Source organism: Sphaerodactylus townsendi, linkage group LG03 (genome assembly GCF_021028975.2).
Source record: "Sphaerodactylus townsendi isolate TG3544 linkage group LG03, MPM_Stown_v2.3, whole genome shotgun sequence".
In the NCBI taxonomy this organism is placed as follows: domain Eukaryota; kingdom Metazoa; phylum Chordata; class Lepidosauria; order Squamata; family Sphaerodactylidae; genus Sphaerodactylus; species Sphaerodactylus townsendi.
In genome coordinates this window covers 16,706,222-16,776,400 of record NC_059427.1, presented here as the reverse complement: position 1 = coordinate 16,776,400, position 70,179 = coordinate 16,706,222, and the positions used below count along the sequence as shown (strand labels likewise).

General features: G+C 45.3%; 5 protein-coding genes and 1 non-coding gene across 6 annotated transcripts in view; 1 reads left to right on the top strand and 5 right to left on the bottom strand.

Moving 5' to 3' along the window:
• LOC125430171 (zinc finger protein RFP-like) overlaps positions 1–10,368 on the bottom strand; it is a 14,787-nt gene extending 4,419 nt beyond the window's left edge. Inside the window, exons 1-4 of the mRNA XM_048491971.1 lie at positions 9,825–10,368; positions 7,092–7,187; positions 3,486–3,716; positions 2,698–2,720 (exon numbers count right to left, since the gene is read on the bottom strand). Coding sequence (XP_048347928.1) covers positions 2,698–2,720; positions 3,486–3,716; positions 7,092–7,187; positions 9,825–10,247 — 773 coding nt within the window. The 5' untranslated portion in view covers positions 10,248–10,368. The remainder of the gene's footprint in view (positions 1–2,697; positions 2,721–3,485; positions 3,717–7,091; positions 7,188–9,824) is intronic.
• A 9,739-nt stretch (positions 10,369–20,107) lies between these two features.
• On the bottom strand, positions 20,108–20,563 carry LOC125427712 (histone H2A-like). The gene has a single exon (XM_048487263.1). It carries the CDS (start codon positions 20,561–20,563, stop codon positions 20,108–20,110), a length of 456 nt encoding a protein of 151 aa, XP_048343220.1.
• A 6,917-nt stretch (positions 20,564–27,480) lies between these two features.
• Positions 27,481–38,101, top strand: LOC125427711 (histone H2A type 1-H-like). Its single transcript, XM_048487262.1, has 4 exons — positions 27,481–27,932; positions 32,459–32,511; positions 35,534–35,619; positions 37,952–38,101. Exons 1-4 carry the CDS (start codon positions 27,481–27,483, stop codon positions 38,099–38,101), a joined length of 741 nt encoding a protein of 246 aa, XP_048343219.1.
• Positions 37,076–42,861, bottom strand: LOC125430169 (protein ANTAGONIST OF LIKE HETEROCHROMATIN PROTEIN 1-like). The gene is made up of 3 exons (XM_048491970.1): positions 42,849–42,861; positions 41,346–41,459; positions 37,076–39,649 (listed from the first exon to the last, which is right to left on the bottom strand). Exons 2-3 carry the CDS (start codon positions 41,422–41,424, stop codon positions 38,277–38,279), a joined length of 1,452 nt encoding a protein of 483 aa, XP_048347927.1. The 5' UTR covers positions 41,425–41,459; positions 42,849–42,861; the 3' UTR covers positions 37,076–38,276.
• Positions 42,862–45,712: 2,851 nt separating this feature from the next.
• LOC125430178 lies at positions 45,713–60,567 on the bottom strand. Its single transcript, XM_048492001.1, has 6 exons — positions 60,398–60,567; positions 57,503–57,660; positions 57,268–57,381; positions 52,711–53,292; positions 47,742–47,822; positions 45,713–46,365 (listed from the first exon to the last, which is right to left on the bottom strand). Exons 2-6 carry the CDS (start codon positions 57,534–57,536, stop codon positions 45,923–45,925), a joined length of 1,254 nt encoding a protein of 417 aa, XP_048347958.1. The 5' UTR covers positions 57,537–57,660; positions 60,398–60,567; the 3' UTR covers positions 45,713–45,922.
• Positions 60,568–65,093: 4,526 nt separating this feature from the next.
• TRNAY-GUA lies at positions 65,094–65,181 on the bottom strand. The gene is given in 2 exon segments: positions 65,094–65,129; positions 65,145–65,181. It is a non-coding gene; the product is annotated as a tRNA-Tyr (tRNA).
• Positions 65,182–70,179: the final 4,998 nt, after the last annotated feature.

Below are 70,179 nucleotides of genomic sequence, written 5' to 3'. Positions count from 1 at the left end.
CCCCCATTCATGTCCGAAGCTCCACCCACCCGTTTGTGGGTTTTTAAAACTTTTTTAGTGTTTTTCGGTTTTTGGCCTGCAGGGGGCGCATTGTTTAGCAGCACCAAACTTTCAGGGATTGTTTTGGGGAATCTCCTGATGATATTACCCAGGTTTGGTGAGGCTTGGTTCAGGGGGTCCAAAGTTATGGACTCCCAAAGGGGGTGACTTATCCCTGAAATCAGGCTCCATCCCTGAAGACTGGAAGATGGCCAATGTCACACCAATCTTTAAGAAAGGATCTAGGGGGGACCCGGGAAATTACAGGCCAGTCAGTTTGACATCTGTTCCTGGTAAATTAGTAGAATCTATTATTAAAGATAAAATTATTAAACATGTTGAAAAGCAAGACCTGCTGAGAAAGAGTCAGCATGGCTTTTGCAGAGGCAAATCCTGTCTTACAAACTTACTAGAGTTCTTTGAAGGTACAAACAGGCATGTGGATAAGGGGGAACCAGTAGACATTGTCTACTTGAACTTCCAAAAGGCTTTTGACAAAGTTCCTCACCAGAGACTGTTGAGAAAACTCAGCAATCAAGGAATAAGAGGGGAAGTCCTCCTATGGATTAAAAACTGGTTGAGAAACAGGAAGCAAAGAGTAGGTGTAAATGGGAAATTCTCACAATGGAGAGATGTAGGGAGTGGTGTCCCCCAAGGATCCGTTTTGGGACCAGTGCTCTTTAACCTATTCATAAATGACCTGGAAGTAGGGGTTGGTAGCATGGTGGCCAAGTTTGCAGATGATACCAAATTATGTAGGGTGGTGAGAACAACAAAGAATTGCGAAGAGCTCCAAGCGGACCTTGATGAATTAGGTGAGTGGGCTAAGAAATGGCAAATGCAGTTCAATGTAGCAAAATGTAAAGTGATGCACATAGGGGCAAAAAATCCAAAGTTCACATACACGCTACAGGGGTCAGTGCTATCAGTCACAGACCAGGAAAGGGATTTAGGCGTCTTAGTTGATAGTTCCATGGGAATGTCAACTCAATGCATGGCAGCTGTGAAAAAGGCAAACTCTATGCTGGGGATCATTAGGCAAGGAATTGAGAATAAAACTGCAAGGATTGTCATGCCCTTATATAAAGCAGTGGTGCAACCGCACTTGGAGTACTGTGTCCAGTTCTGGTCACCGCATCTCAAAAAGGATATCGAGGAGATAGAAAAAGTGCAGAGAAGGGCAACGAGGATGATTGAGGGACTGGAGCACCTTCCCTATGAGGAGAGGCTGAAGCGTTTAGGACTCTTTAGTTTGGAGAGGAGACGCTGAGGGGGATATGATTGAAGTCTATAAAATTATGCATGAGGTAGAAAATGTTGACAGAGAGAAATTTTTTTCTCTTTCTCACAATACTAGAACCAGGGGGCATACATTGAAAACGCTGGGGGGAAGAATTAGGACTAATAAAAGGAAACACTTCTTCACGCAATGTATGATTGGTGTTTGGAATATGCTGCCACAGGAGGTGGTGATGGCCACTAACCTGGATAGCTTTCAAAGGGGCTTGGACAGATTTATGGAGAAGTTGATTTATGGCTACCAATCTTGAACTTTTTGATCTGAGATTGCAAATGCCTTAACAGACCAGGTGATCGGGAGCAATAGCAGCAGAAGGCTGTTGCTTTCACATCCTGCATGTGAGCTCCCAAAGGCACCTGGTGGGCCACTGCGAGTAGCAGAGAGCTGGACTAGATGGACTCTGGTCTGATCCAGCTGGCTTGTTCTTATGTTCTTATGTTCTTATGTGACCCCATCCTCCATTGTTTCCAATGGGAGCTAATAGAAGATGGGGGCTACACCTTTGAGGCTCCATAACTTTGGACACCCTGAACCAAACTTCACCAAACCTGGGTGGTATCATCAGGAGAGTCTCTTATTGATTCCACCCAGGTTTGGTTCAGGGGGTCCAAAGTTATGGACTCCCAAAAGGGGGTGACCCCATCCTCCATTGTTTCCAATGGAGCTAATAGAAGATGGGGCTACACCTTTGAGGGTCCATAACTTTGGACACCCTGAACCAAACTTCACCAAACCTGGGTGGTATCATCAGGAAAGTCTCTTATTGGTACCACCCAGGTTTTGTGAAGTTTGGTCCAGGGGGTACTCGTATATGTACTCGTGTATAAGCCGAGGTACCTAATTTTACTACTAAAACCTGGGAAAACATATTGACTCGCGAATAAGCCGAAGGTGGGAAGCCGGGAGGCAGAGGAAGTTCCTTATTTGGGCAGTGACTCCCCCTGATGTCATTGCCCAAATAAGGAGCTCCCTCCACCTCCGGGCTGGTTTTGAGGAAGCCTAGCCAGCCAGGGTTCCCCTTCACCCTCCGAGGAGGGCAGCAACAAGCGGCTTGTGCAGCCGCAGGGAGGTCGTCCCGGCCACACTCCCAGCCTCCGCAGACGTCTGAAGAGCCGGCTGGTAAGCAGTGACTCGTGTATAAGCCAAGGGGGCATTTTTCAGCCTTAAAACAGGACTGAAAAACTCGGCTTATACGTGAGTATATACGGTAAGTACTGTATTTTGAAGAGTGGAAACTCTGAAAATCTTTGGCAGAGCAAAGCAAAATTGTTGGTGTGGAAGTCGTTTGACAGATTTAAAGCGATTACCACCAAAGCCCCACAAACAAACAAACACACAATTCCCACCCCACCACATACCTGTTCAACACACTTCCAATATTCTAGAATGGAGAAAGAAAAGGTTTAGACAGGTTTCACATGGACTATTTAAAGTGATCCTGACCTTAAATTTCATACATATACAGCATACAGTATTTTTATTTATACTGAAATAAGAATCATAATTTTTGCAACAGGCATTGTCAGAGTTATAGCCAGGATGAGTTTATAGAACGTCTCCTTCTCACTCCTCTTTGTATATCTAGAACCCTCACAATTCTATCCTTGGCATCTCCGTTTAAAGCACAGGTGTCAAATCCGTGGCCCTCCAGATGTTATGGACTACAGTTCCCATCATTCCCTGCCAGCATCATGCTGGCAGGGGATGATGGGAACTGTAGTCCATAACATCTGGAGGGCCGCGAATTTGACACCTATGGTTTAAAGGGACTGAGGTAATAGATGTTGGGAAGACCTTTATCTCCTGGAGAGCTACAGCCAGTCGGCGGGAGCAATCCTGAACAATGGACTGGTTTTGAGGCTGTTTGACATGGTCACATACCTATTTTCTGATTGCAGAGAACTGTTAAAAGGAATCAGGCTAACGATGGCCCCTTCCGCACATGCAGAATAATGCACTTTCAATCCACTTTCACAACTGTTTGCAAGTGGATTTTGCTATTCCGCACAGTAAAATCCAGCTTCAAAGTGCATTGAAAGTGTATTATTCTACATGTGCAGAAGGGGCCAAAGAAAGCCTTTCTGACAAAATTAATTGTGTGTACAGCATATGTCTACAGACACATTGTACACATTATAGTTCTTACCTGCAGGAACTCATTCGCTGGTTGTTCATTCTTCTTTTCCAGTTCACCAATCAGATCAGTGAAGTAAGTTATTCCACGTTCAAACTTGCTGGCATAATCATCTCTTTTCCTCTCAATCTCCATTTCCAGGTCTCTGAGCTTGGACAACTGTAGCTGCTCTTGTACATTCAAAAACTGCCGCTGTTGTTGGAATTCAGACACAATCTCTTGCCTCTTGGCTTGGGTTTCCTTCTGTAATGGGTAGAAATGAAAAGCAACGGTTGGTTAAGGACATGCACAGCCAACATAGTGCTCTTTCTACAGCCCAGTTCCATCAAATACCTGACATGAAATTACCTTGAATTGATAAAGCTTACATCCAGGACATATGCCTGCAGGAGTCATAACAAAATCAGTCACCTGGAAGGGTCACATTGCAGCTGCAGGGGGTGAGATATCACTGTTATCAACTGGATCAGACAACACCATTTGTCTATCAAGTAGAATTTAGCCTACTGTGAGATGGTAAAATGGCTCTCCAAGAAGGAGAGGGAGTTGGAACACCAGCCCACTACTGTAAGACCTATAACGGAGCCTCTGTCCTGTTACTTTCTTACAGTAACCTTTGTAAACCTCAGCAAGTCAAAGGGCAAGAACCTGAAGGTTGTAGACTGGAGGTTGCAGGAAGATCTTTCCTGCGCTTGAAAGTCTCACTCCTCATCCCCTTATCCTGTTGGTTTATACTGTATTTTTGTATTGTAAGCTACTTTGCTTCCCAATGGGAAGAAAAGTAGCATACAAATGTTTAAATAAATAGAATAAATTTAAGGCAGTTCCTTAAGATCTTTTTTAAAAAGTGGGACATCATGACTTAGGCCTCTTCCGCACATGCAGAATAATGCGCTTTCAGTCCACTTTCAATGTACTTTGCAGCTGGATTTCACTGTGCTGAATAGCAAAATCCACTTGCAAACAATTGTGAAAGTGGATTGAAAGTGCATTATTCTGGATGTGCGGAAGGGGCTTTAGGAAACAACAGGGTTGGAGGGGTAGCAGCAACAACGCTTCTTGCTGCATCAGTACAATCAAAGATGGCCTTAAAAGAACGGGTATCTTTCCCTGTTCACGCCTTTTACACGTGCGTGTGATCCAAAACATGGATTTCAGGAGTCATCGCAACTTGATGAAAGAGAACATTTATCAGAATTGTTAAACGGAACAAAGGGGAAAGCTGAAAAGACAGTGTTGGTGGACAGAAAGGAATCGTCTCGTAGTTTGTGTTGCCCTTTCCTTGAGCCATCCATACCCTTCACTAAAAAGACTTTGAACCCTCTTGATGACTGCAATAAGAAAGTCTACAGAGAAGGACAAGGAATAAAGAAAATAAAGCAACACATGCAGATTTGATCCTTGCTGAAAGCTAGCATCCCGAATATTTTTTTACTGGAATCTGATATCAGGATGTAAGGCTGAAATTAAATGCATTTGAATTGCCCTTCCCCTGCTTGTTCCTTGTTCAACCACACAAATCTTTGTTCTCTGGTGCTATTTGGACATACAGTGGAACCTCGGTTTTCGTTGGTAATCCGTCCAAAAAGAATCGATGAAAACCGAAACCTATGAAAACTGAGGCAAACTTTTCCATAGGAATCAATGTAAATCCACTTAATCTGTTCTAGGCACTCCAAAAACATACCCAAAACACATTTTTTTTTGGTGAATAAACATAGTGTTTAATGCTGAAAACAGTAACAAACAATAACACTAGGACCAGCTTCAGAGCCAGTGGACCAATGTCGCACCAGAAAGCTGTCCAAAGAAATCTGTTTCTGACACCTCTTTAAGATTTGTCTGAAATGGGGCAAGACATTGTCATTAAACAAGTTGCAGACACGGCCCACAACAGCTTTGTCCGGTGATTTTTCTCCACAAACCCCTGCACCTTACTGCAAATCGATGAAAACCGAGACAAATTTTTCACTGAAAAAATTGATGAAAACCAAAACCGATGGCAATGAAAATCGAGGTTCCACTGTACAAACAATTTAACAATGGTCTGGTGCAAGTGCATATGTGGAAGCTGCTTCTTCCAAAATATAGCAACAAAACCGCTGACAGGCACGAACGCGTCTCACCGGTTCTGAAAGAGTGACATTCGCAGCCAAGCTGTTTCCAGGAACAATTTGAAATGCTAATTATTAACTTTAACAACCCAAGTCATCTGGGATCTGGATATTTAGAACTGCCAGTTGAAACCATCTGTCGAGATCTTCTGCAGAGGCCCCATTTGATGTTTGTCCAGGTGAGGCCGTCAGATCTCCCAGAATTACAATCCATCTCCAGATTACAGAGATCAGTTCTCCAGGAAAAAAATGGCTGCTGTGGAGGGTGGTCTTCACGGCATTATAGCCACCTGAGGTCCAACCCCCCCCCCCAACCCCACCCTCCCCAGTTCCACCCCTAGATTTCCAGGAATTTCCCAACTTGGAGGTTTTGTTAAAAAAATTAAATTAATTTTTCAAACAGAAAACCAGTAGTTAAAACAGGCAACCCCACCCCCCTTTAAAAATACACAGATAAAATATAACAAAAAAGTTGAATCGGATTATTGACAGAGGGCTTCATATTTAACACTTTTCCCATTTACCTTACAATTACAGATAAGAGGGGAATTCATTAAAGACATTGGAGATTTTGTAAAAAAAAGATATTTCTGATATATTTTGTACTTGATTCCTTTCCCATAATCTGAAAGGTTTAGATAAACGTTGAAGACTTATCTGATTCATGTATGAAATAAAATCATACCATAGATTTCATAGAAATGTGATATTTTAGTTGTCACAACTATTCGCCACAGTTCAGAATATCAAGATTAAAATGTTAAAGGTTCAATGGTTTTCCAAATTTTTCTGATACCCTGTGGGTTCCCATCAACATAAACACTATTAATCCCTTGGATGTCCCATTTTCATTTTGTTCTCGCCAGACTGTTAACAATGCTAGTGTAGAATGCATGATTTGATGCATAATATTTGTTATTTCAATAAATATTTTTCCTAAACTGTGACATTACAGGTCATGACCACCACATGTGGATATATTCGTCTTGCTGGTTGCAATTTCTACAACATCATGTATTATTTGCATTACTTATTCTAGTAAGATGCAAGTTTATTCCACATCTTTTGTTCTATTTTTATCCCAATATCATCTTCCCGTATTGTTTTCAATTCCATTTGACATCCTGTGTCTATTTCAATTAAATGAGAATATATTTTGGAAATTAATCCTTTTGTGCTATTCATTAAGATATGTTCAAATTTCATTATCTTTCTGGTCATACTCCCTTGCAGGAGTTGCAATTGTAGCCACAATCAGAAATAAATAGGGTAGACCTCAGTGGCAGACATTTCTGCCATGGCATTAGGAATTTGACAGCCCCCCCCCTTGCCCCCATTTGCCTACCACCTAATGTGCCTTAGCACCAGGTGCAAACTTCCTTTTTCTCACTCTTGTTCTCTGAGCACATAGTTGCTCCAATTCCAATACAGCTTTTACTGTCACTAGCCTAGGTTATTTGATGAAATTTTTTCTCTAAAAGATACCTTGGAAGCTTTTGCTTACCAACAACTCCTGGCTTGGCTGTTCTCCATATGATTTAACTGACTGAACCTTGCTTCTTTGTTTCTTCAGATTTTCTAGATGTCCCCGAAGCTTCTCCTAAGGAAAAAAAAATAACATATTATATTTTTATGTGTCTGCTTTCTTACGATTGGGGTCCTCATTCTTCTTAAATTTGCAGGCACGCTTAGATTTTGTTAGAAGGAAGATCCAAGTACATTGCAGGAAGGCTTCAAATTTTTCTCAATGAAACAAAGTATGCAAAGTTGTCTTAGGACAGCAGAGTTTGCTCCCTGCACAGAAAAGCTTGCCAAGTAGTGTTACCAACTCTGGGTTTGGACATTACAGGGGATTTAGGCAGTGGTGGGATTCAGCAGGTTCGCACCACTTTGGCAGAACTGGTTGTTAAAATGATGCTTGTAAACAACCAGTTGTTAAATTATTTGAATTTCACCACTGGATTTAGGGTGGGAGCCTAGGAAGTCAGAGTGTAATGCCATAGAGTTCATCCTCCAAAGCTGTCGTTTTGTCTAGGACAGTGGTTCTCAACCTTCCTAATGCCGCGACCCTTTAATACAGTTCCTCATGTTGTGGTGACCCCCAACCCTAACATTTATCCATTTTACAGATGGAGAACACTGATGCAGAGTCTTAGGCGACCCCTGTGAAAGGGTCATTCGACCCCCAAAGGGGTCCCAACCCTCAGGTTGAGAACCACTGGTCTAGGGGAACTAACTTCCGTAGCCTGGAGATCAGCTGTAATTCCAGGAGATCTTCAGAGGCAACGGTGTGGGTCCACAACTGTATGCACACCTGCCTGGGTGGGGCACAAGGCTCTGCCAATCAGTCATCTGGCAGGGAGGCCCTTGATAGCCCATTTTGTTGGGTTTCTCTTCCATTCGAGACTCTCTGAATTTTATTCACCAAGACTCAAGCAGCAAGCAGGTGCCAGGAAGCACATCCAAGGGTGCTGGGTGGTTGTAGACAGTGTGCCAGTTGCCACCTCCAGATTGACAGTGGAGTTATTTGGCATTTCAGCACAAATCCATACCCCAGAACCCCTAGGGAAAATAGCAGCCTGTATGGTCTCACATCTGGGCTGCTGAGCTCTCTCTCCTCCACCACCCTCCCCAGACACTGTCATCAAATCTCTAGGAATTTCCCATACCCCAGCTGGCAACCCTACCAATGGCAGCAGGCAAATGACAATGCTGGGGTGGGGTGGGGGGAGCAGCCCCTTTTCCAGTGCTGCTTTGGCCCCCAAAGGTTCCTCGCTACTCCGGTTTTGTTTTACAGAAATCAAGGCTTGGGAGGCTCAGCAACATGGCTGTGGTTTATAACAACCCAACCCCCCCCCCCCCCCCCCCCCAGGCATTGAGAATTCAGTAGGCATTCTTTCTTAAAGTTCCAGGAGCTGTTTCTATTATTTTGGAGAGTTTTAATCTCTTGATTTTTTTTTGCAAACTTGGGACTTTTACAGAATTGCAGAGACTTCACCCCATCTGTCCCTGGCTCCATTTCAAAGATCTAATGTTGATCCATAATCTATGACCTGGTTTGAAACTGGGTATATGACTGGGACAAATTCTAAGGAAATTGATTGAACACACAGCAACAACAAGAAAACTGAACATGAAAGGGATGGGCAACATCATATCTCAGTGGACAGCTCAACCACCTTGTGTTGGATGAAGACAGTTATAATCATCACGATCCAGTGGAGACATAATCTTTAAGATCGTCTATCCATAGTTCAAAAAATCTGCATTTGGAAATTGCTTAATTTGTTTCACAAGCTTTATTTCCTTGTACAAAACAAACAGTGGTGCTAAGTTAATGGGTAACTTTCAACAGAGGGCTAACGTTCCTAAATGCACAGTGGAAACATTTTAATTGCATGGCAATAATACATAACATACCATTAAGGCTCCATTAAAGGGCCAGGCCATGTTTTTCTCTGAGACTGCAGGTAGCCTTAAATGTCTGATACTGTTCATTTGTCACCTTTCACTTGAAACTAAAGTGGACTAGCATTAACCATGGTGAAGACTGTAGAGTTGCCAGGTCTGGGCTGAGAAACGTCTGGAGTTTGAGGGGTGAATTTCAAAGCGGGTGGGGTTTAGGATGGGAAGAGAATTCAGCAGGATATAATACTACACACAGTCCAGTCTCTAAAGCAACCCATTTATTCAGGAGAATTTATCTCTGCAGCCTGGAGATCAGTTGTAATTCTGAGAGCTCTCCAGGCTCTATTTGCATTATGGCAACCCTACAAGAAAAAATTCATTTTCCCTCGTTCTGAACAGAAAAGGGGGAACAAAACTGCAAATAAGATAAGAAGGATAGGTAGACTATCAGACACACTCACAGAACAGGGCTAAACACTGATCCCTAAGATTGCACCAGGTATGGAGAAAAGGTGTCCTCTTTTTAAAAACAAACACTTAATCGGATGAGATTATTTACCTCCATGCCATGAAAAGCTTCAGCTACACACTAAACCCATATCTGAAGGGGCAGGAAACGTGCCTTCAGCTTCAGGCCAGTTTGGGATTTAAGTTTGTTCAATGCATTTAGAAGGGGGTAACTCTCTCTCTCTGTAGTATGGCAGAGTCATAACTGCAGTTGGATGAGGAAAGTGAAAGTCTGCTTCCGTGTTGAACTCTTCAGGGCAGCAACATCGTCGACTGAAGTCCTACGTTCCAGGAGATACTGAATAGTAAAGTAAACCTTTACCTTGTACAGTGCAGCAGCAGCTTCTTTGAGAACAACTGTATGACTCCGGTGTGCTCTGGACCTCAGGCAAGTGGTGCAAATCAGGGTCTCGTCAGTTGTGCAGAAGTGAGTCAGTGGCTTCTGGTGCTCCTTGCACACGCTTTCCTGGGTTTCTGAGCCGATGTTCAGCTGCAAGCTGAGCTGTTTGGCTGTTTCTGCCATATTCCCCAGTTGTCGGTTCGGTTTGAGATTCTTCCAGGAAAACAAGTGCCTGCATTCCGGGCAGGAGGCACTGCAATCGGATCCTTTCCAGTGCTTGGTGATGCAGGCTCGGCAGAAATTGTGCCCGCATTCGATGATCATCACAGGATCCTGAAAGTAATCCAGACAGATGGAGCACGTAGCTTCATCCTGGAGACTCTTTGCTGGATTTGCAGCGGCCATGATGTTTGCTGTAGGAGGCTGGAGGTGAGATGAGTTTCACTTTCCTGTTTTCAGAAATGGGAGGTTCCTTTCTCCCCGCTCCCAGATGTCTAAGCAAAAGTGGCAATAACAAACATTACAAGGTCAGATAACAACCAAGGCTGAGATGATAATCGGGGAACTGCTGGAGAAATGGTTAGAGGCATGGAGTTGGAAGGTACCTCCATGGTCATCTAGTCCACCCCTCCAACGCAATGCAAGAAATTTACGACTACCCCCTCCCCACACACCTCCAGTGGCCCCCTACTCTATGCCCAGAATAACATTACCAGATCCAGATTGGGAAATACCAAGAGACTGAGGGGTGGGACCTGAGGACGGTGGGGTGCAGAACCGAAGCCTGGGTGGGGCAAAAGGGGGCAATGCCCCATCAATCATTTCTCATGCCTGTCCAGTCAGCATTAGGGGTTTGGTGTGAAAATCTGGCACAACGCTTTCAAGTGTAAATGCTCTGTGTAAAGGGAAAAGATTTGAGGCAAAAAAATGTGTGAATCCTGTCATAAATCTTTACAAGTGTGGTTCCACTGTCCTCTGTGTAATCATCACAACAACCCTGTGAAGTAGGTTAGGCTGTGTGTGTGTGTGTGTGTGTGTGTGACTGCATCGCTCGAGGTTACCAGGTGGATTCTACCCAGTGTTTGGAATTCAACTAATTTAACAACCGGTTCCTGTGGTGGGATTCAAATAATTTAATAACTGGTTGTTTACAAGCACCGTTTTATCAACCAGTTCTGCCGAAGTGGTGCAAACCTGCTGAATCCCACCACTGGTTCTACCCACAACAATTTTCATGCTCAGGTGGAAGATTCATTTTCTAAGGAGGCCCCAGAGCCACTGCTGAGTTGAGGAAGAGACACTGTTGAAGCCGTGACCCCGAAACCAACTCTGTAGAGATGATTGAAGCCATTGGCCGAGGAATTCAACATGGCGCCTGGGCAGAATGGTGAAGAGTGGTGCATGCTGGGCCAGTGTCCGTAGAGGCAAAAAGTGTCTTGTTCCTGGGCGGGGTGTCAAGAAGTTGAAGTGAGGCACAGGAGTCAGTTCCAGGTCCTACAGCTGTACCACTCTGAATGTGCTTGATTTGTCTGATCTCTGAAGCTTTGGATGGGAGACTGCCTGGGAATACCGGTTGCTGTAGGCTTTTTGGCCCTGCTGGAGTAGCTGTGGCGGCCCCTCACTCTCTTTTCCTCCTCCCTGCCACCATTGGCCAGTGTGCTGGAGCCCATCAGCCAGTAAGGCAGACTTTCCTCACGCAAACCATTCATTCACCTTTGGAACACACACAACATCAGACACCTAAAGCTACCCCTTTCCTACTTCTTTATTTCCTTTGAACCTTGCCCTGGTTCCACGGGGGAACGCCAGGCAGCTGACAGGGTCAGGCTGTCCTTGGTGTAATCTTTGCAACCCTGCGATGTAGGTTAAGCCGACTGTGTGAGAGACATAGAATCATAGAGTTGGATCCTGGCCCAATAATGGACTTAAGAAGTGACAGGTATAGTAAATCAGGTGCAAAATTTATTTGGCTGCAGCACCAGTTTCAAGAGGCAGAAGCAAAGAACACAAAAGGTTTTCAAGTTATGTAGTAGTTTACACAATCATAAATTCAGCAGCATCACAACATCATCAGTGAGGTCATATTCCCACATGTGAAGCCCAGTTCATACAATGCATGATCAAAAAGACGCACCTTGGTACTCCCCTGGGTGGAGATTTAATATTATAATGAAGCCTAGGTCAAGCCAAAGTGCTGTCAAGCTCAGTCTTATGCTGGGCTCGACCATAATTCTCCTGCCGGGAGATAGGTATGGTCATCTGTCTCTTCCCTGTCCCCCTTTCAAAGCTGATCTGGGAATCCCCATTCCATTGTTGCTAGGAGACACCTGGAGTTGTTTCCTGTGTTGGCTGAGATAGCAGAGCACAAGATAAGGAAGACCAGTCGCATTCCTTTCTAGCTGAGAGGGGGATTCCTCCAGGAAGGGGTGTCTGGCTTGGAGTGGGGTGGCTAGTCATCGCTTTCTGTATTTGAAGAAGGATTTTGGCGGGGTTTTTCGAGTTTTGTCAATAAACTACTGATATCTATTTTACCTTATAGAATCATAGAGTTGGAAGAGACCACAAGGGCCATCAAGTCTTAACCCCCTGCCATCCAGGAACAGACAATCAAAGCACACCTGACAGTTGGCCATCCAGCCTCTGTTTAAAAACCTCCAAAAAAGAAGACTCCACCACTCTCCAAGGCAGTGAATTGCACTGTCGAACAGGCCTGACAGTCGGAAAGTTCTTCCTAATGTTTAGGTGGAATCTCTTTTCCTGCACCTTGAATCCATTACCCCGTGTCCTAGTCTCTGAGGCAGCAGAAAACAAGCTTGCTCCCTCCTCAACATGACATCTCTTCAAATATTTAACATAGCTATCATGTCCCCCCTTAACCTTTGCTTCTCCAGACTAAACATCCCCAGCTCCCTAAGCCTCTCTTCATAGGGCATTGATTCCAGACCTTTTTTACCATTTTGGTTGCCCTCCAATGAAATGCTGTTTCTAAATAAAGATTTTTGCAAAACAGAAATGCTTTCTTGAACAATCCAGGGGTCCTGACAGGGCCAACGGCCCCATGTGATACGTTGTTTATTCAGGAATCCAAGGGATGTTTTGACAAAACAATATATGATTGACCACAGCCTTCTATGCCTGCTATGCCTTAGAGAGGCCTGTTATGCATAAGGCTTTAGGCACTGCCTAAAATTTACTCTACTGGTCAGGTGAAAGAAGGCAGCCTCACCTCCCTCTTCTCCTTTGGGAGTAAACATTTTAGACAAGAAAGAAGCAGAGGGCCCAGGTAGAAAGGGGTTTATCAAGAAGGAGTTAGGTGGCTCCATATCAGCTGTACTGCAGTCTCATTAACTGCAATCAGTTTTAGGCAATCTAGACAAAAATTGCTTGCACATTTTCATATAATGTCTCTGTAAGAAAGAACCGGACACAAAATAGGCAAGTGAGGGGATTCAGGCAGGGGTCTTGGGCCCATATTCTCCCCTGCAGTTATGTACCTGAGTGCCCCATATTCTCCAATATGGAGCCATGAATATCATTATTAGGTTTTAAGCGTGACAGGGTTAGCAACTCTGACAACAAAATAACCTTAGAAGCTCCATCCTAGGTTACGTAGTTCAAATGGTAGCTTCTCCCCCTAACAGAGTCTAGAAAAGGTTGTGCCCTTTGGTTGAATTACTGCTTCTCGGGACTTTTTTTTTGTACACATAGTGACTCCATTGTGGAGTCACTATGAAATTACTTTCATGTCACCAAATATGAGAGAAAAGCTAAAAGATGCTGACAGGTGCTAATCTAACTGTAAAACAAACATGCTTTATTCAGAAGTTGGAGCTCAATGCTAAGGTGAAAAAAAGACTGAAGACACTTCAAATCTGCTGAAATTGCAGTCCTGTTGTCCTGGGAATGTTTTTTTTTTATTCTCATGAGTGAAGCTGTATTCTACTGAGTTAGATTACAGGTCTGTTAAGGTCATAGTTTCTACTCTGACAGGAATGCTCTCCAGAGGTTCAGGTGGAGGTCTTTCACATTATCAACAGCCTGATCTCAGCAGCTGGAGATGCCAGAGATTGAACCTGGCACCTTCTGCATGCAAGACAGATTACCATCAAAGTGGGAATTACAAATGGATCCTTCCAAACACTGAACTATGTCTCTTCCTCTCTCGGGTGTGCTGTTATTAAACCACACAAAAAAAGAGAAACCTCTTTATTCTCCATCTGCTTTCCTCTTCTTGTTCTTCCAAGATCTTGAGACAAACAGGCTAGACGCAGGGGTCTGCAACCTATGGCTCTTCAGATGTTCATGGACTACAATTCCCATCAGCCCTGCTACTTGGCCATGCTGGTGGTGGCTGATTGGAATTGTAGTCCATGAACATCTGGACTACCATAGGTTGTAGACCCCTGAGCTAGAGAGAAGAGCCATAACTCAGCAGCCTGCTATGAGCTTTGTGTCTAAAAAGTGCCAGTAGTAGAGGGTCACAGTCCACATCAACGAAATGTAGCAGGTGTCTACATTTACTGCCCTGGCCCCAGCCTGGTGGAACACTCTTCCTCCACCTGTCCGGGCCCTGCGGGATCTTGGAGAGTTCCGCAGGGCCTGTAAGACCGAGTTGTTCCACCGGGCCTTTGGGGAAGCCAGCTGCTGATGGTGTGCGCCCTTTGTCTCTCCCTTTTTAACATTCTGGGAGCTTATGTCATCTAGATTTACCGTCCCACTCTCTGGTAGAGTTTTATTGATAGTTTTAATGTTTGACGCCAAGTAGTTTATGTAGAACGATGTGATTTTATGTTTTTATGTTTGATGATGTTATTTAATGATATACTATTTATTATTGCTATTGTTGCTATGTAACATTATCCTGTTGTTTACCGCCCAGAGCCCTTAGGGGATAGGGCGGTAAATGAATGAATGAATGAATGAATGAATGAATGAATGAATAAAAGACCCTGCTTGAACTCTGGAGAGCAGCTTCTACTTAGACAACACTGAGCTAGATTAGCCAATGATCCAACACTATATAAGCGAACTAGGTAAGAATGTTTCCTAAACTTCATCTAGGGAAACCCTGCGATATTACTTGGTTCAAAAGAAAGAAAGACACAACAAAACAAAAGAACCAGTAAGATCCCAATTTATTATATTCCTAAGAATTTGAGGATGTTTTTCTCCCAACGTTTTGCAAGTGACGTGAAATCTTTCTTCCTGCACCTCACATCCCATCTTGATCCACTGGGATGGAAAGTCGCTGGCTCATGAAAAAGATGTTCCTTGTAAAGTGAAAGATCTCTTCGCAACCTTAGGGCACCATCAGGACTATACTTCAGGTGGAAGCTTTGGTTTTTCTTTCGTTCTGTTTCCATGCCGGCTGGCTCATCCTTTCTCTCTCCCAACCTCATCCCCCTCTTTAGATCTCACATTGTGCCAACCTGAGGAGAATGGAGGGGATGCTGTTCTAACGGCAGCGATGGTATGACACCTTGCGGATGGTGCGGACCAACTTCATGGCCTGATCCTTGTGCATCACCCGCTTTAGGGCATTTTGAAGTTCCTTGAGGCCAATGATGGAAATGCGCTTGACTTTCTTGTTGTAGAACTTTCTGATGAAGGAGATCATCTTCCCCTTGGCCTTGCTTGATATGTGCAGCTTCTCCCGGTTCAGCTGACGCAGGATTTTAGATATAAACTCATCATAGGGACGCTTCAGAGCTTGTTTTGGAGGCGCATTATGATTCCCTCGTTTTAGCAGGGGCTTCCTTCGTTTTAGCAGTGGCTTCCTTCGTTTCAGCTGTGGCTTCCTTAGTTTTGGCAGGAGCTTCCTGCGCTGAGTCTTCTTGGCCACTGTCTGCTTCCTTCTCTTTGGAAGTTGGGCCTTTCTCCTTGTTCTGTGAGCAGCAACCATTGTCGTAAAAGTGTTCAAGACAATGCAGCCTTGTTTCCCACCTGAGAATACCACAGTTGCCCTGAGCTCTGCTTTGGCTGATGGTCTGATGAGGGATGAGCACGGCTGGGCTGACTGCATCAAGGTTCCCTGGTAGCAGCACTGGTAGCCAATCAAATGCTGACACCTCACAATGCCCACCTCTCACCTTTCCCTCTACCCCATTTGCTCACAAAGGAGACTGTGACACCCCTGCCACTCCTTGACTTAGGGGTTGGTTCAAGATCACATTTATACTGGTGCCATCACGTTTTTTGGAGCTCAAAAATGGGTGGCCATTATGCAGCAGCTTTCTGGTCAAACATCCTGCTTTACACTAGAGTTGAGTCCAGGAGCATCTTAGAGATCAAAAAGATTTTCAGTGTAATTTTTGTGAGTCAAAGTTCCCTCAGTCGAAGCTTTGACTCTTAAAAACTTACACTCTCAAAATCTTTTCAGTCTTTAAGGTGCTCCTGGACTCCAACCTAGCTGTTCTCCTGCAGACCAACATGCCCACCTTCCAACACTATCCTGGTTTATTTCATTGTCACCCTCTGCAAGAAGCAGGACATTGAAAGAATATGTCTAATTGCAAACAATAGCACAGAAAATAGAGGCCACCAGGTGGCAAGGTGACCCTATTGCTTGAAGTCTGTAAGACTCTGGTGTTTTTGTTTTGCTTTGTTTTAAAAATATAATCTTTGTAATGATTATCTGTCTCATCTTCCATTCTGTCAGCTACTGAAGAAAGGTCAGAAAGGAAAAAGGCAGAGATTATCCCCACTACATGGCAGACAGGCAGAAGTTCAACATTCAGCAGTGAATGGGGTTCTGTACTAACCACCTGGTCTGTCTCCCTCAGCTAGTGTAACCCCCATGCTCAGAATGGGTTGACCCAGAAAGGGGTGGAGCAGGAGGCTGCAGAGCTCATGTAGTTTGGAGGAGACAAGGCTACCAGACTCGGACCTTGATCGGTATAAGCCCTTAACACCTTGTTTAAGGTAACTGCAATGTTGTTGGGAACTACTGGGAAGGTAGTTGTTTATTTTTGCTATGTTGTAAATGTTGGAGTTTATTGTTTCAGGGCTTCTTTTTGTGTTTGTAATGGGTGAGAGTTCTCCTGGAAGCCTTCATCATGTTGAATCCCATTCATCCAGCCCTTGGAGTCTTCAGGAGCCAACCCACTGGCAAAGAAGAATTGGACTTGGCAGTATCAGTAGACTGTAACTAGAAGGACTTGAAAATGCAACCTGAACAGGACCTTGAAGTGTGATGTTAAATGTTGATGTTATATGTTATATGTTAAGAAAGTAAACCATTTTGTTTTTTAAAAATTGTTGTTGCAAACTCATTCCAAGTTGCAAACTCATTCCAGACTCATTCCAAGAACCCACAAGCTGAGGTTACACTAGCAGCGAATGAGACAGTGGCACTGTACACATGGGAAGTGGCATAACTTCCATGGGATGGAGCCTACAGAAAACACAAACATTTAATGGCCTGCCCCCAAGAAAAAGGTGCAAAAAATGAAGAGTATTTTAAAGAGCATTAGCTAAATTTCCCCTTTGGTACTGCATTATCTCAGTGCAGTATGAAACAAACAGTGTCCTTTTTAAAAAAAAGCAGCCGAAGAGTTTATGCCTTGGGCACACATCACTCTCACATGGACTCTTTTGCTGTTTTTTTGGCGGAACCAGTGGGTTCACCAGCTATCACCCCTTGCTGCGAGGAACAGCCACATGGGGTTTGAAGCACAGAAGGTGAGAATGCCACCCTCTCCATTTGTGTAGAATGCAAAAAGGCCAGCAGGAATCTGGGTGGCCCCTGGGCAGACTATGCGGGGAAAGCTTGCTTGACGCTTACTCAGACTGAAGGGAGAGAAATGAGGAGGGCCAGCCTGTTGCCACAAAGGTTCGTGGATCCATCAGTTCAAATCTGGGTTCATGGCAAAACAAAGGGCCCATTGGCTGCACTGGCTGTCTATCTCTTGTCAGCCCTGCTTTCTAATGTCTGTTAAACTCTTCCTGTACCTTCATAGAAAAGATCAGGATTTCTAGTTCAGAAAATAATGATGCGGGAGCTCTGGATTCATTAGAGACCCATTGAGTGCCTGACCATGATGGACCCAGGATCTGAGTCAGCACAAGGGAGGTTCATGTGTCATGCCATCCCCTTTGTGGTAAGATGCACTTATCTTTGGGACTTTTACCAACTCTACCATACTTGGCAGGTCCTTTGTGATAAAACACGTGTGTGCGCATCTGATCTGGACTTAGAGCTATTCTGGCTACCCTGAGAACCACCCCAGGACAGAATTGCTTTCTGAAACCTAGCAAATACTTATAGTGACATCTGGTGGGCCCGACATAAATGACAGACTTTCTTCTAGTTACAGAGTGAACTCAAGGGATACCCCTCAAAGGATCTCTCAACTGTACATTTTTAAAACTGTAACTGGAGAGCCAAGTCTGTGGCAAGGGAAGGTCAGCTTTTTCGTACAGTGGGCATTTTGACTGTATTATTATTACTGTGCTATCTGAAGCATAGACTATGTATGAGGCGGTAGAATGGAATTTACTTTGCACGTTCAGGTTCACATTGTCCCAAGTTCTCCTGGAATTCCTCGCAAATGGAAAACTAGCAAGACATTCACAGCGTCGTGGCAGAACCTTGGTCTGAAAGGGTGCAGCCCCAATCCACCATCTTATTCTGCCATATGTGTCAAGCAGGTTTGAATCTCTCCTCCAGGCTGTTATATGCCTCATGGGCAAAGAAACCTAACATACTTTATCCAGAGTAATACAGGCATTGAGCCAGCATAGTGTAGTGGTTTAGGGTGGCGGACTCTAATCTGGAGAACTGAGTTCGATTCCTCACTCCTGAAGTCTGCTGGGTGACCTTGGGCCAGTCACAGTTCTCTCAGAACTCTCTCAGCCCATGGGAAGGCACACAATGGCAAACCACCTCCAAATGTCTCTTGCCTTGAAAATTATACCATAAGTTAGCGCGTGTGCACGCACACACAGATATGGGAGTTGAGGGATTCCCTAGACAATGGGATAGATCCAACAACTTTTCTGCAGAAGGAAAGGGAGGGAGGGAAAATCCCCCTTGACCACCCAGGGCAGGATATATTGGGCATAATGAGACCTGCATGGGCCAAAGCCATGAGAGATGGGCTTTAGTAGGGTTGCTAATTTCTGCCTGAGAAATCCCAGGAAATTTGGAGAGCGACAGTTTGGGAATGGACTTCTCTTAGGATCTATGCTATATCATGGAGCCGTCCCTCTGGCTGCCATTTCCTGCAGGGGAAACCTGTCTCTGTAGACTAGAGTTCAGTAGTAATTCTGTGAGATATTCAGGTATCTAGTAAGCAGGGAAGTGAGGCAAGAATTGAATGGAAAAGCTGAGTGGATCTAATCCACTATTACTAGAGCCTGCTGTTGTGCTCATGACTGGGCGAAGTCAAAAGAATAACTATGCTGCTGACTGCTTTAGGTCTGTATTACAAGCCTTTGGATTTTTTTTTTAAATTACATTTGTTGTGTTGATTTGTCTATGAATGACAGAAAAACTGCCAGTGATTGATGTCTAATGCCTCCCTGCAAGCTCAGAGTAGCATACAGGATTCCTCCCCTCCATTTATCCTCAAGACAAGCCAGTGAGGTGACTGACAAGTGTGGATTCGAACCTGGGTCTCTAGGTCTCTTGTCTACCATACCACACTGGCACTGTCCAAGAAATATACCAGTTTGGAACAGCAGCTATCAGGGTAAAACTTTGTAACTGTTTCATTCCCACAAATTCCCAACTTAAGCCCTTTCGTTGCAGTTTGCTTACTGCTAAGTTTAAAAAACAAAACCTTATTTCTCAATCAATAACATTCTGGATTCAACTACACCCGTTACTTTGGATTAGTGGGCTCAAACGTTCTCAAAGTAAAAAACACAGGGTATAATGGACCTCTTTTCCATGGGCGGGAAACTATTCGGGGGTGGGGTGAGCGTTTGACAGCCGGGTGTTCGGTAAAGCAGCAACTTAAGCAGGTTCAAGAGGCCACTCAACCGACGTCTTTTTGTCCCGGCTTGCACCTGTTGGGTTACCGGCAAGCGCAAAAACGAAATTTATTTCCCGACGCCTAAAACTCTTCTCCCCCCGCCCCCCTTTCCTTTGGATGAGTGAGTTCCATGTTCTGGGTTGGAGTTGGGAGCCGGAGAGGTCTTGGCGGGGTAGGACAGCAGCTGCTTTTGCGGGCGGGGTAGGTGGCTCTGAAAAGAGCCTTTGGGTCTTGTGGGTGGGGTCCACAGGCGGGAGCAGAAGGGGATGCTGCTCCGCTCGCTGTCCTTTACTGAACGGCCACGGGGCCGGCGGCCGACTTGACGGCCACTTTGGAGGGCTTGGCGGCTTTGGAGGCGGCGCCGGCGGCGTGCAGCGCCTCGGTCTTCTTGGGCAGCAGCACGGCGTGGATGTTGGGCAGCACTCCGCCCTGCGCGATGGTCACGCCGCCCAGCAACTTGTTCAGCTCCTCGTCGTTGCGCACGGCCAGCTGCAAGTGGCGCGGGATGATGCGGCTCTTCTTGTTGTCGCGCGCCGCGTTGCCCGCCAGCTCCAGGATCTCGGCCGTCAGGTACTCCAGCACGGCCGCCAAGTACACGGGCGCCCCGCCGCCGATCCGCTCGGCGTAGTGGCCCTTGCGCAGCAGGCGGTGCACCCGCCCCACCGGGAACTGCAGCCCGGCACGCAAGGAACGCGACTTCGCCTTGGCGCGCGCCTTGCCACCCGTCTTCCCGCGACCAGACATCTCTCCCTAGCTCGACACACCTCTTCTCAACCAGTCCAACGATGGCCCACAAGCCGACGCCTCCCGTCTTTTATACCTTTCTCGGGTGGCTTTGCCTAACCCCATTGGCCAAGCGGCACGGACCAATAGAAACGAGGATCCTGGTTCGACCAATAGGACCGCGCCAGGAGGCGCGCACCAACGGCCTCGTGTTTTACGGCGTATTGCAGGCCTTCTCTGACAGGAAAAAGGGCGCGCTTCTGTTTCCAGAAGCGCCTTCTTCGTGCCGCAGGGGCGCCCACTCCCGCCGTGGCTTGGCGCGCCAGCTGAGCTCGCCACCCTGTTTTCTGCTGAAGACGCGCGAGCCGGGGAAGGGCCCAGGGCAGCGCGGAGAACGGGATTCAAGAGGGCGGCCCCGAAACGTTGAACGACAGCGAAGCTCAGACAGAAACGAGGCGCGGAAATGCATTTAAACGGAGAGCTCTCTCCCCCCCTCCCACACACACCAAATGGCAAACACGCTTTTCAGTCTGCGCGGCACTTAAGCTTCTTACTCCCCACGTTACGAGCCTCGGATCCCCCATTTCAATGATAACGTCATTTTCATTTGCACACAGCGATTCGGGGCCTTGCCTTGCAGTCATTGCCTTGAGTTGGGATCACACTTTCTACCAAGCCATTTCAAAGAATGAGCCTCTTGATCGAAGACTATTATTTACTTAATTATTTTGTAACCCGTCTTCCCACTGGGGACCTAAAGCGACTCTCCCCCTTCCTCCATTTTAGCCTCTTGAGAAATAGGTTTGGTTGAGCCTGCAACTGCCCGAGGTCAGAGCTTCCACGAGTGGGGATTCGAATCTAGGACTCCCAAATACTAGACCAACACTCTTCACTGCTGCACCACACCGTCTTGCCCATGGTACCATGTTGGGATCAGTTGCAACAGTAAAGGTTTGGCCTTCGTTGTCTGGAATTACCATCATTTTGATGCTGTGTGCTACACTCAGTAAAGCACGCCTATAAAAGAGCAGGAGGAGATTGTTGTCCTAGTGCTCAAGATTTAAGACCTACTCAGCAGTCGGAAAATCTCACTAGCTAACTAGAGTGTAGTTAATTAAGTGTTCATTGCATACAACGAACTAATATAATGTTTCTGCTGTGAGCCTCTGGAAAATAACCCAAAGGAATTCCTGTTCAGGAAAGCCAAGCCAGCAAACTGCTGCTATTATTATTATTGCTATTATTATTGCTATTATTATTATTTAACAAACTAGATGAAGCAGCTTGTGGAATTGTTCCATATACATAGATGGCATACATCTCTCTGGTTGAAGAGACGTAATGGTGTTTGAGGTGTGATAGTAAGGTGATATCACTAATGGGTGAAATGTTAATGTAAAGATAGAAGGCTGGTGAGCAGACCTTGCATTACTGTAAGCCACCCGAAGGTTCTAGAAAGCCATTCTGTCTGCAAAAACTAACCCAGTAGGATAAGTGGGTATATTGAATTTGCTAGCACAGGGGTCTGCAACCTGTGGCTCTCCAGATGTTCATAGACTACAATTCCCATCAGCCCCTGCCAGCATGGCCAAGTGCTAGACAAATATGTTCAGGTTTCTTGTAATAACATATACCAGTTGAACTGTCAAAGGTTTAGCTATTGCTTGAGTTGGATACTTCCTCTGTGGTATTTGCTAACTAGCTTGAGGAGAAATGCCTTCTCCCTTTACTAAAAACTCGGTAGGATGTTCTTTGCCTTCGTGCCATGAAAATCCTCACCAGCCCATTTCCACCCCTGAGCCTCTCTTAAGGAGCAGAACTTTTTTCCTAGAAAACCCTGTTTGTCGGGGAAGCAACAAAATAATAGATAAACTATGATCAGCTCCTGCCTTGTCTCAAATTCCATATACTTCAAAAGCTGCCCGTTCCTACCATGATTATCAATGTGCCGATTACATTTGATGACACGGCTCAGTTTTATTTAGATACAACTGCAGGGAATAACCAACAAAGTAAAACTGTTTCATTAGAACTAACTGAAAGAGGAACCCCTGGTTGTTACCATACAGTAGCCACAGTCCATGTTAAAGTATTCATCTATGCAACTCAAAACCATTGCCAATTGGTTACTTTGCCAATTGTTTTTAATCATACCCCAGAATTAGGCCTTCTTATCCAAGTTAGTACTTTCACATATGGCAGGCCAACAGGACCACCACTACCCATCTGAATATTAAACAAAGTTGTTTAGTTTGCCTTTCTCAAATCCAAAGTTTCAAGCGCTCATTAAATAACAAACACAAAGATTTGGAAAAATAAGTTCTGGGCTGCGACACTTTTCTCAGACAGGCTCCATTTGTTTCAAAGCAAGATGCTGCCATGCAGGGATAGCCCTTGACCCTTGGTTCACCCCACCCCGCAAACACCTGGTGAGGTGAATATCACTGGATGTGACAGTGACTCTCTTTGCATGACTAGCACACATGGTCCAGTCCTCCAGCAACTCCAGCAGATAAGCTTGGCCGGCTGCCTTCAATGCTAAGAAAGCAGGAGTCTGAATGTGAACGTTCTTCTCAAAGCTGTGCCTCATCTTCTTGGTGAAATGCAGAAAAGTCTTTTTGCCAAGCACCATCCGAGACTGGAGGGTTTGCTGAGATACAGATACTTTCAGTCTGACCGGGAGAAGTGGCTTCTCCTTCCTTGCTATTTGGTCAATACGTTTATGAGCTGACTGGTGGAGAATCTTGTCCTGTAGTTTGTTTTTGCTTGCCAGGGTCTGAGAAGCCTTGTTTGTCCTAGCCATTGACTGTTACCAAGTAAGCCTCAATGCTCCTCTGTAAGAGAAGATATTATAGCAACAGTCACAAAGCTATGCAAGTAGAGGGGCAGATGGTTTTATTTGATGGTCACCACCCCTCTCCCCCATGCCAAATATTTTTTGACACTGACTTGTCTGCTGGGGGTTCTGGTGATGGCAGAAGAGCTGTCAGACCCTGTGCACACTGTTCACATGGGGTCACAGTTGTATGGGATATTTTCAGAAACACCCCCCCCCCCTGTCCTTCAGCATATGAAGAAAATTTAGAAGGAGGAAGGGTACCACAATTTGAAAACAAGCAGAAGTAGCAAGTAGGATTTTAGTTGCTGCTGCAGTGTTTGCAAAGTGGAGAAGGGAGGAGGCAGCTCCTGGGATGCAGGTCCTTTGGAATGTGTAGACAAGAGGGTTGAATATCTTCTAAAAAGTTAGATTCAAGCCCAGTAGCACCTTAAAGACCAACATGAGTTTCAGGGTATAAGCTTTCGAGGATAAAAGCTCACTTTGGCAGACAGGAATAAAAATTGAGATGTTCAAATCCTTTTGTCCTTGTGCAAAGGTGGGAGGAATATTGTAAAGAATGCCTGTAAAAAAGTGCAACGGTACCATGCATATTGTAAGCAGCTTGACCAGAGCACAAGAGAAATGCTTGGGCAGAAAATTAGCATCTATAGTGAGATAAGAATCCTAGGTCCTTATTCAACCCTTGGAGGGGGGGGGGGCATTGTTCTGAACTTGTGAATTAACTCAAATTCAACCATCTCATATTGTAATTTCTGCTGAAATTTCTTTGTTTGAGGATTGCCACTTCTAGGTCAGCAATGGAAATACCTGGATGATTAAAATGTTTTCCCACTGATTTTTTTAACTAAAGGCATCATTCAGAATGTTATTTATAGCTTGCCTTTCTCACTGAAGAAGAAGAAGAGTTTGGATTTATATTCCCCCTTTCTCTCCTGCAGGAGACTCAAAGGGGCTTACAATCTCCTTGCCCTCCCCCCTCACAACAAACACCCTGTGAGGTGGGTGGGGCTGAGAGAGCTCCTCGAGAGCCTAGCCTGGGGAACTCCTGAGGCTCTCAGATGTTCAGGGAATCCATATTCTATCAGTTTTCTTACCAGCATGGGCCAACTGGCCATGCTGGACAGAGGCTGATGGGAATTGTAGTTCCTGGAACATCTGGAGAGCCAAAGAGGCCCCTACCCCTGATTCAGCTTCCTAAGGCCCTAGCTGGCGTGTGTGGGAGTGTACAGGCTAATCTGAATTCCCCAGATAAACCTCCACAGCTCAGGCAGCAGAGCTGGGAATCAAACCCGGTTCCTCCAGATTAGATACACGAGCTCTTAACCTCCTACACCACTGAGATGGAAGGTCCATTATATCAACTAAGGTGATTGATTTAAGTACCCCCTTTATATCCCCTTCATTGATTTCTATGCAACAATATATTGAGGCTTAAATAGAGCATTCAAAGGATTCCCACAGGGCAGGTAACATTGATTGATATCACAAGTAGGAATTCCCAAGTTCTTTCCTGCCAAAACTACTCACACACCCATAGAGAATTGTTTCACAGCGGGGATAGGGCCAAAATGATCTATTAAGAGTCCACACTATCCTGATAAACAGTCAAGTTCAGGGTAATGGTAGCCAATGTGACATCATGAAAAGAATGTTTGACTTGGCCTTGGGAGACTTGCATCCAAGTCCCATGTATTCCCAGGGCTGTTTCTTGGAGGAAGGATGGGATAAAAAGAGTATGTAATTCCGAGTGTGCTGTCCTTAACTAGTAGTGACTTCCATGATCACCAGGGTATGCTGCCAGTTGGAATTAGATCACTTGGAAAGTACTAATGAACTGTACAGACAATTTTAATTTAGAACAATGCCTTTGTGTTCTTGCCTGCCCATAACCACAAAGATAACATCCTTCCAGAAACATCACTGTGCTTTCCCACATTCAAGAGTATCAACAAGAATCAGATAACCAAAAAAAAAAAAAATCCTGACACACACTTACAGATCCTGTACATGTTCTCTGAAATCCTACTTCCTTTTCTTTTTTCTCAAGTGAGTATTACGGTATATAGTACGGTAATTCATACACTTCTACCCATGGGGGGTCAGTTGTGGAACTATAAGAGACTTAGGAAATCCTGGCATCTCATTTGGGTTGCCAATAACCTGAAGCAAAAGTATCCTGTCTCTTTAATTGAGGTTTAATGTGTCGAAATGGGTAGCTGATCCTCCAGGTACATTCTATCACCTAGTAAATAGCATCCTATGAAGGTAGTAAATAGCATCCTATTAAAAGGGACAGGATTTCCCCCCAGACTGGCAATCATTTCATCTAGTTTATTCAGCTTATTTTAGTGTGTGCCAAGATCACACATAGTTTCACATTGTAGGAACAAGCCTGAATGTTTTAAAAGTGTATTGGTCCTTACCTTTAACAGTGACTTTGTCACTATACTAAGAAGGGAAAGATTTATCTGCTCAATTTCTCTGCAGTTCTCCTTAAGCTCCAACATCTGTTTCTGATACTTCAACCCATGAAACCAACCACATGAAACCCACCCACATCGCATGCAGCTTAACTTTAACTCTCAAAATCACCTTTAATATTTTGTATTAATACTTCTATGCCTTTTGATCTGTTATAACCCACTACAGACTATGCACAATCTGCTGCACTCTCCTGCCCAAACAGCTTCCTAACACAGCTGCACTAGTCAGCTATTAGATGCACACTCTACTAATATGAACTTATACATACTATCACATACACAAAAGCCACAATGACATAGAGAAAACCTGACCAAACAGTAACCAAAGAGGCTAACCAGTCTGTTACTATACCACAAGAAGCCAAGATACGCGCAATTAACAAAGTTTGCACAAGCAGAACTTCACCAACTAGTCGGGACAAGAGACGGGAAGGAGTTGAATTTAAAACGAGCCTAATGTCCTAATTTGCCCTAATTTGAATATCAAGCTGTTAAATTAAAGGCGTTGGCCAACTCGGCCATAAAGGATTGAAGGGGGCATTGGAAAACGTTTTCGGTTCAGTTCAGACCATGGGGCTTGCGCTCCCTGATCCTGCTGCTGCAGGTTAATGGCGATAAGTTAAGGCAAGAAGTTACTGTAAGCTAATGAGGGATGGAAGCAGTACAAGTGAGAGAAGTATGGCGTCTATGTATATACAGTAATTCTGCGAGTTGCTTCATCCAGACGTGGCTCTACAGGGTTCCTTAGCCAGAATACCTCTAAATTATGCCCAGCGGCTCCCTGCAGAAGTACGGTAGTGCTTCATTAATCACGCTTAGATGGAGACACAATGGGTGGTTGCAGGCTCAGCCAAACCTATTTCTCAAGAGGCTAATATGGAGGAGGGGGGAAAGTCGCTTTAGGTCCCCAGAGGGAAGACGGGTTACTCAATAATTAAATAAATAATAGCCTTTGAAATGGCTTGGTAGAAAGTGTGATCCCAACTCAAGGCAATGACTGCAAGGCAAGGCCCCGAATCGCTGTGTGCAAATGAAAATGACGTTATCATTGAAATGGGGGATCCGAGGCTCGTAACGTGGGGAGTAAGAAGCTTAAGTGCCGCGCAGACTGAAAAGCGTGTTTGCCATTTGGTGTGTGTGGGAGGGGGGGAGAGAGCTCTCCGTTTAAATGCATTTCCGCGCCTCGTTTCTGTCTGAGCTTCGCTGTCGTTCAACGTTTCGGGGCCGCCCTCTTGAATCCCGCTCTCCGCGCTGCCCTGGGCCCTTCCCCGGCTCGCGCGTCTTCAGCAGAAAACAGGGTGGCGAGCTCAGCTGGCGCGCCAAGCCACGGCGGGAGTGGGCGCCCCTGCAGCACGAAGAAGGCGCTTCTGGAAACAGAAGCGCGCCCTTTTTCCTGTCAGAGAAGGCCTGCAATACGCCGTAAAACACGAGGCCGTTGGTGCGCGCCTCCTGGCGCGGTCCTATTGGTCGAACCAGGATCCTTGTTTCTATTGGTCCGTGCCGCTTGGCCAATGGGGTTAGGCAAAGCCACCCGAGAAAGGTATAAAAGACGGGAGGCGTCGGCTTGTGGGCCATCGTTGGGCTGGTTGAGAAGAGGTGTGTTGAGTTAGGGAGAGATGTCTGGTCGCGGGAAGACGGGTGGCAAGGCGCGCGCCAAGGCGAAGTCGCGTTCCTTGCGTGCCGGGCTGCAGTTCCCGGTGGGGCGGGTGCACCGCCTGCTGCGCAAGGGCCACTACGCCGAGCGGATCGGCGGCGGGGCGCCCGTGTACTTGGCGGCCGTGCTGGAGTACCTGACGGCCGAGATCCTGGAGCTGGCGGGCAACGCGGCGCGCGACAACAAGAAGAGCCGCATCATCCCGCGCCACTTGCAGCTGGCCGTGCGCAACGACGAGGAGCTGAACAAGTTGCTGGGCGGCGTGACCATCGCGCAGGGCGGAGTGCTGCCCAACATCCACGCCGTGCTGCTGCCCAAGAAGACCGAGGCGCTGCACGCCGCCGGCGCCGCCTCCAAAGCCGCCAAGCCCTCCAAAGTGGCCGTCAAGTCGGCCGCCGGCCCCGTGGCCGTTCAGTAAAGGACAGCGAGCGGAGCAGCATCCCCTTCTGCTCCCGCCTGTGGACCCCACCCACAAGACCCAAAGGCTCTTTTCAGAGCCACCTACCCCGCCCTCAAAAGGAGCTGCTGTCCTACCCCGCCAAGACCTCTCCGGCTCCCAACTCCAACCCAGAACATGGAACTCACTCATCCAAAGGAACGAGGAGGGGGGGAGAGTTTTAGGCATCGGGAAATAAATTTCGTTTTTGCGCTTGCCGGTAACCAGCGGGTGCAAGCCGGGACAAAAAGACGTCGGTTGAGTGGCCTCTTGAACCTGCTCAAGTTGCTGCTTTACCGAACACCCGGCTGTCAAAACGCTCACCCCACCCCCGAATAGTTTCCCGCCCACGGAAAAGAGGTCCGTTATATACTGAGTCCTCTGGTCCCCCACGAAAAACATCGCACATGCAGTCCATCAACCTGCAGTGGGAAGGGTAACAGTTGGATGGGCGGAAATTAGTTACCTTCCACCGGTATTTCCCCAGAAACGCTAGAGTTTCACTGATTATTTGGCTCAGAAAATCAAGAGACCCTCTCACCTCACCTGTTAAATGTTTGCTATCCTTTCCTGAAGCTATTTGAATTTTACGTTGTTTATTCTTACTAGCCTAGCTACTGCGCGATTAGGCTGAAACGATAAACGCCCAAAGGTCATCTTACTGATCTTGGAAAAGAGCAAGAGTCCAGTTACACTTTAAAGACTCTTTAGCAAAATGTCTGAAAGGGTATGAACCTAAACTGTTTATGGTCCAGTGGAGATTTTTGGAACTTGTTTCTTTTTTCCCCCGTCAAGTCACAGCTGACTTGTGGGGACCTTGTAGTGGTTTCAAAGCAGACATTCTGAGGTGGTTTGCCATTGCCTGCATCTATGGCAGGGTCCTTGTATTCCTTGGAGCTCTCCCTTGCAGATATTAGCCAAAGCTTCTGACATCTGACTAGACTCTATCCAGATTAGGGCATGCTTGTTCCTCTAAGTCTAGGGCAGTGGTTCTCAACCTGGGGGTCGGGACCACTTTGGGGGTCGAACGACCCTTTCACAGGGGTCGCCTAAAACTCTCTGCATCAGTGTTCTCCATCTGTAAAATGGATAAATGTTAGGGTTGGGCGTCACCATACATGAGGAACTGTATTGAAGGGTCATGGCATTAGGAAGGTTGAGAACCACTGGTCTACGGGCTAATACTCTCATCCATTCTCACTCTTGGCTCTAACAGTAGAGCTGGGTTAAATAGGAGGGTTTCCCACACCATAAGGCTCACCAATGCCACCTTGAGCCCATTCTCTCCCCCTACATCTGCTGTGATTTAATCTAGCTTCCAGAGGCTTTAAGGCAGTGGTGGTGAACCTTTGGCACTCCAGATGTTATGGACTACAGTTCCCTACAGTTCCCATCAGCCCCTGCCAGCATGACGGGCATTGTAGTCCATACCATCTGGAGTGCCAAAGGTTCACCACCACGGCTTTAAGGCCTAGGTGTCAAACTCGCGCCCCTCCAGATGTTATGGACTACAGTTCCCATCCCCTGCAACTGGGTTGATGGGAACTGTAGTCCATAACATCTGGAGGGCCGCGAGTTTGACACCTGTGCTTTAAGGCATTCATCTTGGCCTTGAACTTCTGACTGGGCAAGACTGGGGTTTATGGGAGTAAATGACTGAACCAAACCACCACCAGGAGATTTTGGCATGTTTGAATTATCAGTTATTTAAGCTATGGTTCTATGATTACTGATTACTTTTATTATGTATGTTAGTGTAACCTCAGCTTGTGGGTTCTGTGGGGCAGTACTTGGAATGAGTTGCAACAACAATTTTTAAACAACAAAATGGTTTTACTTTTCTTTACAATTAACACTTTTAAAACATCAACATTTAACATTACAATTCAAGGTCCTGTTCAGGTTGCATTTCAAGTCCTTCTATTTACAGTCTACTGATATTGCCAAGTCCAAATTCTTCTTTTGCAAGTTGGCTGGCTCCTGAAGACTCCAAGGGCTTGATGAACAGGTTGCAACATGATGAAGGTTTCCAGGAGAACTCTCACCCATTGCAACCACAAAAGAAAACCCTTAACAAGGTGTTAAGGGCTTATAGAAATCAAGGTCCGAGTCTGGTAGCCTTGTCTTCTGCAAAGAGCTCTTGCAGCCTTTCTGCTGCTCTGAGTCTCCACCCCCTTACTGGGTCAACCCATTTTGGGCCAACCCATTCTGGGCATGGGGGTTACATTAGCCGCCCTGAGCTTGGCTTAGGCCAGGGAGGGAGGGATATTAAATCAAATAAATAAAGATGACTTTTTGTTTCCTTCCATTCCCGGAAAGGTCACTCTTGATGATGTAAGAAAAATAATACAGAGCTTTAAGAAACAATTGTTTTTAACACTGAAATCTCTTAAGCTACCTGAAAAATACTGTAAGTAAGGGCACACAGGTACTGTGCCAGTCTGTTTATCAAAATTTCCTACCCTGCCTTTGCTTGGTCTTCGTTGGCATTGGGAACAGGACCACTGAATTAGCAGGCCCCTCATTCTCTTATAGTCCCCACCTCACCCCCAAAAAGAGCCTTATGTGGCTTCAATTTCATCTAGATCCTCAACTTGTTAAGCATAAAGACAGATTTCTTGCTTGGCAAAATCAGGCAGTAGGAAAGTGGCAACATGACTGCTGCTACCAGTATAAAAAATATGCCACCCACCTTCACTTGACATCTGGATAGACACAGGTTCTTGTCCAGGAACTATGCCAGGGCTCCTTGATGTGGTACTTGTGGGTCCATGGTATCTGCCAAGATCTTTCCTGGTGCCCACTCACTGTTTAAAAAATGGGTGGGGCTTTTGCCCAGCAGGGTTTCCGATTGGTCATGGAAGATCTGATTGACTGTACAGATTTTTTAAAATTGCTTTGGCAACCAATGTCACCATGACACAAGAATCTCCACTGTGCTGGTTTCTAAGGTATCACTGGACTCAAATGTAGCTGGCTCGCTGACATTTTGTGATTCCCCCACCTCCCATGGCATTCATTTTGTTGTAGGCTTAACCTCCTGCGGCAACCATTTTATTGTTGGGCCTGCCAACCTGTTATCAGAATTCCAAAAGTGCCTGCAGGGTCAAAAAGGTTGGGGACCCTTGGCTTATACTATCTCAGAACAGCCCAGACCTTTCTGGTCGGAAAGCCTCATCCAGACCTAACGTGGATTCAAACTTTTCCACCTGTGTCTGAACTTGCAACCTGATCCCACACATTCAGTGCTCAAATGTGTGTGTGTGGAATTTTCACCTTGAACAAACTTGAACTTTCTAAGATTCAGCTCAGAATTCTAGTAATGATGCATCAAGATTATTGACTGAGCACATCAAACAAGGAAAAATTGATATTTAGCTCTCCATCTCAAGATATTTTATTAAAATAAATCTAATCTCACTTTGGAACATTCTGGAGGTTCACTTGAGCAAAAAATCCACCCCATAACTTACTGACAGAGGGAGCTCTGACTCTCAACAGCTTGTATCCTGGAAATCCTGTTTGTTTCTAAAGTGCTTCTGAAGTCAAATCTTGCTCTTCTACCGCAGATCAACATACCTACCAGCCTAAAACTATCTTCTTTTACTGTTGTCCTTAAGCTGTGGAGGAACCTGGTGCTTGCCAGCTTGTTTACATGTGGTATAGTAGTTAGAACAGGGCTAGAACTTTTGTCAAATCCTGACAGCCACAAAGCTTGCCTATCCATCCATCCATCCATCCATCCATCCATCCATCCATCCATCCATCCATCCATCCATCCATCCATCCATCCATCCATCCATCCATCCATCCATCCATCCATCCATCCATCCATCACATTTCTATACCGCCCTCCCCCGAAGGACTCAGGGCGGTGTCCAACATTAGCCATAAAATAGTTACAATTAAAACAAGTAATAACAACTAAAATCCAATTAATAGAACCATATACAACTTTCAGATGGCTGCAGCTCCCCCCTTCCCCCTTTACTTGTACCCACGGGAGGCCAGATGTTAATTATATGGCGAGAAGTCGGTGTTACCCCGGCTGGCCAAATGCCTGATGGAACAGGTCCGTTTTGCAGGCTCTGCGGAAACTCTGTAAGTCCCATAGGGCCCTAATTTCACCCGGGAGCCTGTTCCACCAAGTAGGGGTGGAATAGGCTGATGGTTTTGGACCATCAGCCAGTCACAGAAAGCCTCACTTGGGTTGCTGGTCTCAGTATGGAGAGTTTTAATTGAGGTATGAAGATTGCCCGGTTTTTAGCCAACCTTTATAGCTGATTGAGCAGACATTGGCAAGTGAATACTGACAATCTCTCTTTTAAAAAGCTCCATCCAGTCAGCTGTATCCAGACATTTTCTACTAATGGAAGGAGAAATGTAATTTCTCACCATTTCCCCTTCCCAGCTATAGACCCTCTGTGATGTTTCCTCTCTTTCTAAATAAAATGATATATTGGGAGCCAACTAATGGTTAATCCCTTACTTTGTCCTCACATAGTTGCTGCCACCAAGAATATAAATTCCAAAAACTCCTTTATCACTTTCTGTCTGGTAATGTGATCGAGCTTTTATGGCAGTGGTGGGATTCAAATAATTTAACAACTGGTTATTTACAAGCACCATTTTAACAACCGGTTCTGCCGAAGTGGTGCGAACCTGCTGAATCCCACCACTGTTTTATGGCAATGTGGAAGGATTCTGTCCTGAGGAAATAAGGTGGGATTCCAGGTTTCTTCAAACAAACAAAAGACTCTTATATAAGCTTAAGGGTTCAAGAAAAATATGTACAAAAAATAAACTAAGGAAGCAACTTCTTCTGAGATCACTTTCACTTGGTATCAGTCCACTCTGATCTAATTCTGCTCCCAATGTTTAGCTAATCACCATAAGAACATAAGAACATAAGAACAAGCCAGCTGGATCAGACCAGAGTCCATCTAGTCCAGCTCTCTGCTACTCGCAGTGGCCCACCAGGTGCCTTTGGGAGCTCACATGCAGGAGGTGAAAGCAATGGCCTTCTGCAGCTGTTGCTCCCGAGCACCTGGTCTGTTAAGGCATTTGCAATCTCAAATCAAAGAGAATCAAGATTGGTAGCCATAAATCGACTTCTCCTCCATAAATCTGTCCAAGCCCCTTTTAAAGCTATCCAGGTTAGTGGCCATCACCACCTCCTGTGGCAGCATATTCTAAACACCAATCACACGTTGCGTGAAGAAGTGTTTCCTTTTATTAGTCCTAATTCTTCCCCCCAGCATTTTCAATGAATGCCCCCTGGTTCTAGTATTGTGAGAAAGAGAGAAAAATTTCTCTCTGTCAACATTTTCTACCCCATGCATAATTTTATAGACTTCAATCATATCCCCCCTCAGCCATCTCCTCTCCAAACTAAAGAGTCCCAATCGCTGCAGCCTCTCCTCATAGGGAAGGTGCTCCAGTCCCTCAATCATCTTCTATCTCCTCAATATCCTTTTTGAGATGCGGCGACCAGAACTGGACACAGTACTCCAAGTGCGGTCGCACCACGGCTTTATATAAGGGCATGACAATCTTTGCAGTTTTATTCTCAATTCCTTTCCTAATTATCCCCAGCATAGAGTTTGCCTTTTTCACAGCTGCCATGCATTGAGTTGACATTCCCATGGAACTATCAACTAAGACGCCCAAATCCCTTTCCTGGTCTGTGACTGATAGCACTGACCCTTGTAGCTTGTATGTGAAGTTTGGATTTTTGCCCCTATGTGCATCACTTTGCATTTTGCTACATTGAACTGCATTTGCCATTTCTTAGCCCACTCACCTAATTTATCAAGGTCCGCTTGGAGCTCTTCACAATCCTTTGTGGTTCTTACCACCCTACATAATTTGGTATCATCTGCAAACTTGGCCACCACGCTACCCACCCCTACTTCCAGGTCATTTATGAATAGGTTAAAGAGCACTGGTCCCAAAACGGATCCTTGGGGGACACCACTCCCTACATCTCTCCATTGTGAGAACTTCCCATTTACACCCACCCTTTGCTTCCTGTTTCTCAACCAGTTTTTAATCCATAGGAGGACTTCCCCTCTTATTCCTTGATTGCTGAGTTTTCTCAATAGTCTCTGGTGAGGAACTTTGTCAAAAGCCTTTTGGAAATCCAAGTAGACAATGTCCACTGGTTCCCCCTTATCCACATGCCTGTTTACACCCTCAAAGAACTCTAGTAAGTTTGTAAGACAGGATTTGCCTCTGCAAAAGCCATGCTGACTCTTTCTCAGCAGGTCTTGCTTTTCTACATGTTTTATAATTTTATCTTTAATGATAGATTCTACCAATTTACCAGGAACAGATGTCAAACTGACTGGCCTGTAATTTCCCGGGTCCCCCCTAGATCCTTTCTTAAAAATTGGTGTGACATTGGCCATCTTCCAGTCTTCAGGGATAGAGCCTGATTTCAGGGATAAGTTGCAAATTAAAGTGAGAAGATCAGCAATTTCATGCTTGAGCTCTTTAAGAACTTTTGGATGAACGCAATCTGGGCCAGGGGATTTGGTAGCATTTAGTTTATCAATGGCTGCCAGAACTTCTTCCTTGTCTACCACTATCTTCGCTAGTTCCTCAGATTCGCCTCCCAAGAAGCATGGTTCAGGTGCAGGAATTTTCCTCACCTCCTCTTGGGTGAAGACAGATGCAAAGAATTCATTCAGCTTCTCTGCAATCTCCCTGTCATCATTTAGCACACCCTTTGTTCCTTTGTCAAATCCTGACAGCCACAAAGCTTGCCTATTCCAACTTCACTCTATTAAGTTTCACATTCAATCTCAGTTGAGTTCAACTCTGTCTTCTTACATCTGTTAAGTTCAATACTTTCTCTAAGTTCTCTGACACTCTGATTCTCTCTGACAGATCTCGGGTCCCTCAGACAGAGCTTTGACTCTCTGATCTACTCTGTCAAACACCATTCTCCCACTCTCTGACATAATCTATCTTCAGCACAGTGACAGAACTTCTCTCAGGCACGCTCCGAATCAACCAATCACATTGAGCTCTCAGCCCCCTCTCACTCCCCCTTCCTTTTCCCACTTTCATCTCAAATTTAGTCACACGGACAAATACAGCATTTAACTCATTACACCCTCCATTTGCCCCTCCTGCTTCCTGATCACCTCCTGTCCTCCACGAGCAGCATTTGAAAGTCAAAAATAGGCTGCCTTGGGGGGTGGAGGATAGGCTGCCTTGGGGTCTGGATCCAACCTGTTGATTTCTGCAGACCAAGAGTAACAGGAAGAAGGATAAATTTTTATTTATACCTTGCCCTCCCCTGGTGATCAGATATAATACACAACATTATAAACATATCGATAATTCAGATTAAAAATCTTAATTTCAACAAAATCCTGTTAAATATATAAAATTTTTACAGTTGACACACATATCGTAAGCCTCTCTGGAAATGGGCTACACTCTCTATTTCCCCACCTGATACCAGGGACACACCTACCAACCTGAAGTTGGCAACTTGATACTAGGGACATTATAGGGTAGGTTTAACAACCATCTCCTCCCCCAAATAACCTTTGTGTAAATCCTTCAGCTCAACCTTCCCTCTCCTCTCATTCCAACTACCCCGAGAGGGATTATTCTTGTGAAAGGAACACCAATAGTGGTGAAATACTGGAGGTTGGAAAGGGGGAAAGGGCATATCCTCTGCACTAAGGTTAGGTAAACAAAACATAAAAACCTCTTGGTGTCTAGAGAAATATTGCTTCCCAGTTCTTTTGAAGATCAAACCCACCATCTTTTAGGGCAGTGGTTCCCAACCTTCCTAATACCGCGACCCTTTAATACAGTTCCTCATGTTGTGGTGAGCCCCAACCCTAACATTTATCCATTTTACAGATGGAGAACACTGATGCAGAGAGTCTTAGGCGACCCCCAGGTTGAGAACCATTGTTTTAGGGAATCAGAGGCTCATTCCGCACATGCAGAATAATGCACTTTCAAACTCCTTTCAGTGCTCTTTGAAGCTGTGCGGAATAGCAAAAGCCACTTGCAAACAATTATGAAAGTGGTTTGAAAACGCATTATTTTGCGTGTGTGGAAGGGGCCAGAGATTCAAGCTACTGTCCTTTCTGCCTGTTTCCCTCTCACCCCACTCTTCTTTCAGGGCATTCTCTGTTTTGCCATCCACTACTTTGCTTATTTTATTCCAGATGTTCCCCTTCATCACTGCCCTGCCTATAATAATTCACAGTGAATGAATCTAATGACACGGGCTACCCTCACCATGCTTGAAAACTGCTTCTTTGAGAGCTGGGGGAGCTGACCCTTTAACCAGAAATTGCACAGGTGACACTTGTCCTAAGCTGAGATAACCCCCCCTTACAGGTCATGTTAACCCTGGGGTAAAAGGTTTCTATAAGCACATGGTGGGGCTTAATACTTTGTGCCCACCTTCCCAGGTTGCAGCCAATAAATATATCCACAGAACCCTGACCAATGGAAGCCTTGAGGGCATTCAGAAAGCAAATAATGTAGCATCCAAGTCTGACTGGAGTGGAGTGATTTTATCTATGAAATGTCTGGCACACTAAATACACATATTGAGTTTCTTAAACATCTGTCAGGGGGTAAAAAAAGGTAAAATTTCCCCTTCAGTCATGTTCGACCCTGGGGTACCACTGCAAGCAGTGATTTCATAGGCAAACCATTTTTGTGGGGTAGTTTGCCATTGCTTTCCCCAGCTATTCTTTACCCCCTAGCTATGAGCTAGGAACTCATTTACCGACCAAGGAATGGATGGATGGCTGAGTTGACCATGAGCCAGCTGCCAGGATATCTGACCCACAGGGGGCTCGAACTCCTGACCATGTGAGTGGCAGTGCAAGCACTTAACCACTACGCCATGTGGCCCACGTGGAGATAAGAGGTAACAAGCCACATAGAAAAGAAGAGTGAATTTATACCCCGCTTTTCTCTCCTGTAAGGAGACTCAAGGTGGCTTTCTCTTCCTCCACCCACAACAGACACCTTGTGAAGTGGATGGGGCTGAGAGAGCTCTGAAGATCTGTGACTAGCCCAAGGTCACCTAGCAGTCTTCAGGGGGAAGAGCGGGGAAACAAATCCAGTTCACCCGATAAGAGTCCAACGCGCTCGTGGAGGAGTTTGGAATCAAACCCGGTTCTCCAGATTACAGTCCACTGCTCCTAACCACTACACCATGCTGTCCACCCTCACTGATCAGCAATGCACGCATGCTGTGGTGGTATTTTCTTTGCTTCCACTGTGGCAGCAGAGATGCTCTTCCTTGCGTCTGGTCAGATTCAAACCAATTTCTCCTGCCCTATCACCCCAACTATTGTCCCACTGGCTGCTTCACAGCCTTCAGTTGTGCTGAGAACCAGGGCCCTGGAAGAGTTCAATCATGTGTAAGAGTGCAGAGGGAACAATCATATCCATCTCTTATGAAACTCCCAATTCCAGATGCCCACCAAATCAGCCGCATGCTTGCTGGTCACATATTCATTTAAACGCTGATGCAACAATTTTCTCCCCTCCTCTATTTTATATTCACAACAACCTTGCAAGGAAGAATAGGCTGACAGTGTGTGGCTAGATCAAGGTAGTCTATCAACTTTCCATGGAAAAATGGGGTTTTGAATCGGGATCTCCCAGATGATGTTAACTGCGACACCACCTGGATCTCAGGTGGAAAACATACCCAAGCTGATAGGATCCCTTTGGAGCCACCATTCCCCCAAGGGCAGGTCATTTTAACTGATTCTCCTTCCTTGCAAGGGCTGTGCTTCCTTAAACTTAAATCAAACCAGAAACTGATCTGTTCCTGAATATGGAGTAAAAATAGAAAAGGATCCCTCCCTTTCTCCACTCCCAGGTCACTGCTATCCTCACCTGTCCAGACCGTCAAAGCCAGTATGTGACCTGCTAGATACACTGAGCTTGACATTAGCTGGGGCATGATGGTGAATAAGCCCTGAGCTACTCTATACAGCACAACCCCAAGAAGAAAAGCTGGGGGAGCTCTGGCACCACGGCCAAGGCCACCTTCATCAAGCCAGGCAGGGCCACCACTAGGCAGCAGATGCTTCACCCACACAATGGCAATCCAGTCTCGAAGGGACAAACGCTCAAAATTCAGTGAGCTGGATGGAGGTATCTGGCCAGGATTATAGACTGACAAGAACCCAGAGCAGGAAAGCTACAAATCAATAGCTGCTATCAAAAATGTCAACAGCAGTTGTTACGAAAGAGGTGCATTTTTCTTCTTATACCTGCAGCAAAGCTTCTTTGTTGGAGGTGGGGAACAATTACAAATTTTAGTTTCCCTGCTCTCTCCTTTGCAAGTACGCACTGAAAAGGTCTCTGATCTCCTGAGCGTGGGGATTTGACACATACACCGGCTGCCGCTCTGGCTGCTGGTATGACCTTGAGACAGACCTCACCACCTCTTCCCACCCATCCTGAAGGGGCTCCCCTTTGGCCTCACAGATGTTGTGCAATATGCAACAGGCCACAATGACCCTGGGCGCATAGCGCTCCCTCACGTCTAGGCGGGACAGCAAGCACCGCCAACGGCCCCGGAGGTGATCGAATGCATATTCAACCACTGTTCGACAGCGGTTCAGGGTGTTGTTGAAACGCTGCTTGCTGGTGTCCAAGTGGCCGCAGTAAGGAGTCATTAGCCACGGCAGGAGAGGATAAGCAGGGTCCCCGAGGATCACTGGTTTCACTTGCTCACCCTCTATCTCCATAATGGCATTGGGACCAAATGTGCCTTGATTCATGGCACGGAAAATAGGAGAGCTGCGAAAGATCCTTGCGTCGTGCACCTTCCCAGACCGCCCAGCATACACATCCGTGAATCGGCCGTCATGGTCCACCAGGGCCTGCAAGACCATAGAGTAATAGCCTTTGCTGTTGATGTACTCTGTTGCTCGGTGCGCAGGGGCAATGATAGGAATGTGTGTTGCATCAATGGCCCCTATGCAGTGAGGAAAGCCTTTGGCTGCAAACCCTTTCATCACCTTGTGGGGATGGGTCAGGTGGACCACGTGGTGATAAACGTCATAAAGGGCCTGGCAAACTTCCATGACTATCCTCGAGACTGTGGAGCGGCCCACACCAAAACACTCTGCCACTGACCTGTAGCTATCTGGAGTCGCTAGCTTCCAGACAGCAATGGCCAGCTGCTTCTCTACAGTAATGGGGGCACGCATGTTGGTGGTCTGCCGCTCAAGGACTGGCCTCAGCCTGTTGCACAGCTCCATGAATGTTTGCCGGCTCATCCTGAAGTTCTCTTGCCAAAGAGGGTCATCCCAGTGGGGCAAGACCACTTTCTCCCACCACTCAGAGCGGCCTGGTTGCACCCAGAAGGCACGCTCCATGATATACAGCTCGTCTATCAAGCCGGCGAGGACAGCTGGTGACTGGAAGAGACAGGAGCACATCATGGCTTTCAAAGAGTCAATGCTCGATTCAACTATGGCCCGGAGGCGTGCAGTGGCCGCATTTTCTACCAGCTGCTCAAGCTCATCCAAGTCATCGTGTTCCCGCCTCAGAAACTTCTGGCGCATGGCCAGTCTTGTGAAGATGCGAGACTGGATCCCAGTGATGGTCTTCACGGCGGCCACTGCGGCTGTGGCAACAGTAATGGCAGTGGAAGCCATTTTGTCTTCTGTGAGACTCCATTCTGAGGGAAAGGAATGAGAGCATTTTTGTGAGTTACAGTTTATAAGCATTTTGTGTGTTACAGTTTAGGTCTGTTTATTTTCTTTTAAGGAAAGCAGTGAATCTACAGCCTGGATCAACAGTATGAATTTGTAAATATTTGTGTGAGGGACTTTTCAATTGCCCCTGCCAGTCACTGTAAAGAACTATGGGTGGCACTGACTGTTACCAAGACAATTTTTGCAACTGGTTGTATGGCTCTGTAGTGTAGATGTTCTTAGTAGCCTGGCTTACAAGTGTCTTAAACTCATTGGGTAAAGGCAAAATATAAATATTTGAAACGAATAATAAAGTTTGATATCATTCTCAACCCACTTCTGGCTTGGCTGTTTTCACACATCTCACATATTGGCAAACTTGTCACAGCCACAAGAATTAGAAATGCACTTTGAAAACAAAACAAAACAGATACTGAATTCTGATCCATCTACCAAATTCCATACATGCACAGTGTGGATCAATTCACAAAGCACTGCTTTCAAGAGAGAATATACACAAATCATAACAATTTAAAATTATTGAGAATTAAAATTATTATGGAGAAGACTTTTGTAAACATAGAGGGACCTTTAAAAAAAAAAGGTTTAGATTTTGGAGTATGTCAGCATTTGATCTCCTACCTGCTATCTGTAAATGTGCAACTCGACAAAAATTGAGCCACACAACTCCTCTGATGGTGTGCTCTGCCAATCATTCAAAGAAGTGGAAGAAAAGATCAAGAAAATCTTCCTCAAAACTGAAGGCAAAAACATCCCAGAATGCACTGCACCATGAGGCATAAAGACTCCATCCAAAGGCAGATTATGATGCCTTTGAAATGTCAAGGAAAAGAAACAGTGGAATTGTTGATCACTCTCAGTCTGACACATTACAAGCCCTTCTCGTTCATCCACAAATATGATACTCATTTGAATTGTAACAATTGCTGCACTAATGCTTATGTATCAAGACTAGAGGCAGTGTTTAATTAAAAAAACTTTACATTGTTATGGTCTCCTGTCATGTATTTAGCACATTTTTTATTATGACATTCTTCTAAAAGGCTCAGGGCAGTATACATGGGCGGGTTTCTTCTCTATTTTACTCTCACAACAACCCTGTGAAGTAGGTTAGGAGGTAAGAGAGACTGGCACAAGGTCACCCAATGAACTTCCACGGCACAGTGCAGGTTTGAACTAGGGTCTCCAAGAACATAATTGGGGCATTTTCAGCATTACACAATGCTAGTTCTCACTTGAATACTGTTCCGTTTCGCTTAAAATGAGCCATTGAGCAATTGAGACAAAGTGGATGGAAAGAACTCGGTACTGGGTAGGTGGTCTTGGCTTAAGGAAGAGCACATGTCCTGCACACAGAAGATTCTGTGTTCTCTCTTGGAGATCCTTTTGATAGTAGATGCTAAGCAACCTGTGCTGAGAAAAACCCTTCTCAGCCCAGAGTTACTATAAGTCTGAGTAGGTGAGACTAAACAAGATGGACTGCTGACCAGACCACCACGCGACAGGCAGTTTCAGACACATTAAAATTATTCACCACAATGAAACATTTTTATTTGACCTTTCTGCCCACAAAAATAATCAAAACCATATAATTAAAATATTTCAGTGTTAACTTCTGGCGATATGGGTTGGGTTTGTTTTTTTTTACCAGCTCCTTACCCAAGCCAATGCCTTCTGAGATCTCTTCTTCCAGAGGGCTTTTTGTATCCAGATTCTGTTTTTCCTCCTTTCTCTCCATGCTGGAGATCAGTTTAGTTTTGGAGTTTGGAAATCCTGATCAAGGAAAAGAAGAAATGCAGTCAGAAAGGGCTACATACGCCAATGAAGTCTGCTATTCAGAATGGGCTAGTGATTTAAACCTCACACCGTTCTTTGGATGAAGGCAAGCGCAAGTCTGTGCTGACTGAAGGCAGGCAAAGACATGCTGTACAGAGTGTTCTATGGCAGATTTTGGCTCCTGGACAGTCACAGCTTTTCATTTTTATTTAAGTTTCCAAAAGTGAGCAGGCAATAGCTTCTAATTGCTTTAAATCAAGGGGTTTTTTTTCCTGGTTTCTCCATTCTCAGCTTCTTTCAGACATAAGGATACTGGTTGTTTCATTTTGCATAAGTTTAACAGTAATCCCAGAATTCACATTTCTTGTTGTTGCTGCACCTGTGTTTCCTTTTTCCTAGCGAGACCGCAATATCAATTTCTTGGAAAGCTGCAGTCAATTCAGACCAGAATCCAAGATAGGATTGTTTTTTAACCCCCCATGGTGGCGAACCTATGGCACTCCAGATGTTCATGGACTACAACGCCCATCAGCCCCTGCCACCATGGCTAATTGGCCAAGCTGGCAGGGGCTGATGGGAATTGTAGTCCATGAACATCTGGAGTGCCATAGGTTCGCCACCATTCTTTTCCCCATACGCACAATTTGGAGAAACGGTTTCAGTACACTTCATAATCAGTGTGGATTTACACCCTCCTGAATAATTTATTGCCATTTACAAATCTGGTTAAACCCTTGACGAATTGATCAAATTGCACAAGTCCAGAAACTAATGGGGGGAAATTCTGCATGCTCTATTGTGAAAACTGAACATTGATTAACCCCCACCCCACCCCCCTCCTGCTCAGTTTCCTGTTCATAAAAGGTGAAGGGCATTTTATCTGTGACTGAAATTTTTTACTTAGGCTCTTTTGGTAAAGGATTTTGACATTTATTTTTATTTTTTTTTGTATACAGCATCATCAACAACACATTTGTTGATGCATAAATCTTCATCCAAAGATCACCTTTGTTTTCTATGATGCCATTGATTATTGATTCACACTTAAGAGCAGCTATCCTCACTTCAGAAAACAAGATCAGCTTGGCTTAAACAGACCAGAGGACTATCTACTCCAGAATCTGGTTTTACACAGTGGCCAATCAGATGCTGTCAGGAAGCGGCACAAAGGCCAACGCCTCTTTCTGTTGTTGCCCCTGACATCACTTATGTACAAAGATATGCTGTTTCTGAATATGGAGGTTTCACTTAGTCATTTTAACTGATAGACACTGAGAATCCTATGCTCCAAGAACTTACACAATGCTATTTTAGAGCCATCTAAGCACATTCAGAGTTATCAAACAGACATTTTAATGAGGCTTTGCAAAGTATAACTGAACAAACCCTGCAACTGGCACCCCAGTTCCTTGTTCACAAGTAGAACTGGTGAAGGCTGCATGCGTGGGAGCTTCCATTCCAGGAAACGTAGGATTTCGCTGCAAAGACAGGATGAATAAGGAACTGGGAAAACTGTGTGCACCCCAATATAAGCTTTGGTCCACCTCAAATTCCACCCAGCACACTTGGACAACTGCTCTAAGGTGGTGTGGGCTGGTGTCCAGCCCAAATGCTAAGTTTGGTGCCAAGAGCCAGCTTGCATTTGGGATCCAAATAAGAACTGGAAAAGTGGAAATCCCAGCCTCTCATTGGAGCCTCCTTCTGCTGCCTTTAAGAAACAGGTCTGACTTCTGAGTAAACACGTACCAGGCCAGGCTGTCTGTGTAGATTCAAGATATGCTTAAAGAAGCAGCTGCTGCAGTTTCACAGGAACAGGAAAGGAAAGAGCAATTCCACGCCAAGATGTTGAGACAAAAGGAGGAACTGTACAAATCGAAATCTAAGAGAGGGTCATTTGAGAGTCGCATCTACTCTCTGTTGTAAATACTTCCTTCCCCTTTTGCTTCTGGGAGCCCTCCCGTACCTCGACCGTAACAGAAGTCACCTTGCTACCTCTATCTAGGCCGGCGTCTCAAAGCCTGCAATTGCCCATTGCAATGCCTCGCTTCATTGCCCATGTTGGATCCCTGAAGCTGCCGGAGGAGCCTCTCTTCTAGGATCAGAGGAGGAATCTCTGCTGACCTTAAGCACAGCGATCATGCCGGGAACTCGAGAACCTGGTGCAGGAAACGGGCACGCGACCCGGATCCACAGCCTGCAAAAAAAGCTGCGGCAGCTGATTCTCTTCTTTGTGCTTCTGAGGCATGCCAGCTTCCCCTGGGTCCTAAAGACTGCTGAAATTCAGCAGATCAAGATAGTTTATCTTTCTAAACAGCTTAACGTTTAATTCCGGCATAAATTTGAGGTGCAATGAGTGAATCTCTCATGTGCAGTCTTTAAAAAAAAGAAAACTCTAAAAACTTTACAGCAAGGTCAAGGGGAAGCACAGATTAAGATGTAATTAGGGTAACATTAAAATCTAATCTAGGAGTCACTGCTTGTTTTAACAATGCAGAAATCTGGAGCTGAAATTTTTCATGGCATGAAACTCTGGCTTGTAAATGAAGACTGATAATGGCACATCCTTATGTTAAGCAAAAAGCTAATTTGTGGACCAAAAGTTCCAGAAATAAAGCTTTATTGTTTGCCAGTGAGAGGAATGGGGCTCCTCCTGCTCACTAGATGTTTCTCTGTGGAACTCTGTCAAAAGCCTTAATAATATATAAATAATCATTAATAATACATATATATTAATTAAATATGTTCCACAAGTAGGCCTGGAGAAAACGGCAACCCCATAAGCCTTGAGGCCTGTTATTGTCTACTGACAATGGCACACCAACAGGTTTGGAATAAAGAATGTTGTCGCTCCATGAAGTCACAGCTGGATCTGAAGAAGAATGGAACAGGCTAAAATGATTAGAAACCCCAACCCCTATCAAGGAAAGTTGTACAGCACATGCTTTATGTCCCAGGTTAATCTGTAGCACTCCAGATAATTAATATCAGGTATTAAGAGGTACCTTAAGAGGTGTCAGGGCTGAGAAAGACCTTGGAGGGTCATTGCCAATCATAGTGTTATTTTGGTGGGTCTTAAATAAAAGCTGTTAACAGATACTGGTTATGATCAACTTGGCCAACTGCAACCTGTTCCAGATGTGCTTTTTCCAGAAACAGCTCTGTAAAGTTGCAGAAAATCGGAACTTGCACATGACCAATTGCGTGGGTGTGATGTGTAGGAGGTGATGGGGATGTGTAGGAGGTGGTGATGGCCACTAACCTGGATAGCTTTAAAAAGAGCTTGGACAGATTTATGGAGGAGAAGTCGATTTATGGCTACCAATCTTGATCCTCTTTGATCTCAGATTGCAAATGCCTTAACAGTCCAGGTGCTTGGGAGCAACAGCCGCAGAAGGCCATTGCTTTCACCTCCTACATGTGAGCTCCCAAAGGCACCTGGTGGGCCACTGCGAGTAGCAGAGAGCTGGACTAGATGGACTCTGGTCTGATCCAGCTGGCTTGTTCTTATGTTCTTAGGGCGAGTTCTCCTAGGCATGAGTGCCTCTTCATGTAGCAGATGCAGCTGGGCAGACCCATCTGACAAGGTCTCTTCTTTCAAATGCCTGCTGTCCCCAAACTGATTTGCTGGAAAGAAAGAACCAGCCACTTCAGATGTGGCCTCAAAGCCCCCTCTTGCAGTATGGATGCTGTCCTAACTTCAAGCTCTGTCTGAAGTTTTCTTTCTGGTCCTCCTCCCCCTTCTGGCTACCACATCCCTGGCTCATCCACCCTGCTTCTCCACCAATCTCTCCCCATCAAATTTTCTGATTCTTCCACCTTCAACCACCCCGCTCTATCTGTGTCCCCAGGGCCCTTGACTAGTTCCAACATCTACCTCTCTTCTTGAGTATGTAAGATTTTTACTTTCCCCCAACCCTATTCTTTGCAGCTGTCAATCAGCCCTGCACAGTCATAAATCACCTAGTGACTGGACTGACAGAAGTTCTCCAAGATCTCTGGCGAAGGGTCTTTCTCTACCAGCTCCTACATCCATTAAATGCCTCTTTCATACAAAATCACTGCTTAGTCACAGTGTTTACAGGGAGACCCGTGGAAAGCCCTACTTACAAGACTCAGCAATTGAACTGGGAAATAATCCAACTGGGTAAAGTAAGGCACTGACAATAATTGTAACAGTGATTCTCCACCAATTGAACTGCCACATTGGTCCACCCTCCCCCATTATTTACCACACTCATAACACATACACAAAAAGACACACTGCTATTTTAATTTTTTTTCTCTCTGCCTTTTTTTTACACAATCGGCAAATAAATCATTATTGTAAAAAGATTTAAAATTCCTGAAAAGTAAACCACAAATTCCTGAAAAGTAAACCGTTTCAAAGATACCGACCAAAGTCCTTCATGCCAAGAAACTCTAAGACAAAATCACTCCGTGAAAAGTGCATCGCTCCGGAGTCACCGTCTGAACCTCGCCCTGGACACTGGCCGCCTGGGAACAGCCAATCGCAAGGCAGAAGGCTCTACCGAATGACTGGGCTGCCCAATCCGTGGCAACCGGGCGTGCCGGGTGAGCGAGGGGGCGGCTGGGGCCATGGCTTCCGCTTGCTTCCGCACCAGCGACTCCAGCAGTTCTGTCTGCCGGTTCATGAGAGCAATGATTTGCTCAGTGTCCACCCGGTCTCTCTCACGGTCCTCCAGGTCCGCCTTGGCATATTCCCCGAGAGCAGCCAGAATCCGGTCGGTGGCTGCTTGGACCCTTTGGTCAGCCGCCTGTGTGATTTCCAGGGCCAAATCTTGTCTGTTTTTCCGCTTCCGCTTTCGGATATTGGCGAGTCGTTCGGCAGCGTAGGACATCGCTGGGCCAGGCGAGGGACTCTGGGAGGGGGTCATGGCCCCGTCTGAAAGATAAAATGCGAGATTTAAACGTTCATGTCAGTGCCCCATTTGAGTCTCCAAGGCACCTTAGCTGAGATGCAGAAATATAATGAACAGATGCTCAGATTCAAACACCACAGCAAAGCATTTGGGTTTCCACATATAATAAATTATTGGATCCAGTGGTAGATTTTCACTAATGCATGAGGATGAGGTGATGTTTTACTCATTTTCCCTCTTCCCACTGCGGACCCATAAGTCACCTCTTATGCCACTCCTAAGGGATTTTCAGGACTAGCATTTCGGGACCATGTTGGGTAGCAACAAGAATTATCACTGGATTCAAGGTATGGTTTAACCATTCAGTTTCCTTTTATCAACTACCTCCCTCAATACTTCCATGATACAGGGGCGTCTGTAAGTTGAAGCAGCACCCCTGACTGTTCCCATTCAGATCCTGCACCAAACCATAGTGATCTTGCAAACTGATATTTACAAAACCAATCTCCCATGCTGTCAAGTCACAGTGAAATGTCCTCAGTCATAGCTCAGTGTAATGTCAGAGATGAGCCACTGGTACACAGAACAGTATTTGCCTACATTCATATTTTGTTACTAGGCTTTTATGTGGTACCCTTCAGGTCACTTGCAACAAGTTGGAATTTAGGAGAGCAGGCAAAGATGAATTTGCAAACATTTCCATATTGTAGGTAACATATGACTAACATAGAGTGAGTCCATAAAGATATTTGTGGACTAGTAACTTTTATTTATTTTTATTTATTATTTCGACTTTTATACCGCCCTATCCCCAGGGGGCTCTGGGCGGTGCACAACAAAATCAATACAAACAAGTTAAGGGCAAACCATACAATTAAAACAACAACAGCCCATAAAACTTCAACATTAAAACATACTAAATTTTCATTAAAACAGCGGTTTTGCTGGCCTATATGCAAGGCTGCCTATTACCCTTGCTTCTGTCATGGCTCAGTGGCAGCACAGAAGTTCCTGGGGTCAATTCCCAGCATCCGTAGTTAAAAGAACCAGGATGATATGGAAGAGCTCTGTCTTAAGATCCCGGAGAGCCATTGCCATTCATAGTAGCCTGACTCAGCTTCATTGTGATCTCTCCCTTTTTCTGCATCTGTAGTCTTCTGTCCAGGGCCGGACTTTGCTTAAGCTCCAGAATGCCATATATAACTTTCTCAAGATGCAATTCTGTGTACATTTATCTGGGAGTAAGTACTATGAGTGAGATTTCTCTATGAGTCAGTATCCGTAGGTTCAGGCTGTTAGCATTTGTACATGCCTCAGGCAACCACACAGTTGATTGCTTATAAGCTTGAGTGACTGTGGTCAATGTTAGCACCAATCAACAGGACCTGCCTGTTCTTACCTGCTGTGGAAACAGAGCTGCCTGGTTTATCACAGGGATCTGAGGCAAAGAGAGGCACTGGACTGCCATCTTCCGCTATGCCTGAAAAGATACACATCAGTTAGTTCCCAAAGTACAGTTGTGTTCATCTGCAGGAGCAAGAAACACAAAATTACAGCATCATATAAACCCCATGCAAGCAACAATGGGCTGAATCAGATGTATGTAGCACTAGTGGGAACGTACATACATGGCCCAGTAACAGCAGAAGACCACAGAGGTAGAGAACCCAACCTGATTAGTGGAGCAGTGACGGTATATGTGACAGAGATCTTCCTGAATGCAACACAGAAGCCAACAAAAGATAGCAAAATAATTTTCCTGAAGTGGGAAAACATTGCATGCTCCTTGTTCAAACACCTACATTCCAGCTCTGTGGCCATCTTTCAGCTTCTGTCCTTTAAGATTGCTCTGAAGCTTTCTAATGTCTGGAGATGGGAGACTCTGTCAACTTTTATACAACACACTGGACATATATATTGACTGAGACCATTGGTCAGCCAAAATCAGTGTAGTCAACTCAAAACTGGCAGCCACTCTCCAAGGCCTCTGGTAGAAGAGATAGAAAAAGGCCTCTGGATATCGAAGAGATAGAAAAAGTGCAGAGAAGGGCAACGAGGATGATTGAAGGATTGGAGCACTTTCCTTATGAGGAGAGGCTGCAGCGTTTGGGACTCTTTAGTTTGGAGAGGAGGCGGCTGAGGGGGGATATGATTGAAGTCTATAAAATTATGCATGGGGTAGAAAATGTTGACAGAGAGAAATTTTTCTCTCTTTCTCACAATACTAGAACCAGGGGGCATTCATTGAAAATGCTGGGGGGAAGAATTAGGACTAATAAAAGGAAACACTTCTTCACGCTAACGCAGGATTGGTGTTTGGAATATGCTGCCACAGGAGGTGGTGATGGCCACTAACCTGGATAGCTTTAAAAAGGGCTTGGACAGATTTATGGAGGAGAAGTCAATCTATGGCTACCAATCTTGATCCTCCTTGATCTCAGATTGCAAATGCCTTAGCAGACCAGGTGCTCAGGAGCAGCAGCAGCAGCAGAAGGCCATTGCTTTCACCTCCTGCATGTGAGCTCCCAAAGGCACCTGGTGGGCCACTGCGAGTAGCAGAATGCTGGACTAGATGGACTCTGGTCTGATCCAGCAGGCTAGTTCTTATGTTCTTAGAAGTCTTTCATATCACCTACTTCCTCATCCTCTAAACAGGAGATGCCAGGGGCTGAACTTGGGACCTTCTGCATGCCAAACAGATGTTCCTCCAATGAACTCTCCCCACCCCTTGGCAACAGCAGGGAAAGTCCAATGAATAGGGATGCCACTGAAAATCTGATTGCATTACTTGGACTTGAATAAGGATTAGGTGACGTATTGTTGAAGGCTTTCACGGCCAGATTCAACTGGTTCTGGTGGGTTTTCCAGACTTTGTGGCCATGGTCTGGTGCATCTGTTCCTAATGTTTCGCCAGTATCTGTGTGTGTAACACACAGTGTGTGACAGACTTCCCTCTGTGATATACTTCTGAAGATGCCAGCCACAGATGCAGGCAAAACATTAGGAACAAGATCCACCAGACCACTGCCACGCAGCCCGAAAAACCCACCAGAGCCAGATTAGGTGATACGGTGTTTCCCCGAATATAAGACAGTGTCTTATATTAATTTTTGCTCCCAAAGACGCGCTATGTCTTATTTTCAGGGGATGTCTTATTTTTCTGTGTTCTGTTCGTTGGGCATGCTTCCAAACCAAAACTTTGCTATGTCTTACTTTTGGGGGATGCCTTATATTTCGCACTTCAGCAAAACTTCTACTATGTCTTATTTTTCGGGGATGTCTTATATTAGGGGAAACAGGGTAGTTCTCCCAACTACCATAACAAGCAGTTGTCCATTTTGACTGCATATTGTTTTCATGACAAAGGATATTTAAATCTGTAGTCATTGTGAGTGGATTTAGATTCCCACAACTATCTCTTTGGTTTGTCCCTTGTTAATATCGATCATTCTCCATTATAACAAGATATGCATGGGACAGCGAAAACATTTTCTCCCTCTCCAAAAATACTAGAACTCGGGGCCATCCAATGAAGTTGATCTCAGGATGGCTGAAAGGATGTTTTGTAGATGGGACTTATCCTTAGAAGACATTAGGAAAAAGGATACAAAATACTAGAGAACATACTGGAAATGCCAATAAAAAAATTGATCGCGCTTCCATATGTGCTGGACCTGTAAAAAGGTGAAAAAGTCCGGATAATAATTCATACAGAAATACAAAAAGTAATGAAGATCCAATCTCAAGTGGACCCAAAAAATTATGCTGTTAGGTATTCTTCCAAAAAAAAAAACCCCTACCAATAAAACAACAAGAACTATTTTTGTAGTTATTAACAGCAGCAGCAAAAGTCACAGTTGTATCCAGTTGGAAAATTCAAAGATTTCCTGATCAAGAAAACTGGGAAGACAAAATGAGAGAATCCTTCAACATGACCAAATTGGCCAATTGTGTAAACAGAAAACCAGAACATGAATTCAAAGAGAAATGGGAGCTATACTTTAAGTATTATATAACAAATAAATAATGTCAAGTTAATTTCAACTTGAATGTATTTATATATACACACACACAATTTTAATAATTTGATAAAGACCTCTTGAATTATTATATTTTATGCACACAAAATTATATGTATCCATTAATTTGTTTTCTAAATATAATCAATGAGAATGTGGCAAAGATCAACTAGATAGGTTAAATAATTAATGACTAAGGCTGTTCTAATTCATTATATGAGTTAATGTTAGTTCACCTTTACTAATATGACTGAGAAGCTTATAAATTCAGATCCACTTAATTCTTAATTTTGATATAATTATTTTTAAATTGTACGATTACTGTTGTTATGTTTGTTTACCTATTTTTAATTTTTTCCCCCTTTCCTTTCCTGTTATCTTTTGTTGGTAAAATTAAAATTATATTTTAAAAAAAGGATGGCCAAAAAAGGAAACATTTCTTTACTCAATGAGCGACTGAAATGTGACATTCACTGCCAGAGAATGGAGTGATGGCCACAGCCATAGACAATCTCAAAAGGGGATTAGATAGATTCATGTAGGACTACCAGTGGCTACTAGCCATGGTGAATAAAGGGAGCGTCCATATTTAGAGGTACCAAACTCCTGAATCCCAGTATCAGAAAGCAACATGAAGGGGAGATCTTGGCTTCTAAGCCTTGTTCATGGAAGTGACTGGCCAATTTGTGAGACGTGATGCTGGACTAGATGGACCACTAGCCCAATCCAGGAAAACGTAAGTTACATTCTTATAACATAATCCATTGCAACTCATTCTCTTCCATCACATTTTTATCCTACCCTCCATCCACTGAGCTCAGGGCAGCATAAAAGATTTCCCACTCTTCCATTTTACAGCCATCCAGTGAGTGGCCTTCCCAAGCTGGTTTGCAAACTCATAATGAAACAGGCTCATGTTTCTTCACGCTCAATGTGCCAATAATCCCTCCCCCCCCCCAGGGACAGCCTTCAAGGCTCCCCACTCAATCACGTGAAAAGAAAATCACTCAAGGATTGAAAACTGTTAATGACTAAGATATAATAACTGGGCCAGTATGTTTGCTTTGGACAAATGACAAAGACCCTTAAGACCTTATAAGGGTCTCTCTAGTAACCTGAAAATGTTATAGTGGGATCCATTATGTAATATGCATTTAATACAATTGTGAGTAGATTTTTTTATGCTTTAATCTCAACTATTTTCCCATTTTTCTTCATTCTGATCTGTTTAATATATTTTGGAAAATAATTTTTTAAAAATTAAAAAACACTCCCCACTCAGGCCATTCACTTGACTCCCCCACTCAATCCTGGCATTCCTCCTCTTCTGCTCTGAATGACCCCAAGCCCTTATCTATCGATGGGTTTTACCATTTCATCTGGGAAGGGGACTGATTTTTTTTTAGTTCTCATCTATGTAAAATACTCCCTACAAATAAAAAACCCCTCCCTTATCAGGAAAAAGGCTAGACCAGGGTTCAGGCTCAGTATCTTTCAGATAAACATGAATTATACTCTTATCAGGCCCCTGTCAGCATGGCCATGCTGACAGGGGCTGATGGGAATTGTAGTTCATGAACATCTGGAGAGCCGCAGGTTGCAGACCCCTAGGCTAGACTACAAGCCTCCACCCTGATACATGCAGGGAGTTCTGGTGGGGCAGCACCATTCAGACCTCCTCACATAGACATGGTGCAGCCCACATCAGCTATCTCACATGTGACATTCCACACATTTGTTTCTTGTCCTTGGTGTCTACTGCTCCATGAATCGTCAGATGTTGGGCGTTCTGTGTCTATCCTCCATGCCTTAGTCTGCATGTTCCAGCTTGAATTCAAGCCCAATGTACATCAACCACCCGCTGGCCATCAATGCATCAAGAAAAAGAAGAGAAGCCAACGATAATATGAAATCACAGATTCTCCCATCTGAATATTTACAGCAGCAGAATGGGTGAAGAGCCCTACGGCCACCAATAGAGTAGACTAAGCTCCAGACAGGTTATTTATACCCAGGCTTTCACTTTCTTGGTCAGTAAATGATTACCTTGCTCATAGCTAGGAGGTAAAGAATAGCTGGGGAAAGCAATGGCAAACTACCCCAGAAAACTGGCTTGCCTATAAAATCACTGCTTGCAGTGGTACCCCGGGGTCGGTCCTGACTGAAGGGGAAACTTTACCTTTACTTTTTTAACTTACACACACACACAAAAATCCAAATTAAAGTGCCTTCAAGTGCCCACAGCAACCTCGGGTATGGCTGCTGCTGCAGGTCAACCTAGGTAAACCTTCCAGAATGTCAAAATACCATTTTGGAAACTTTGTGCTGTAGGTCACGGAGAGCACTCACCCATTAGAGGCATGACTGGGGTTTCATCAGGGGCTTCTTCCTTGACATGCAAGACAGGACAGAAGTCTGCTGAATTGGAGATTTCGAAGGGCGACTGAGTTCTCAGACCAAAGAGCTCCCGACTGGCTGGGCTACATTCCCTGGGCCTTTCCGGCATGGGCTCCTCCTCCGTGGAACACTGAGAAATTGTGTCTGCTAGGGACGTCCCATGGTGACTGAAATTGGGCAACGTGTCCGGAGGTGGGATGTCCGCATCATTAGCCAAGAGGTGATCCAGCCGATCATAGAAAAGCCAAGCTAAATGCCCTTTGCCGGTTGAGTTGTTGGCCTTGGCGATCCTGTAGTCCCTCTTCAAGGTTTTGATTTTGGACCGGCACTCCAAGGCAGAACGTTTGTGCCCTCTCTTGGCCATCTTGCTGGCAACCACCTGAAACGTTTCAATGTTCCTATGGCTCCTCTGAAGCTCCTGCTGAATCTCCCGCTCCCGCCAAATGACCAGGAGGTCAATGACTTCTGGGTAGGTCCACGTAGTGCCACGATACTGCCTGTAGGGAGCAACTGCAGGGTCTGAAGTTACACCACCTATTGGGCAGGCCGGGAGATAAGAAGAAAAGGGTTAAAGCCAAGCTAGTAAATATTCCCTCATCTGGTCACTGTGCAATGAATACAACAGACAGGAAACACTGAAATATTTCTCTTTCATTTAGCCTAGAAAGCAACTATGATAATACTGGAGGGTAACTTGAGAATTGTTGAACGAAATTAACTTGGGGCTGGAATTTATAAAGTCATGTTAAAACTCACTCAGCAGTGTTCTTTATTTTTTTGAACAGAGTATTGACTGAATGCGAGGGAATAAGCTTTCAGGTCATTATTTTTTTATCCTGACTAAGATTCAGGGAGCTCAAAACGGCATAGATGACATTCCTCATCGAACCCTGTGACATACGTCAAGATGAGAGATGGTGATTGAGCAAGACTCACCTGTTTAGCTCCACGCCAAGTAGGGATCTAAATCCAAGACACTGTGCTGGATCTAGAGCAAGAGCCACAGATCTTTCCCACACTCCCCTTCTTCCCCCCTCCTCCAGTTCTGACTCCAGGGAAGTTTATTCCTTGGACCATGATCATTGAAATGGACTAACACTGGGTTGGTGGATGACAGTGAGGCTGACAAAGCAGGAAAAATTGTTGCCTCATTCCTCTGCCAACTGCAGGACACAAGAGGGAGGAAAGAAGATTTCGTCCCCTCCCCTCCGCAGTCCACCAACCTGCATGGCACCTTTTTCACATGGGTCCCATGAACCCAGGAAGACACTTTCCCAGGGTCTGCTGAGAATAAGGGGATAACCAGAAAGATCCAGCACCACCAATTCCTCATACTGGATTCGGCATACATTTACATGAAGCTGCCGGGCACAGAATCAGACCATGGTTTCATCTAGCACAGTATCAGCAATGATGCTCTGGGGTCTTTCCCAGCGAACATCACTGAAACCTGAGATACTTAGGGTGAGCATGTGAGCTTCTGCCTGCTTAGGTTCAGTTGGTAGCTTCCCCACTTAAAAGAATCAAACACAGAAGATGTTTGGGTGGAATCTTTCATTGCCTAAGAGCCAGGAGAACAACAACCAGCCAGAAGACCTTAAATCCAGACCAAGTTCAGCCTTCAGTCTGCTTCAGTGAATGAATCCACACATCATCAGATACTGGGCTGTGCCTGTGTGAGAGGAGGCCATTCATAACCAGCTTGGCCACAGGGAATAATCCAGTTGTGGATGATTGCTAGAACCCAGTGTCAGGGCAATATCCCAAAATGTGTGGATGCACCCACTCTTTTCACACTATACCAGTGATTCTCAACCTTACTAATGCCGCAACCCTTTAATACAGTTCCTCATATTATGGTGACCCCCAACCATAAAATTATTTGTGTCTCGGTTCATTAAGAACATAAGAACTAGCCAGCTGGATCAGACCAGAGTCCATCTAGTCCAGCTCTCTGCTACTCGCAGTGGCCCACCAGGTGCCTTTGGGAGCTCACCTGCAGGATGTGAAAGCAAGGGCCTTCTGCGGCTGTTGCTCCCAAGCACCTGGACTGTTAAGGCATTTGCAATCTCAGATCAAAGAGGATCAAGATTGGTAGCCATAAATCGACTTCTCCTCCATAAATCTGTCCAAGCCCCTTTCCTAAGACCATTGGAAATATGTGTTTTCCAATGGTCTTAGACGACCCCTGTGAAAGGGTTGTTTGACCCCCAAAGGGGTCGTGACCCAAAGGGGTCACAACCCACAGGTTGAGAACCACTGCACTATACACTGTCAGAGGCATTTACTAGGTTTTCAAAAGTCCAATCTTGAATCCTCAGCATCTCCTGATAAACCATCTCAAGTAGCAAGATGGAGAAATATCTCCACTGGGGTCTGTGGAGAGCTTCTGCTGGATCGGTCAGGTGGGTCTGGATTGAGCAGACCTTTGCTCCGACTCCAAGGAAAGCAGCTCCATACAGAACTTCCACATCCAGCAAGAATGCAACAGCAGCAATCAAAACCGGGCAGCAATCAAAACCTCAAATTTGCAAGTTTTCTGCCTGGACATGTTTCGGGACAGCCAATTGAGGCAGACAGATTTCTCTTTCTTCAACCAAGTACAATTCTAAACCTGGTTTAATACTAATTCTGAAAGAGGTATTTTGTGCATTGAAGGCCACACAATCTTCAATTGTGTTATTATTGTCACCTGAAAAACTCAGTGTAGTAAATCACCAAGCACAGATAAGGCCTTAAAAGAAAAAATCCTTCTTGAAAAGCACTCATTCCCAAGGACTCAAGCCCTCTCTCACATTTCAAGTTGACCTTTACTGCTCATCCTGCTCAAAATCCAGGCATGACATCAGACCTAAGGCCCTTTGCTCAGGGACCACATATTTTGGCTGTCTTTAAATACCAGCTGCCATGTCTAGCAGTCGGTGTGTCTTGGTCCTCTTGCTTCCTGTTCCACCGAGGCAAAAAAATTCATTCCTCCTGCAGCTGCTTCCTGTTCCACTGAAACAAAGCAATTCATTCCTTCTGCATCTGCTGTCTGGTTGGAGAACAACAGCAAGCAGCGGAGTACAGTGGTTAGAGAGCCCCACTACAGAGAAGGACATAAGTTCCAAACCTCGCTCTGTGATGGAAGCTTGCTGGCTAGCTGTAGGCCAGTCACCCACCCTCAGTCTCTCCTACTCCACAGGGGTGTTGAGTGGATAGGCATAAGGGAGACCCATCCTCAACTCATTCAGAATGCTGGGGAGTATGACCAGGTATCATCTACAATATCAAGGATGGCCAACCTATGGTGCTCCAGATGGTCATGGACTACAATTCCCATCAGCCCCTGCCAATTGGCCATGCTGGCAGGGGCTGATGGGAATTGTTGTCCATGAACATCTGGAGCACCATAGGATGGGCACCCCTGATCTACATGGATGTTCATGAGGGCCTGTGGCTCATGGGTAGAGCATCCGCTCGGCATGCAGAAGGGTCCGGGTTCAATCTCCAGCATCTCCAACTAGAAAGGGATGACAGACCTTTGCCTGAGATACTAGTGAGCCACTGCTAACCTGAATAGACAATAATGACCTTGACTGACCAACAGTCTGATTCAGTATAAGGTTGCCTCGTGCGTTCATGTGATGGGGAGGGAACTTGAGATACTGTACAGGGCACTGGGAAAAGTGGCTGAGTTTGAAATGTTGATATCGTCACACAGCAAGAGGGTAAGAAAGTACTGAAAGTGGAAAGTACTGAACAACTTAGATGGGGAGACTTAAAGACAGAGGATGATTTCCAGTTGTGTAAAACTGTACCCTTTAGCACAGAGGAAGATGCATCTGAATAAATAAATTATATACTGTTTAAGAGATGCACACTCAACAAAACTGGGTCATACATTGCTAACCAACAAGTCAGCATTCACTACGAAAGGTGCATCAGCTGACTGTTGTGGGTTTTTTGGCCTGTGCAGTCACGGTCTGGTAGTTTTCGTCCCTAATGCTTTGCCCGCATCTGTGGCTGGCATCTTCAGAGGCAGGTCACAGTAAGATGCGTTTCTCTCCGTGGCACAGCGTGGCACAGCGTGGGGAGAAACATCAGGAGTGATAAGTACCACACCACGGCCGCACAGCCCAGAAAAACCACAACACCCAGTTGATTCCAGCCACAGAAGACTTCAACAAAACAAAGGTGCATCAGTCACTATTAACTAAGGTTACCAAAGGGAACCTCCATGTTCAGAGAAAGAAATAGCAGAATCCCAGGGGCAGGAAGCAATATCAAGGGAAGGCCTCGGTCTCGAAGTCCTGTTGCTAGCCCTCCAGAATAACTGGTTAGCCACTATGTGGCATGCACAAGACTTGGAAGGACTTTTAAAGCCTAAGGCATGTGAAATAATCACATGCAAAGAGTGCATTTTCCACACTGCTAGACAACCACGACCATGTAAACATTGAAGGATTCTTGTCAGGAAGATATGCCTCATCCTGCATCAGTTCCTCCCCAGGTAAGGGTGCTCCTCACCTGTCTTATTTCCAGGCAGAATCTGCCTCTCTCCAGAGGCCTGATCGCTCGAGATCCACGGCTCTTCCCCTGGCTCAATCTTGCAGATCAGCTCTGGTTCATTGACAGATAACCCTGTACAAGAGTGAACAAAAAAACTGATCAGGTGCGGCAACCCATTCCAGACTTTGCTTGAAGAGACTGCCCTTGGAGGACAAAGAAGTTTTGCCTTAACAAGCAGAAGAGGGATTCTTACCCATCAAGGTCACAGCCGCAAAGTTATTCTGCATGGTGCAGAGTTCTCGGGTCTAGGCCCAGACAGACTCTCTGGGGAAGCCAACCGCTGCTACCTCGGGGGCCACAACCATGCAGGCTGACACGCAGTACTCAAAGTCTGCTCCTCCAATATGGGAACTGTAGTGGTAGAAACAAGCAAATTGGAGGGGGGGGGGGAATTGGAATAAATGATCAGACAGATGCACATTATATTTTATCCTACTTTTAAGTGTAGATCCGATCAACGCTGGGATAGGAAGGAGCTCGTGCAAACTGCGTGGAGTGTCCAAAGGGGGGGGGGGGGGGGATGAACGTATTATGTTTGTATGAATTTAAAATAGTTGTACATTCCCGACAGGTTTGTCCAGGGTGGTTTTCAATAAAACACGTAAAATCAATGACACTCAAATAAATCACAAACAATAGTTTAGGAACACTTCTGGAGATGTAAGCGATTTCTGTCAGGGGGACAGATCTTTCTCATGCCCACCCCCACCCCCCACCCCCAGCCCCAAATGCACCTGAAATGCTGTAACAGGAGAACAGGGGGATACCCCTGTCCCATAAACAGAGTGTTTCACAATAGAAAGGGTATCATTCTTCATGGCCACCTCTGAAGGTGGTGGTGGTGGAAAGTGTGATCAAGTTATAGGTGACTTACAGCATACACACCCCCGAGTTTTCAAGGCAAGACAGGAGCAAGAAATTGCCTCTGTTTAGCGATCCCAGAGCTTCCTTGATGGTTTCCCTTTACAGACCCTGGTGGCAGACCATGTAGGCCTCTAAAAGCAAAGCCACAGTCCTTTGAATTGGACCAGGAATTGAACAGCCAACCAACCCAATTCTTGGGGGCATAGGGGAAATGCAACACATGTGATCTGTACCCACCAGCGGTCTTTGCTGCTGTGTTCCGGACCAATTTTCAAAGGCTGCCTCGCAACCTCAAACAACCCCAGTGTCATTTTGGACTTAATATCGTAAAAACACGGAGGGGCAGGTGGGGGGTGGGGAGTTGAACTAAGAGTTAGTCCAAAGGCACAATCACTGATGTGACAGCCAGCCCCGCCAGCCCCCCAAATCTGGACCACCATGCCAAGACCAAAGAACAGGAAAGCATGCCAACCCCAGCAATTTCAGGGCTGCACTTTCCCCAGGTGGCAGCCCTCAAGGGCTGCGAAAGGCTGTAAAACCAGTCTGAGCAGAGGCCGCAGGAAAAACAATCCGCTGAGAAATGGCCCATCACCTCCAAGCCTCTAGAAAAGCAATTAGCTGAACCCCAAGGCTGTCGCTGGCAGAAATCAGAATTGGCTACCCCACAGAACCAAAACCTGACCAGCTCTTCAAACTGAGAACCCATCCCATGGTCTGGGGAGGCAAGAATGAAGACATGTGCCGAGGAAAGTATATTCGACAGGCGTAGGTGTGCAACTGGCTTTTAACAACAACAGTACAATGTCATAAACACACACGTGAAATCTCGTGACAAACTTAAAATCCACCCTTTGGGGGAGGGGGAAATCAAAGCTGGCGACACATAATTTATTTTTAAGGAGGCCAAAGCAGCATGATAGAGCTACCTAGTGCACGCGCACCCCCCTATCATCTGTGATTGCTGGGCTTTGCAAGTTTGGGTGAGTATTTCAGAAAACAAAACAAACACACACATCTAGTAGAACTTGTTGAACCAGAAAGAACAGGTGTAGCTGCCCCTGTTGCACCACTTTGAGCTAAATACATGAACTAATAAGTAAACGACTAGCTCGTCTACAGTCACATAGGCCGGCGGGTGGGGATCAGAACCTAGAAATGGGGGTGGGGGGGAAGGTTGGGGTGCCAGAAAAGGGAGCAGGTGCTGAATGCATGCAGAACTCTTCAGAAGGAAGAGACCAGAATCTTGGCCAGGAAAAGGGGTACACATCTGGGCCCCCCCTCCCCTTTAGGGACCACATTTTAAAAAAAGGAACAAGGGCACATTTCCTCTTTTCCTCCTCCAGCAGAAAACCAGACAGTCCAAAGATCTGGTAAACTTATACTTTCTTTTAAAAAAAGCTCCCCAGCAGAACTATTAATGCAAGGGGAACTACTTACCTTTTCCCCTCTCCAGTTTAGCAACATTTCAGCGCCTTCCGCACATGCAAAATAATGCACTTTCAATCAACTTTTAATGCACTTTGCAGCTGGATTGCCCTGTGTGGGATAGCAAAAGCCACTTGCAAACAATGGTGAAAGTGGATTGAAAGTACATTATTCCGCATGTGTGGAAGGGGCCTTCGCCAGAAAGGATCTCCACCTCTACCTGCCTTCTCTCAGGTTGGGGGTGGGAAAGCAAAAGGTTCCCCTTTCGCGTGGGCCTTTTCAAGACGCTGGATTTCTGGGGGACCCGGAATGCATTTTAAAATTATGATTATTATGATCCAGTCCAGAAGGCTCCACTATTGTTTTCTCTCTTTGCGAGCAATACGATCTGCAGGGGTTGGGGGTGGGGGTGGGGGGGTGGGGGGAGGTTCCCAGCAGGGAAGACAACAACGGGAAGCAAGACACGGATTGCAACACACGTGCAAACTTTCAAGCCAGAGATAGCAACAGAAAGAGGATGCTGCAGACACGCGAGTATTCAGGTGGGCAAGCAAACTCTGGCCTCTTCCGCACATGCAGAATAATGCACTTTCAATCCACTTTCACCATTGTTTGCAAGTGGATTTTGCTACTCCGCACCGTAAAACCCAGCGGCAAAGTACATAGAAAGTGGATTGAAAGTGCATTATTCTGCATGTGCAGAAGGGGCCTCTGCGGCACTTCCTGTTGGAGGAAGCGCTGGGCCGGCCAGATGTCCGAGATGACTCATGCATCGCCCTCCTCGGTCCTAGAAACGTACCTTGCTTTGCCTTGTGGGTTTGAAACCTGCTGGGGGGGGGGGGGCTCTCCAGGACCCCCGATCAACCATGCACTTCACTTAGGAGGAAGTCTTGGCGCTCCTGCAATGGCTGCGGCGGCTGCTTCCGAGGAAGTGTGTCGAAGGAGACTTGCGAGCACGTCCACACACAGAGCACAAACGTTAAAAAAAAAACCCCTAGTTTTAGCTGTCGTGGCTTCCCTTGCAAGGAACCGCGGGGATTGTAGTTTCGATGAGCGCCTGGCTCTTTTAGAGAAGCCTCCGTTGCAGCCTCCCGAAACTACAATTCCCAGGGTTCCTCGGGAGAAGCGCTACTAGCTAAACCAGTTTTGGAACCAGTTTGTGTTTGGAGTGTGGACGTCGAGAGGAACCATCAGGAAACCAACGCCTTGAAATGGGGCTCGGACCAGGACGTGGCACTTAAAAGAAGGAGAAAGTTTGTGAATGTGCAAACAAAATCCTAACCAGATAGAGAAATGTAATGTTATTTATCTGAATCTGAGATAACTTTATTAAAATTGATTGTATTATATCAGTATAAGATTTTATAACTGTTTTAATCCTGTATTTTACTACTTAATATTATTAGTATTTGAGAATAGTTATTGGTTTTCTAAAAAATTTGTTTTGACATTTTACTGGATTGTTATATTTATCTCCCAATTTATATGCCTAATAAAGGTTTCTGAATCTCCCAGTTAAGTCACAACAATAAGATCTCCAAAGGACAGTAATTATTATGTACTGGAATTTGTATTGGCTTATTTTAAGTTTTATGGAGGGACTATGACTGCAATAAATAAACTTCTCTCTTTACAAACAAAATCCTTGCAATACCTTTCATTAAGACTAACCAAAATAACATAACACAGCCTGCAAGTTTTCAGTTCTCCAAAATTCTTCATCAGGCCAGATATTAAATAGGAAAAAAGAAAGGGGTGAAGGGTTTCAGCTCCCCCTCCACATCTTTCTTGAAGCAAACGTCTGAATACTAGTGTCAGTAGTGAAATATCCAGTGGAGATTAGAAGAAAAGCTTAATTTCTGATAATTCTGCTCCATCAGGAGTATCATCAAGGAATGGCACCAGGTTCTATGCCCTGTAACTGGCTACAATGTGAGAAGGGATGCTGGAGTTGATGGACCATTGGTCTGACCCAGATGGGCGCTTCTTATATTTTTGAACATCTAACCCAGTGATGGCGAACCTATGGCACGGGTGCCAGAGGTGGCACTCAGAGCCCTCTCTGTGGGCACATGCAAACAGAGTGCCCCCCTGCCCCCCGCACACACATCTAGGCTGGCCTGGGCCGCTAGGCTCGATTATTAGCATTAAACCTAAGACATAGTTTGGGGGAAGTAGAGTAACCCTGTTAAGCACTGTTAAACTAAAGCGTGATCCTTTACCTGGGAGTAAGCTCGGTTGCTGGTAATGGGGTTTACTCAGAAGGGTCGTGATTCCTAGGGTCGTGATTCACCCATTCGAAGCGTTGCACGGTTGCTTCAAAGCAAAGCCATCGACTACCACCAAGCTTACTCCTGAGTAACGCACACCTCGGAGCCAACCATTTTTTCTAAACGAAAATCTCAGTATTCAGGTTAAATTACCGTGTTGGCACTTTGCGATAAATAAGTGGGTTTTGGGTTGCAATTTGGGCACTCGGTCTTGAAAAGGTTCGCCATCACTGATCTAACCCATTGAAAAGTTCTGGAGAACTTAAAACATTACCTTACATTGTGTCTTGATTGTGCTTAATACAAAGTATGATACTGGCTGTTATACCTGACTTAAGTTCTCCAGTTTTGTATGGAGAAGGGAGCATCTGTAAGAACACAGTGTGTTTTTTAGGGGATTTACGGACCCTGGAAGGTGCATACAAAAGGGGTATTTTGAAGCAAAATGAAATATTGAGATTCACCCCCACCCCTCCACACACACACTCATACACTCCCCAGAGCAATGCCTTGCCAATCTCTTCTTAGGATAAAAGAAACAGCCATGTTAGTATGTTGTTACAAAATACATAAAAGTCCAGACTTAACTTAAAGTCTAAATAATGTTATTTGTTTCTACATGAGCTTTTGTGAATATTTATTGTTTATTTCATTTCATTATAAGAACATAAGAAAGACCTGCTGGATCAGACCGGAGTCCACATGCAAGATGTGAAAGCAATGGCCTTCTGCTGGTGCTGCTCCTGAGCACCTGATCTGCTAAGGCATTTGCAATGTCAAATCAAGGAGGATCAAGATTGGTAGCCATAGATCGACTTCTCCTCCATAAATCTGTCCAAGCCCCTTTTAATGCTATCCAGGTTAGTGGCTATCCCCACCTCCTGTGGCAGCATATTCCAAACACCAATCACGCGTTGCGTGAAGAAATGTTTCCTTTTATTAGTCCTAATTCTTCCCCCCCAGCATTTTCAATGTAAGCCCCCTGGTTCTAGTATTGTGAGAAAGACAGAAAAATTACTCTCTGTCGACATTTTCAATCCCATGCATAATTTTACAGACTTCAATCATATCCCTCCTCAGTTGTCTCTTCTCCAAACTAAAGAGTCCCAAATGCTGCAGCCTCTCCTCATAAAGAAGGTGCTCCAGTCCCTCAACCATCCTTGTTGCCCTTCTCTGCACTTTTTCTATCTCTTTGATATCCTTTTTGAGATGTGGCGACCAGAACTGAACACAGTACTCCAAGTGTGGTCGCATCACTGCTTCATATAAGGGCATGACAATCTTTGCATTAGTTTTATAATAGCAGCCCAACAGAAATTTAGCAACAAAAGTTTCCCCACTGTTATCTGCATGTGAAAGAACAGCTTCTTGGGAAAAGCATGTGCTGCTATCACTCACAGAAAATGGGAACCACACACATACACACACACCCCAAAACAAACAAACAAACACAGGCTCCCACTATCAGGTTTTAATCAAGTGACATATCATGAAGTCTGGAGTCTTATATAGGGCGGGCTATCCCATCACTTTACTAGTTTAATAGATACTTAAAGTATGAAAGGAGGCAAGTGAGATTCCCCCACCTTGAAGGTAAGTAACATTGCCTGTTGTTTTTTTTAATACACACACATTAAGCCACTATTAAAGGAACAGGGTATTTTTCTCTAGGGAACCCTAGCTACAAAACTCAACAGCTGAAAAGTGCTAGTGTTGAGTGGATACAGCCAAAGTCTGTATGTTGTGCTGGGAAGCAAACTGGCGACCCGTGCAGATATTTAGCACCAGTGCTGGCAAGATTCAATTAACAACCTCTGCTCAGAAAGCACTGTGAGAGCAACACATACAACTATCCCTTGTTAATCAGATCCCTTTCTAGGAAATACCTCTTTGTGGTACATTCTGAGTTTCTGCACCAGGGATTAGCTTCAGGCATATCCGCATGTCAGAAAAGGTAAAAAGATCTCTGCAAGAGGCCAAGAAGTACTATCAGAATGGTTCTGAGGAAACTGCCAAACCCGTAAGTCTCAGCAGCGTTAAGGACTCACAGCTCTCTAGAGCTGGATCTTGTTTTCAGCACCAGGTTCTAATCAAGTGACACGCGCACAGTGCTAATAAATATGACAGGGCCTCTGGGCAAATACAGAATGCAAACTCTCCACACTGGCTACATCCACCAGCAGCCCCCCCCCCCCAATGTGTCAGTTAAGGATGCTCTGGCCAGAGGGCATGATATGTCACCATTCTTAGCTCCTCAAAATTTAGGTTAATTCCAGTTTTGGCCCTCTCTCCTGCTTTTTGCCTCAGACACAAAGTTGATGTGGCCAGCCATGACCACCTAAATCATAGGCGGACACTGGATTCAGAGCAGTGATCATTTACACCAAAGATGGGCGCTGAGCAAATGTTTGGTTCTCCCTTCTACTCTAACAGAGATCTGATCTATTTTTGGCAAGACTGCATAACTTCATGGTGTTGTCAATTAAGTTAGGTCTGAATAGAAAACTGCCTCGGAGTAGCCACAAGGTGGCAGCAGAACATTAAGAGAAGTAAATGGCTAACGCCTTAGAATTTATAAGGGGTGTATATATGTATTTCCGTTCAAATCTGGGGCAAAGTGACAGTGACCATGATGAAAGGTAGCAAATAATCACTTTCCCTCCTCCCCTCCCCCAAACCTGCTTCCCAGACATTTGGCATTATAAATAGTATAGATAATAAAATTATATTATAAATAGTATAAATAATATAAAAATAGAGATTTAACATTATAAATAGTTTAGCTGCCTGGCTTTGCTGATGTTATCCTCCACAGAAGATCCAGGCGGCTCTACAAACATTTCAAAGGCGCTGCGGGTGGCCCATTCATTCCTCAACATCCAATCGGATGGCCTGTTGCTCACATCAAGCAGCCAATCAGGAGCGCAGTCCCCATTGAGAACCCTGCCTTTGGCTCTCCAAGTCCTGCAACAGGTATGCGTTATGCTCCGGCTCGCCTGGTTTATCAAGCGAAGCAATCAAACGAGAAACCGGATCTAAGCTCAGTTGGGATCTAGAAGTGAACACAACTGCTCCAGACGAACGTGGTGTGCAGTGACTGGATTTTTGCACCTAACCCTTGCTGCCCCAGTGTAAAGTAGAGAAAGAAACCAAAAACTCACCTGGATCAGGAGATGCAAAGGTACACTGAACGCAAGGTTTAGAATAGGAACCAAAAAACTCGCTTCCTTCGAGCCGGAGTCGAACCAGCGACCTAAGGATGACTCATGAGATACTCTACAGTCCTCCGCTCTACCAGCTGAGCTATCGAAGGAGCACGGAAGCGAGCCAGCATCATTGTGTATAAGTACTTCTATCGCAGTCTTCATTCCCTTTATAGGGTTGTGTATTTTGGGAAAGTACAGCCGAGGGCTATTAATTACTTATGCTGAAAAGTATTTGATTCGCATTTATTTTATTTGTTCCCAGTGTTAAGGAAACCAGTACCAACGATGATCTGCCGCATTTAATCTCGTTCTATACACAATGAAAAATGTTTTCTCGTCCATATTTATGGGTTTTTTTAAAGCACCGCAGGAAGGGGGCTAGGATTGCAGCCTTAAAGGGACCTTGTGCTAAGAGATCACTCAATATGGCAGTGCCAGGGGCAGAATGGAAAAAAAAGTATAAAAAGACGTGGATACCCCTTTATTTGACTCCTCGATAAATCCTTTCTCTGCCATTTGCCAAATACTTTAAAGCTGGAAATAGAAATAATACCAATTTCAGATTCCTAGATGCAGGCCAAGATAAATGCTTCCCCGCCCCCCTTTAAAATTTCTATTACACTGTAACGGCTGGTTGCATTCTACACAGTAGCCACACGATGGCAGCATGTAAAAGGCGAATAGCGCTGCGCTCTGGTCTCATTGACGGAAGAAGTTTGAATGTATACCCCTCCTTTCTCTCCTGTAAGGAGTCAAAGTGGCTTACCAACTCCTTTCCCTTCCTCTCCCTTAAACAGACATCTTGTGAGGCAGGTGGGACTGAGTGGCAAAGAACTGTGACTGAGCCAAGGTCCCCCCAGCAGGCTTCATGTGCAGGAGTGGGAAACAAATCCAGTGCACCAGATAAGTCTGCCCCATGTGGAGGAGTGGGGCATCAAACCCAGTTGTCTAGCTGTGAGTCCACGTCTTTAACTGCTACACTACACTGTTTTAATACACAACTGCTGGGACTGGAATTGCGACACTCACTCTTGCAGGTTTATTGTTGTGATCATCCATTGATGGCACAACCGCCTTTTAACCAAGGTAGCTGAATGCTTCTGAGCATGTACAGAATGCTTTTATTGGGAGAAAAACTTATTTAAATGAAGGTCTTGAGGTCAACCTGTACAAAGGACTTTCCATGGGGGGCGGGATTAAAAAAAATAAAGAAAAATGTAAGAATGGAACTCTGAACATGAAAGAGTTTCATGTATGCCATGTTTATTTCTTTTTTAATCTTTAAAACACAGAGGAGCTTGTCTGTTCTGGCAAATGGGCTTGGCTCTGGATGGTTGAAGCTTCTATTCACCTCCCCAACTGCAAATTCAAAAATAATGGGGAATTAATTAATTAATTTGTAGCACCCTCTAAAGATAAGCTGTCCAATTTCTAAAATTTATTATTAAAAAAAAATTCTTGGTTTCTCTGGCGTAGAAGCCTCAGTTCCAGGTTTTTTGGGGGGGGGGGGAGCTAATTGTGCTTACTCAGTGTAAGAATTAGACACTTTACACCCGCACTGTGGCACTCTTGCTACACTTTCTTCTGCACTGGTCGTCTTAGTCCTAGCTGATCAAGGGGAGGAAATCCAGATAACATTAGGCACCTGCCTGTCATTTCAGAGCATCATTAAAAGTCCTTCTGCAGGCACCCACCCTGTGCTTTCCCACAGTTGTTGTGGCCCCACCTATCACAATTCATTCTATTGTCGGCGGTTGACATAATTTGGTATTGTTTGGATGCTAAAGAAAGTCTGTCCAGAGCTAGAAGTTCTTATGTCTTGCTCCTTTTGCTCCTTCCTTCTCTCCTGGATTTCTTATTAGTTTTGATTTTATTGCTCCAGCTTTTGATGTCTGTCTATATTGTTCAATATTTTTTAAACCCTATGTGTCAGTGCCAGTGGAGGGTGGGAATCAATCCATGGGTAAGAACACAGGCCGAAGAAGGGGGGGGGGGCTGCGTTTCTTGTGTCCAAACTGCAATATTTCCCCTTTGTTTCATGCTAGTGAAGAGAGCTGAATCTCTTTTTTGTACTCTCAAGGAGCAAGCGAGAGGACAGCAGCCAGGCAGACCTTTCAGGAGGAAACACATCCTCTCCAGCCACATCTATATTGTAGGCAACAAGACACAATAGAATTCCACAGAAGGGACCCAGATCATAGACCAGTGGTCCTGAACCTGGGGGTCGGGACCCCTGTAGTCGTGCACGCGTAGTCAGCGCAAGAACGAGACGAGACGCGGAGATAACATCTGGTGGAGATCGCCAGCAGCGGGAGCGCGGAGGTCCGTGTTCCTAGCGAATCTCCCGCGTGCTGGTTCCTGGCACCTTTTATTATGATCCTAATGGGGGCGTGTAGGAGGGCGGAACGGGAGAGTCCGGGAGAGCGGGAGAGCGGGAGATCGTCATGTGATACATGATCTCACCTTGGTGGCGTGCGGGGAGGGCGCTTGGCGTCTAAGCCTAATCCTCCTGGGGGGCAAGACCATTGTCCCTTTGTCCGGGATGCCCGGTGATTGAGCCAGACAGTTCATGACCCGTGACTCATAGGGGGAAGAGGAGTGGGGTTGCGGTGCGACCAGAAGGCCGTAGGTCCGCCGGCATCCCAGGCGTTCTACTACGGTGCTGCTGGGTCAGCGATGCATTACTACAGACCCCTTTGGGGGTCGAATGACCCTTTCACAGGGGTCGCCTAAGACCATCGGAAAACAGTCTTTTTATATTTTGTATCTACCAATTTTATGGTTGGGGGTCACCACAATATGAGGAACTGTATTAAAGGGTTGCGGCATTAGGAAGGTTGAGAACCACTGTCATAGACCTTTTGAGTGAGGCCACCTCTGGTGATAAAGGGGCTCAGCCCTAGTCCTTCATGCAAGATTTGCTTCCTCCACCATAGACTATTTGAGCACCAGCCTCACTGTAGTTTAGAAGCAACACAAACGTTTTCTGTTCGGATTTGCTCGCAGGGATCTGTGATAAAAGGACGGTGGAATTTGACCCTTTCTCTTTCTGATTGCGCACTAGGGTTATTTATGTATGCAGTTCTGGTCATATCTTGAAAAGGACTTTGCAACAGGGGCGTAAACTTGGGAGGGGGATGGTGGGGCTCAAGCCTTGCTGCCCACACCAGGATTTCTAGGGAGGGTTGATGCCCCCTCTGGATTATCATACCCTCCAGAAGGAGGATTTCCCACACACACACAGCCGCCAGGTACCCTCATAAAGTTTCTGAGGCTGTCCGGTTCTCAAGTTCAGCCAGTCTTGTTCGTAGCAAGTTGTTAGTTCCTAGCTGGCACAGGGCTCATTTTGTTTGTTTACTTCTGTGGATAAGAGGAGGGGGGCTTCAGTGGATAATACCCTAAAGGAAGGGGGGGAAGAGGGTGAATGAACATGGAAGGGAAGGGAAAGATCAAACCACCTAACCTAGGAGGAGGTTAAGAGCTGGTGCATTCTAATCTGGAGGAACTGGGTTTGATTCCCAGCTCTGCCGCCTGAGCTGTGGAGGCTTATCTGGGGAATTCAGATTAGCCTGTACACTCCCACACACGCCAGCTGGGTGACCTTGGGCTAGTCACAGCTTCTCGGAGCTCTCTCAGCCCCACCTACCTCACAGGGTGTTTGTTGTGAGGGGGGAAGGGCAAGGAGATTGTAAACCCCTTTGAGTCTCCTGCAGGAGAGAAAGGGGGGATATAAATCCAAACTCTTCTTCTAACCATCAAGAGGCCTCAGTGGCTGGAGGGAAGAGCATATTTCCTGTCGCCTGAAATACAAACTCTGATATAAATGCAGCTAGCTTTGAGTCCAGTAGCAGTTTAGAGATTAACAAGATTTCAGGGTATAAGATTTCAAGTCAAAGCTCCCTTCAGTTGCTACCTGACACAGGGATTCACAATAGTCAATATCTTATATCTCAAAATCTTGTTTGTCTCTAAGGGGGCATTTGAACTCAAATCACGCTATTTCACTGCAAACCAACAGGGCTGCTTTCTGAAACTGTCTGATGTATGTAATGGATGAAGAGGACCCACTTCCTACCTAGAATCATAGAGTTGGAAGAGACCACGAAGGGCCATCAAGTCCAACCCCCTGCCATGCAGAAAGACACAATCAAAGCACTCCTGACAGATGAGCATCCAGCCTCTGTTTAAAAACCTTCAAAGGAGGAAACTCCCCCACACTTCAAGGCAGCGTATTCCACCGTCAAACAGCTCTTACTGTCAGGAATTTCTTCCTGCTGCTTAGGGGGAATCTCTTTTCCTCTCTTTTAAACCCCCACCCCTTTTTTAAATGTGTCTCTGTGCATCTGACATGGGATGGGTCTAGGGAGAAAATAAAGCTGGGGCTCCAAATGGAAAATGAGGCGAGTCTGTTGTCCTGAACCCTATTTCAACCAAACAAACGCTCCCATATTTTCAGGCCTCAGTGTCTGAGATGCCAGTATTTGCAGTGGCTGTACAGTGGATTCTGAGATTTGTATTCACTATCCAATATATGAGTGTTGCAGTTGTTAGCGAGTTAAGTCTAAGATTGGGAGACCAGAGATCAAGTCCCCAATTAGCCCCGATGAAGCACATGAAATGACCTTGGAGGAAAAGAGAGGGGGAGGAAGTATTTCCTTTCATACAAGAATGAAATATTTGCTCTGATTGTCTGGAGTGAAGCAAATATTTGCTCTGATTGTCTGGAGTGAAGCAGTTCATGACATCTTTCCTCTCCTCTTACAGCATCCCCTTTTGACTGATTCAGACTATTATTAGTGATTTAAAAATTAACTGCGTTAATTTTTTATGGCATGTGGCTTTTGATAGTATAATATCATATTGAAATACTTTAATATAGATTACTACCCTTGGGCCTGGATTGGATTCTGTTCTGTGCCTCCCCCTACCCTGGGAAATTGAGAAGTCTACACACCTGCTTTGCAGAGCTGGAAGAAGAGCAGAAGAGGGGCAACCAAGATGATTAGAGTGGTTGTTACACACACACCCCCACCCCCCAGTGAGAAAAGGCTGCAGAGTCTGGGACTTTTCAGTTTAGAAAAGAGACAACTAAGGGGGAACGTGAT

What these genes read in the sequence shown, in the direction of transcription:
- LOC125427712 (XM_048487263.1), bottom strand. Translation starts at nt 20,563, where the DNA reads ATGTCTGGTCGCGGGAAGACGGGTGGCAAGGCGCGCGCCAAGGCGAAG.
- LOC125427711 (XM_048487262.1), top strand. Translation starts at nt 27,481, where the DNA reads ATGTCTGGTCGCGGGAAGACGGGTGGCAAGGCGCGCGCCAAGGCGAAG. An exon ending in CCTTTATCACTTTCTGTCTG is followed by an intron (nt 32,512 to 35,533) that starts GTAATGTGATCG and finishes TAAATCCTTCAG; the next exon opens with CTCAACCTTCCCTCTCCTCT. An exon ending in ATAGTGGTGAAATACTGGAG is followed by an intron (nt 35,620 to 37,951) that starts GTTGGAAAGGGG and finishes TACTCTATACAG; the next exon opens with CACAACCCCAAGAAGAAAAG.
- LOC125430169 (XM_048491970.1), bottom strand. Translation starts at nt 41,424, where the DNA reads ATGGAGAGAAAGGAGGAAAAACAGAATCTGGATACAAAAAGCCCTCTG. An exon ending in CTCAGAAGGCATTGGCTTGG is followed by an intron (nt 39,650 to 41,345) that starts GTAAGGAGCTGG and finishes CCTTTCCCTCAG; the next exon opens with AATGGAGTCTCACAGAAGAC.
- LOC125430178 (XM_048492001.1), bottom strand. Translation starts at nt 57,536, where the DNA reads ATGCAGAATAACTTTGCGGCTGTGACCTTGATGG. An exon ending in CCCAGTCATGCCTCTAATGG is followed by an intron (nt 47,823 to 52,710) that starts GTGAGTGCTCTC and finishes GTATCTTTTCAG; the next exon opens with GCATAGCGGAAGATGGCAGT. An exon ending in CAGCTCTGTTTCCACAGCAG is followed by an intron (nt 46,366 to 47,741) that starts GTAAGAACAGGC and finishes TTTATCTTTCAG; the next exon opens with ACGGGGCCATGACCCCCTCC.